The sequence below is a fragment of the Ascaphus truei genome, chromosome 2 (assembly GCF_040206685.1).
Source record: "Ascaphus truei isolate aAscTru1 chromosome 2, aAscTru1.hap1, whole genome shotgun sequence".
Classification (NCBI taxonomy): domain Eukaryota; kingdom Metazoa; phylum Chordata; class Amphibia; order Anura; family Ascaphidae; genus Ascaphus; species Ascaphus truei.
In genome coordinates, this window is record NC_134484.1 from 7,527,132 (window position 1) to 7,588,894 (window position 61,763).

At 48.8% G+C, this 61,763-nt stretch overlaps 1 protein-coding gene and 1 long non-coding RNA gene across 4 annotated transcripts; both read right to left on the bottom strand.

Moving 5' to 3' along the window:
• Nucleotides 1-33,325: 33,325 nt before the first annotated feature.
• On the bottom strand, nucleotides 33,326-47,372 carry LOC142475293 (uncharacterized). The gene is made up of 3 exons (XR_012790864.1): nucleotides 46,802-47,372; nucleotides 36,354-36,543; nucleotides 33,326-34,937 (listed from the first exon to the last, which is right to left on the bottom strand). It is a non-coding gene; the product is annotated as an uncharacterized LOC142475293 (long non-coding RNA).
• A 29-nt stretch (nucleotides 47,373-47,401) lies between these two features.
• On the bottom strand, nucleotides 47,402-53,200 carry LOC142475265 (uncharacterized). Of its 3 annotated transcripts, none has more exons than XM_075581213.1 (3): nucleotides 52,982-53,200; nucleotides 52,757-52,838; nucleotides 47,402-50,859 (listed from the first exon to the last, which is right to left on the bottom strand). In XM_075581213.1, exon 3 carries the CDS (start codon nucleotides 50,787-50,789, stop codon nucleotides 49,587-49,589), a length of 1,203 nt encoding a protein of 400 aa, XP_075437328.1. In that variant the 5' UTR covers nucleotides 50,790-50,859; nucleotides 52,757-52,838; nucleotides 52,982-53,200; the 3' UTR covers nucleotides 47,402-49,586. The 3 variants fall into 3 exon arrangements, with proteins under 3 accessions (XP_075437328.1, XP_075437327.1, XP_075437332.1); XM_075581212.1 differs by having other exon boundaries at nucleotides 52,744-52,838; XM_075581217.1 differs by having other exon boundaries at nucleotides 52,744-52,838; nucleotides 52,977-53,200.
• Nucleotides 53,201-61,763: the final 8,563 nt, after the last annotated feature.

Genomic DNA, 61,763 nt, shown 5'->3' on the forward strand with positions numbered 1-61,763 from the left:
TACACAGGCCCTCACCACTCCGACAAGCCGACGTCACGTGATGGTGACGTCAGACGTACCCTACGTACGTTTCACCGTGACGGGCTTCATCGGGGTATATGTGTATATATATATGTGTGTGTGTGTGTGTGTGTGTATCGGTGTATATGTGTATATGTGTGTGTGTGTGTGTGTGTATATCGGTGTATATATGTGTGTGTATATATATATATATATATATGTGTGTGTGTATATGTGTGTGTGTGTATGTATCGGTGTGTGTGTGTATATATATCGGTGTATATGTTTGTGTATTGTGACAAACGGCTTACTCCGGGGCTCCGTCGTTTGTCCGGGACTGTTTAGAACACGGTCTTTTAGGGTAGGTTAAATGATGAGGCGTCACGTACTGTTCCTTTAAACAGGCTATGCCTGGTTTATTCAGTCCCAGGCACTGAGACTGCCACAGTGCATACAACAGAAAACAGATCAAAACAAAAGCTGCTCACCTGAGCGATAACTTAACTTAGATATCCCTGACTCAGGGTTGGAAGTGGCTTTTCCACTTCCAACATCAAAACACGGTACTTTTGCAGTCTTACACAAATGAACAGAAAGATTGAACCTGTTTGGGGAAGAGGCTTCTCCCCTCTGTAGTTCAGCAGCCTTCCAGCCTCCTGGCTCTTGTGGGGAGACCAGAGCAAACAGGAAATCAGTCTTTCATACCTGATTCCTAATTAGCATGACAGGTGACAGAAATCAGGCAGCAGACAAACTCTGGTCTGGATCTCTCATCCCTCAGTTCCAGCGCTTGCCAAACTGTGGGATGGAGTGTATGTATTATAAGGCTGCACTCCCAGGCCAAACAGGATAGAAACTGTCTAGTATCCTGGGAGCCCTATATACGGAATTTATTACCATCCCCTGGTTTCTGTCACATATCCTCCCCCCCAGCTCAGACCTCGAGGGATGAGCGACCATGGATATTAGGGAGTGCATCCTTGACAACCCGTCAGCATTGCCATGTTTGTGCCCTGACCTCTGTTCCACAGAAAATTTAAAGGGTTGTAGGCTTAGGAACCACCTGGTCACTCTAGTATTCTTTTCCCTGTTTTGACACATCCAGGTAAGGGGTGCATGATCTGTGACCAACCGGAATTTTCTCCCAACAGGTAGTATTTGAGCGTCTCTACAGCCCACTTTATTGCGAGACACTCTTTCTCTACTATGGAGTAATTTTTCTCCTGGGGATTGAGTTTCCTACTTAAATAAAGGATGGGGTGCTCCTCACCTTGAGACTCCTGGGAGAGTACCGCCCCCAGCCCTACCTCAGATGCGTCGGTTTGGACTACGAACTCTTTGGAGAAGTCAGGTGTGACCAACACTGGTTGGGCACAGAGAGCTTCTTTCAGGCTTCTAAAGGCCTGTTCGGTTTCGGGGGACCACTTTACCATTAGCGGTTCTCTTGCTTTTGTGAGGTCAGTTAGTGGGGTTGCCTTAGTTGCAAAATTGGGAATAAACCTTCTATAGTACCCAATTAACCCCAAAAAGGTCCTTACTTGTTTTTTTGTAACTGGCCTTGGCCAATTTTGTATGGCCTCCACTTTGAGTGTTTGGGGTTTGAGTAAACCTCTGCCAATAGAATATCCCAGATACTTGGCCTCCTCCAGACCAATAGTGCATTTAGCGGGGTTAGCAGTTAGTCCAGCAGACCGGACTGCGTCAAGCACAGCTTGGACCTTTGGAAGGTGGGATTGCCAATCTTCACTATGGATTACCACATCATCCAGGTAGGCGGCAGCATACCGAGCATGTGGTTTTAAAATTTTATCCATCATTCTTTGGAATGTGGCGGGAGCTCCATGTAAGCCAAAAGGCAACACCTTATACTGAAAGAGGCCGTCTGGGGTTGAGAAGGCTGTCTTTTCTTTTGCCCTTTCTGTGAGGGGAACCTGCCAGTACCCTTTTGTTAGGTCTAGGGTTGTGAGATATCGGGCTTTGCCCAGTCTCTCTACAAGTTCATCTACCCTGGGCATACTGCTGCGGCACAGTTTATTCGAGCATTTGCCCGTTCTGTGCCGCAGTAGCCTGGCGCACGCCCGAGAGTGACGGGCGCGCGCCGAAGCAGCGGAAGAGCGCCCTCCGATCGGGGCGCTCTCCCTACCGCTGCCGGGTCCGCCGGGTCCCCCGGAACCCCCTGCCGCTGTCCCGCGATCGCGGGACACCAGGGCTCCCTCGGGGAGCCCCTGGACGCGCGTGCAGGGGGCGCATGCTCCCGAAGACGCGTGACCGCGCGTCTATGACGCGCGGCACGCCGAGGGGCGGCCACTAGCAAGCCGGGAAATCTCCCGGCTTGCGGATCTGGCCGCAGTGTAATAAACTGTGTCGCCAGTGTAGGATAAGTATCAAATTTTGACACCGCGTTTAGTTTCCGGTAGTCATTACAAAACCTTGTTGTACCATCTGGCTTTGGGACTAAGACTATAGGGCTGTTCCACCCACTTTGGGATTCCTCAATTACACCTAGTTTTAGCATTTTTTTAACCTCTAAACTTATAGCCTTTCTTTTGGCCTCTGGGATTCGGTACGGTTTAAGGTTAACTCGGACCCCCGGTTCAGAGACTAGGTCATGTTCAATTACGCTAGTTCTACCTGGCCGTATAGAGAAGATTTCTTTGTTTCTTTTCACTAAATTCTGAACCTCTCGTTTCTGATGAACAGACAGGGTTTCAGCTATGCTAACCTCTGGGTCAGTTTCTTGATTCTCTGACGGACCTGGGGGTACTAGGGTTAACAAGACTTCTCTATCTTTCCAGGGCTTGAGTAGATTTATATGGTAAATTTGCTCAGGTTTCCTCCTACCTGGCTGTCTTACCTTATAATTTACTTCTCCCACTCTTTCCAAGACCTCATATGGCCCATGCCATTTAGCAAGGAATTTACTCTCCACGGTGGGAACCAGAACTAGTACCCTATCACCTGGAGAAAAAATTCTGACCCTAGCACCCTTATTATATGTATTCCTCTGTGCTTCTTGAGCTTTCTCCATGTGTTCCCTCACTATGGGTAGGACTGCAGCAATGCGGTCCTGCATCTGGGCAACATGCTCTATTACACTTCTGTAAGGGGTAACCTCGTGTTCCCAAGTCTCTTTGGCTATATCCAGTAAGCCCCTTGGGTGTCGGCCATACAATAGTTCAAACGGGGAGAAGCCTGTGGATGATTGGGGAACTTCCCTAATGGCAAATAACAGGTACGGTAACAAACAATCCCAGTTTTTCCCATCTTTATCAACCGCCCGCCGTAACATGCTCTTTAAGGTTTTATTGAACCTTTCCACTAAACCATCTGTTTGTGGATGATAGACTGAGGTTCTGAGATGCTTGATTTTTAGGAGTTTACATAGCTCTTTCGTTACTTGGGACATAAATGGTGTTCCCTGGTCAGATAGAATCTCTTTAGGAATCCCGACCCGGGAAAACAGAACTACTAACTCTTTTGCTATGTTTTTAGCTGAGGTGCTACGTAGGGGAACTGCCTCCGGATATCGGGTAGCATAATCTAATATTACCAATATATGCTGATGTCCCCTAGCAGACTTTATTAGGGGTCCTACTAGATCCATAGCAATCCGGTCAAATGGTACCTCTATTATGGGAAGGGGTACCAATGGGCTGCGGTACGCCTTGAACGGGGCGGTGATCTGACATTCTGGGCATGAGGAACAATAATTCGTAATTTCTGCCAGAACCCCAGGCCAATAGAAGCTTCGGAGAACCTTTTCTTTTGTCTTTTCCACCCCTAGGTGTCCCCCCAATGGATGACTATGTGCGAGGTGTAATACTACGTTACGGAATGTCCGTGGTACCAACAATTGTTTAGTTGTAACTGATTTCCTTTTATCAACCCGATATACTAGGTCGTTCTCTACCTCGAAGTAGGGGTAAGCAAGTGACCTATCTGGTTGGCCAGGAGTACTATTCTGGTCCCGTATATTTCCCCTTGCTACCGCTAATGTGGGGTCCTCCCACTGGGCCTTCTTAAAACTCCCAGGACTGACCTCTAGGTCAGCGAGGGTCTTATCCGGTTCTGGGGTGGTAAGTGTCTGCTCAACATCTTGATTTGGGGTATTCCCTACCAAAATAGTGATGGGGAAGGGAATTTTACAGCACTCCTCCTTTTCCCCCTTCTTATTTGGGCCCTCGTCAACCTCCATTTCTGAAAAAGGGAAAGGATTTGTTTCTTCTAATACTTCGTTATGGTCCGCTATTGAACTCTGGGCGCTATTCTGAGCGGGGGACCACATTTTTAGAAAATGGGGAAAGTCGGTCCCTATTAACACATCATGTGCCAGTTTGGGTACAATACCCACCTTGAAATCTAAAGAACCAAACTCTGTTTCAAAAAAAACATCAACAGTGGAATATTCATGATTATCCCCATGTATACAACAAATTGCCACTCTTTGTGAACTGTTTCCCTGTTTCTTCTTAATGGGCAAGAGGTATTCGGACACTAGTGTGACCATGCTCCCAGAGTCAAGAAGTGCCCGAACCCTCTTACCATTAACCTTTACAAATGCCCACAGATGGTTATTCAAGGGGTCCTCTGGGCTAGGGCCCATACATTGGGACAACAGCGAATAAGGTTCCACGCTGTTGCATTGCATGGGCTCATCATTTAATGGGCAGATTTTTGCTGTGTGGCCCCTCTCATGACAATTTACACATTTAGGTACATAGTCTGTGTCCCACTTAGAGCCTTTTCCCGGCTCCCCATGTTGGCTATTGCCCTTAGTGTGCGAACCACTGTTGCTGGTGCTGCGTGAAGGTGGTCGCCGCTCTTCAGCGCCCCTTAACCCCGGTACCCTTTTACCGTCTCTGGAAGAGTCCTGGAACCTCGGGTAGTGGGGTTGCTCCACGACTGTGGGTTGCGGGTGCTCTTCTGCTGCATTGTACCTTTCTACGAGGGCCACAAGCTCATCCGTATTGTGGGGGTCACTCCGACTGACCCAACGGCGTAAGGCAGAGGGAAGTTTCCTCAAGAACTGGTCCATGACCAACCGTTCCACGATGTGGCTGGCTGAGTTGATCTCGGGTTGTAGCCACTTCCGGGCGAGGTGGATGAGGTCATACATCTGGCTTCGGGTGGCTTTATCCATCGTGAAGGACCATGCGTGAAACCTTTGGGCGCGAACAGCCGTGGTTACGCCGAGGCGGGCGAGGATCTCGAACTTCAATTTTGCATAGACGTTAGCTTCGGCTGGCTCTAGATCAAAGTAAGCCTTCTGGGGTTCGCCGCTTAGGAAGGGTGCGATTAGACCAGCCCACTCAGCTTCTGGCCATCCCTCTCTCTGTGCCGTGCGTTCAAACGTGAGAAGATAGGCTTCCACATCATCCGAGGGTCCCATCTTCTGAAGGTAGTGGCTTGCCCTGGTCATTTTCGGAACTGGGGCTGCCGCTGCCAGTGGAAGGTTACTGATAGTCCCCCTCAGGATCTCGAGTTCCTGCTGTAAGCCCTGAGCGAACCGCTGTTGCTCCTCTCTCAGCAAGCGGTTTGTCTCTTGCTGGTTTGCATTCGCGTTTTGCAGGGCTTCATTCGTCTGTTGCTGGTTTGCATTCGCCTGTTGCTGGTTGGCATTAATCTCTTGCTGGGCTATTAGCAGCTGTTGCTGGGCTGCATTCGTCTGCTGCTGGTTTGCATTAGTTTCTTGCTGGGCTATTAACAGCTGTTGCTGGGTTTCATTCGCGTCTTTCTGGGCAGCGACATTGCGTACCAGCGCACCCACCACGTCTTCCATCTTGTTTGCAGAGGATGAAAAAAACTATTTTTTTTTTTTTTTTCAAAGTTCTTCAACCCGCAGACCCCCTAGTGCTCTGCCCGCATTCTCCACCATATGTGACAAACGGCTTACTCCGGGGCTCCGTCGTTTGTCCGGGACTGTTTAGAACACGGTCTTTTAGGGTAGGTTAAATGATGAGGCGTCACGTACTGTTCCTTTAAACAGGCTATGCCTGGTTTATTCAGTCCCAGGCACTGAGACTGCCACAGTGCATACAACAGAAAACAGATCAAAACAAAAGCTGCTCACCTGAGCGATAACTTAACTTAGATATCCCTGACTCAGGGTTGGAAGTGGCTTTTCCACTTCCAACATCAAAACACGGTACTTTTGCAGTCTTACACAAATGAACAGAAAGATTGAACCTGTTTGGGGAAGAGGCTTCTCCCCTCTGTAGTTCAGCAGCCTTCCAGCCTCCTGGCTCTTGTGGGGAGACCAGAGCAAACAGGAAATCAGTCTTTCATACCTGATTCCTAATTAGCATGACAGGTGACAGAAATCAGGCAGCAGACAAACTCTGGTCTGGATCTCTCATCCCTCAGTTCCAGCGCTTGCCAAACTGTGGGATGGAGTGTATGTATTATAAGGCTGCACTCCCAGGCCAAACAGGATAGAAACTGTCTAGTATCCTGGGAGCCCTATATACGGAATTTATTACCATCCCCTGGTTTCTGTCACAGTATATATATATGTGTGTGTGTGTGTGTGTGTGTGTGTGTGTGTGTATCGGTGTATATGTGTGTGTGTATATATGTGTGTTTGTGTATTGGTGTATATGTGTATCGGTGTGTATGTTTGTGTGTGTATCGGTGTATATGTGTGTGTGTGTATATATATGTGTGTGTGTATCGGTGTATATGTGTGTGTGTGTGTGTATCGGTGTGTATGTGTGTGTGTGTCTCGGTGTGTGTTTATCGGTGTATATATGTGTGTGTGTATCGCTGTGTGTGTGTCTATCAGTGTGTGCAAGTGTGTGTGTGTGCCTGTATGTCATTTTGTCAATATCTATATCCTTATATATTTTTCATGTTACAAGTCAAATATATATTAAGAAGAGAATCAGGCAATTTTATAAACCAGTAAAAAACGTATTAACTATTAAAAACACAACATATAAGTAAACTTTTAAATAACTTTTTCTTTAAACTGTAAAACAATAAAAAATCCTAACGTATTTCAAATTACTACATGCCAATACATTTCTACTGGGAGGCGTCAAATTCCTCCACAGGATCATGAACAAGTTCCTGAAACTTTAGTCTGAAACGAAGTTTGGACATTTTGTCCAGTGGCGTGATGTACTGTAAAAAACTTTAAAAAAATCCATGTCCTCATTGCTGTCCGCCATCCTTTCATGTAGATGTCCAAATTTCTGTTCCTCGATAGTAATCATTTTACGACGTAAATCGTTAGTGCTCCTTGATTTTTTGGCGACTGGTTCAGCAGCCGCCACACACACAGGAACTACCTCGTCTTCAACGAAGGACATCTCAACGAAGCTGTCATCCTGTGTACTAGTTTCCTCCAGGTTTGACTCGGTTCTTGCTGGGAGATTTGTTCTTTCAGAAACATCATATTGGCGAAGTAAGGCCACGTTGATATATATTCCGTGGTGGTGCTTGGACCGGGGTCCCCTGAATGTGGTGGCTTCACTTTCTTTAACTCTCTTCTGAAAGCATCTCTTAAATTCTTCCATTTATTTTTGGCAACATCCGCTATAAATAGAAATAAAAAAAAATTATTTTATTATCTACTATATATTTCTGAAAGCACTGTATGTCTGCATGGCCTGTGTCCCTCAGGCCAATGAGATTGCTCCCTTGGGCCGCCCGCCCCCACACACCTCTCATTGGCCTGAGGCGGAGTGATGGGCCAAAGGTCCAAAACACACACACACACACCTCTCTCTGTGTCCCCCCCATCACATGCGCCGCCCTGCACCGGCTCCGGGCGGAGGGGAAGCGCGGCCCTCCTACCCCAGCCGCCAACGCTCCCTTACCTCCCCGGCATTACCTCCCCCTCAGGTAAGTCACTGCGCGTCCCGCCTCAGCTTATGGCGCCAGTAACTCTCCACACAAGCCCCAGGCCCACACAGGGCGCTTCCTGCCGCCGCCTGCACGCTAGGGGGGGAGCGCGAGGCACGGGGGACCAAGCGGGCACTGGGGGGGGGGGAGCGCGAGGCACGGGGGACCAAGCGGGCGCTGGGGGGGGGAGCGCGAGGCACGGGGGACCAAGCGGGCGCTGGGGGGGGGGAGTGCGAGTCACGGGGGACTAAGCGGGCGCCGGGGGGGGAGCTCGATTCACGGGGGACCAAGCGGCCGCCGGGGGGGGGGGGGGTAGCGCGAGTCACGGGGGACCAAGCGGGCGCCGGGGGGGAGCGCGAGTCACGGGGGACCAAGCGGCGCCGGGGGGGGCAGCGCGAGTCACGGGGAGGGACAGTGTGTGTGGGGGGGAGGGACAGTGTGTGTGGGGGAGGGGGGGACAGTGTGTGTGTGGGGGGGAGGGACAGTGTGTGTGGGGGGGACAGTGTGTGTGTGGGGGAGGGGGGGACAGTGTGTGTGTGGGGGGGGCAGTGTGTGTGTGGGGGAGGGGGGGACAGTGTGTGTGTGGGGGAGGGGGGGGGACAGTGTGTGTGGGGGAGGGGGGGACAGTGTGTGTGTGTGTGTGTGTGTGTGTGTGTGTGTGTGTGTGTGTGTGTGTGTGTGTGTGTGTGTGTGTGTGTGTGTGTGTGTGTGTGTGTGTGTGTGTGTGAGGGGGGGGGACAGTGTGTGGGAGAGGGGGGACAGTGTGTGTGGGGGAGGGGGGACAGTGTGTGTGGGGAGGGGGGACAGTGTGTGTGGGGGAGGGGGGACAGTGTGTGTGTGGGGAGGGGGGACAGTGTGTGTGTGGGGAGGGGGGACAGTGTGTGTGTGGGGAGGGGGGACAGTGTGTGCGTGGGGGGGGGGGGACAGTGTGACTCCCTGGCAACACCGGGTCTCTCAGCTAGTAATACATATAACATATAACATTAACGCTGTAGGGGGCTTAAAAAAATCTGTTACCACAGGGGGGTGCGGACTCTGTAGGGGGTATGTAAAAACTGTTACCACAGGGGGGTGCGGACACTGTTGGGGGCTTGAAAAATCTATTACCACAGGGGGGTGCGGACGCTGTAGGGGGTATGTAAAAACTGTTACCACAGGGTGGTGCGGACGCTGTAGGGGGTATGTAAAAACTGTTACCACAGGGGGGTGCGGACGCTGTAGGGGGTATGTAAAAACTGTTACCACAGGGGGTTGCGGACGCTGTAGGGGGTATGGAAAATACTTACGTGAAATATTCAAATTTAGCCCTATCTCCTTCCAGAGCTTGTCATGCACCATCCTGTCATGATACAATTTTGCACGCTGATTGTACAAAGAATCCCTCACTGAGACCTCTGATATCAGTAGTTCAATCAGTGCAGGATCCATTGTACCTCTACTGTCTGCAAAATCAATATACTCACCATTCTCTGCAGCTACTTGTGGAAACTTGGTGCTTGCTTCCGATTCGCTGGTTCCCGGTCACGTGATGAGCCCTCCGCGCCGAAACTTAAATCTTGATGTCGGCTTCAATTCAGCATGGCTGCGGACGCATGCGGCGGCAGCCACTAAAGCCACCCACTGTGCCGATGCAGGGGGTAAGACAGGAAGCTCAGCGCGGATGAGCGCTGTCTTCCACACCATGCCCGGGGCCTTAGGGTGGCCTGCGCACAGCATGGTCCACTGGGTTTAGAGCAGCAGTACCATAACACTCTGGGTGACATACTGGACACTCACAGTCAACCCATAATTTAAACATGGGTGCTAATGGTCGGAGAGGATCATGCCCATACACTTTCTTAAGGCATCTCCTTGAGATGTAAGGCACCCTTTATAGGTTCCTCTGGTACTGTAAAAATTAAAGTAACACTTTTTCCCTTCACCCTTCATTATACCAATTCTCATCCGATACTTCAGGATCCCAATTTTCCTCGTCTGATCTTTCCCCATCATCAGAACTATATCCCCTCTCCACATCAGTGGAACCCATTTCAAGCTCAATTCCCCCCTCTACTGAGTGGTGAAAATAAAGTAATGACTTTTGGTGATTTCTGACAACTCTGTCAGACACTGGAGGCACATAGGGTTTTACCTGAGCAACAGGCACAATATGAATAACATTACCCAAATCCCCAGAGTCCTGAACCAAACCCCCCCCAATTCTGAGGATCAGTAAGTGGCTTGGGGCCTTCCCATTTACCCAGTGATTCAGGATGACTTTATCTGGAATACGAACCAGATGGGACAGGGACAATGGCAGGGGTAATGTGGCCAGAGAATGGGGCATAGGAAGCAACAGTGTCCGGGGCAAAGTCCTTGGCTTCAGCTAGGCCACGGCCTACCGCAGGGAACGTGGGTTGTGGAGGCACAGCCTCGATAGGCCAGCGTTTCCCTTGGTCTACCACCCTGTAAATATAGTGGTCCATTTCTCGCCTGGAGAGGGCGCTACTCACGGAGCAGTCGCAGCACAGTCCCGGTCCGCTCCGGAGGTCGCCTTGTAAATGACGTGATCATTGGGAGACATCGCGGGATCCCGGTACAGGGCCAAATCCCGTACCGGAAGTACGTCATACGCAGGATGCTGCACCGGTAGTTCGGAAGTAGGTGCTGGGCTGGACCTCATCTCATTCCTCCACAGCAGCCTGTCGAGAGCAAGGGGGTGGTTACTCACCGCCCGCTGATTCGCGATGGTCATCAGTTCGTCTGGAACAGTCGCAGGTACGGCCTCTGCTGCACTGGGCACCGCCATGGCCGTGGAACTTCTCCGCGGTTCTGGGCGCTCAAGCACTCGCCGTGGGGTTGTCTTTGGATTCAGCCGCTCTGCGTTGCAGGTAGGTGGCGCTTCCTTCACAGGATCGCTGGAGTGGTCCGCCGGTTGGCACATCACCACTGATGATACAGTGGCACCCTCATCGTCTAACGAGGCAGGCAGGGACATCTCCGCATGGGAATGACATTGTGGCCCCTCGCAGTCACTGGCGGCAATCGGCACGAAACGGTACCGCTTCTGCGCCACCAGCAATAGCGATCCCCATCCTCCATGGGCAGTCACTGTCTCTTCCTTGGGTTCCACCATCGTGAGTTCTGCCTCTGGAACCGGGGTACATGGACACCCTGGAACATTGTTAGGGCGCAAGGGCCCTCCGCATGGGTTGGATTGACATGGCCCACATCGAATGGCATAACCGATGGGCCATCAGGCTTTGTTGACACCAGAGGACTGGCTCTGGCATCGTCAGGTTCGATCACCTCACCCGGTAGCATGTGGGTTGCGGTCTCTGGAACCGGCTCAGGCCTTGTCTCGGTCATCGGGGCTTGGTACTCCCCAATCGTAGGTAGTAGAGGTCTAGACACAAGATGACTGGTCCCATTCACGAATAAAATAGCCCCCCAAACAAGGGCTTCTCCCAGGCATACACAGTCAGGGCCAAAACACCGCAAGCTGGTGATCCCATCAGTGAGTACATCCAGGCACACTTCTGGGAGCGAATAATAGGCAAAGTCCAATTTGCCTGCCCTTACTTTATGTATACACTGGCACAAAAGAAATGGGTAGCTCACTCCTCTGGCCCGCCATGTTCCATCAGTCGAGGTTGCGGCAGCTCGCATCCAGCTCCTCCTTCAGTTTGTGTAAAGCTCTGGGATTGTCTCTCATAGTGCCGACTCCCTCTGGTAGAGATTAGAGGAGGTTCACTGGGTGTTACCTCATGACGTGGACTCTTCGCTGAGCCAGTCACAGGGCATGGGGCCGCTGCTCCTGCTTTCGCGCCTCTTCCTGCACATAGGCGGGGCTCTAGTTTTCGCACCAGACACTGCAAAATCTCTGCAAATACTCTGCTCACAGTCTTTTTGCAAGAAGCATGTGCGCCATCCAGACTCGGCGGAAACCCTCATTTTAGCTTCTTCACACCACGCGGTGCACTATCGCATATAGCAGCCGCCATCTTAGGTGAACCCACGATTTTCACTGTAGCGCATCCCTTCCTGTTTGGCAGGGAACTCGCTCTCTTGTGAACACTGCAATACATGTAGCCTCTGACAAGTGGTAAACTCAGCAAACCCAAGGCTAGGAACAACTCTTTCTGTAGTATACTGCACACGATGACAGTCCAGTACAAGTGCTCTGCGGTTCATAGTCTACGACCACCCGCCTCCCATATGGTGCATTGGTACAGAGATGACCATCCGGATTCAGACACGTACGGATACTTCATGCACTCACCAAAGGTTGGTAAGGAAATAAACCCTAATAGGGTGCTGCAAACCGGTGTCGGTTGAAGACCGTTATCACAGTCTTCAATGAATCAGTGGTTAGTTATACTTCATGAGCAGTGTGAGAGGTTCCCCCATTGAAATTCACCAATTCATAAAGACAGATATATGATGTATAATACTCAGGCACATTTGGGGTTAACCGTTTATGGGGAAAGGGAGACCTCTAACCTGACCGGAGTGCTTGTCCCATCCGGCGGTTCCTTCTCTGGCGGGTCACGTGTTCCCAGCGGGTCCTTGAGCAGGGAGTGCAGAGACTCACAGAGCTGTCTCAGTCGTGCCTGTTGAGCTGTCCGGTCGGGGGAGAAAGAAACCTCACCACTGCTCTCCTTTTGGCGTGCATCCGTCCCAGCAATAGAAGACAAGGTAAGTGAAGAGGAGGGGGGTTTGGAGCACTGCAGTAAAAAGTACCAGGCTGGCGGCAGCGTACAACAGAAAAACTTTAATGCGGCATATTAGCCCTGATTAAAAAGACAGAACAATTCTCTGACGCGTTTCGTCTAAGCGACTTTTTCAAAGAGTGCTATACTACAGCCAGAGATGTGCCTTAAATACCCATGTATTCCCGCGCTAGGATTTGAAACTCCCCGCCCACTGTAATGTAATCTGAGCCACTTAGTGATTATGCAAATTTAGAGGGAACGGCTCACAGGACCTAATGCAGAAAGGTTTAACCCTTCTATTGCTAGATGCACTAAGGGAAACAATATCTCAATATATGTCAGGGGATGGGTATTTAAAAATAGGGACCATCTTCTGGCTGTCAAAGCAAACTGGTATGTGGAGGACAATACATAACAGAACAAAACAACAGACTTTACAAAAAATAAACATAAATTAAGTAAGTGATACATAGTGTCATAACACCATACAAACATAGGTGACTACCTTAACATATTAAACTATATAAACCTCTAAACATCTATTCTAAAAAACTAAATATATTCATATCACCTATTGTGCAAATAATTAAAAAACATGTGAAAAGCATGTTACAGATCAAATGTCCATTAAAACAGGAAAGCTTTTTTTAGGGACAATGAAGCAGAATCATGTAACGTGATTCTGGCAGCAGATACAGTATAGGTACTACAATTCTAAGGTACTAATAAAATTATTATTATATTTTATATAAGGATGATGCTGACCACAATTATTTAAGGTATTACATTATGTAAATATTTCAAATGTTGAAAGTAATTTGATACCATGCAGTTTTCCCACATAATAATGCCAAAATACGGCCCATATACTTGCAGCCCTTTTTACAAGGATAATAATAAAAGTAACCAGAATAAACATAGCAGGATCAATACTGTCATCTAATCAGCAAACATTTAACTAATGTATACATAATTTGCAGTTTACAGAAAATGGGACAGCTCCCAATCCACATTCAGGCCTTGTGGATGGAGGCTGTCCATGCAAAAAATCCAAGACATTTCTTTCTGATTCAGTGTTTTAAGTCTATTGCCACCTCTTGTCAAGTTAGGAACATGTTCCAGTCCCAAAAAGGAAAAACCTTTTAGGCCCCCATACTGACAAGAGGAGAAATTTCGAGGAACCGGGTGCAACAAGTCCTTTTTCTTTATTAGCCGTACATGTTCCTGTATTCTAATTTTTAAAGTTCTAACTGTACGGCCAATATACGTCTTGTTGCACCCGCATCTAATCATGTAAACAACATGACTGCTGTTGCAGTTAATGAAGGATTGTATTGTTTTTCGAACCTTCGGTTTGAGGCAATCAATTGCCTTTGTAGGTCTTGCATATTGGCACATATTACACCGTCCACATTGATGGAAGCCCTTAGGAATATTCCTGATTTTATCTGTACTTTGCGTTGAAAAAAGGCTAGGTGACAGGTATGATGATAGGGGTTTGGCTCTGCGAAAGACGAATTTGGGCTTTTCACTTGTGATATTATGTAAGTCACCGTCCAATTTAAGTGTGTTCCAGTGCTTAACTATGATGGAACGAATATCATTTGATTGACTACTCTGTCTTGTAATAAACAGAGGCACGGATTGGGTATGGTTACCCCTTTTCTCCTTGACCCTTGTTGAAAGAAGCTCTTCCCTTGACATTGCCCTGACCAGGGTATAAGTTTCAACTAGATCCTTTTCTAGGTATCCCCTGTTTTTAAATCTAGTAATCAACAATTTTGCCTGTTTATCAAAATTATCCTCAGTTGAACACAATCTTCTGAGGCGCATGAATTGCCCCATTTTTTGAGGGGCAAAGAATGGTTACTATTCGCCCTAAGATAAGTGTTTCTTGAGTTGGGCTTTCTGTACACATCAGTCTGAATCTCTCCCCTTATGTCAATGTAAATAAAAATATCCAAAAAGTGTATGTGATTACTACTGTGCTCATACGTGAAGTGTAGGTTGTAATTATTAGAGTTTAACGACTGGATAAACAGATCCAGAGTGTGTGTGTCACCCTCCCAAATAAAAAACAGGTCATCAATATACCGACGATAAAAAAGAATGTGCTGCCTAAACAAATTCAAATCACTATAAATAAAAAGTGATTCCCAAAACCCCATGAAAAGATTTGCATAAGATGGTGCAAAAGACGTACCCATTGCAGTGCCAGTGAGTTGCAAATAAAATTGTGAGTCGTAACTAAAATAGTTGTGCGTAAGCAGAAAAGTGATAGATTCAATCAAAAATACACAAAGTGCAGGGGAGAGATCAGATCTATTCAGAGAGTGTTGTGCAGCCTCTATGCCCTGTCTATGATCTATAATGGAGTACAATGATTGCACATCCATTGTGACTCAGATACATTTAGTATTCCATTTTGTTGTTTTTAAATCTTCAATTAAATGTCTGGAGTCTTTTATGTAAGAGGGCAGACTGAGCACTAGAGGCTGCAAAAAGAAATCGACATAACGTGATAAAGCATCTCCCAAAGATCCAATTCCTGACACAATAGGCCTACCTGGAGGCTGCGTCAGGGTTTTATGGATCTTTGGGAGATGATAAAAAATAGGTATAATTGGATCTGGTGTGTACAGAAAGGCCAACTCTTTTGGGTCTAAGATATAAAGGACTTCACCCAATTCCAAATGTGATTTCAGTTGGTCAAGGTATTTTTTGGTGGGATCGGTGCTAAGTTTTTTATATGAGGCAACGTCTCCTAACTGCCTGAGCGCTTCTTTATTATAATCTTCCGAGGACTGAACAACAATAGCTCCTCCCTTGTCTGCTTTTTTAATGACAAGGGATTTGTCTTGTTGTAAATTGGCAAGTTCTTGTCGTTCAGCCCTCGAAAGATTATCCCCTTTTGGGTAACCAATCATAATCCCCTCCGCCAACACCCTAAGGTCCCTCTCGACTAGTTTCTCCAAGGTAGAGATGAAGGGACCCTTAGAGTTATTGGCACAGAAGATTGATTTTCTTTTAAAGCCCGTATGTTCGTGTTGGAAAAAATCCATGGAAAGATCATATGGGGGTAAGTTACCAACTTGGTCATCAAGGAGACCCTCCAAATCCGCCACTGCACAGTGCTCCCTATAAGAAAAAGTTTCTCTGTTCAAATCCTAGCGCGGGAATACATGGGCATTTAAGGCACATCTCTGGCTGTAGTATAGCACTCTTTGAAAAAGTCGCTTAGACGAAACGCATCAGAGAATTGTTCTGTCTTTTTAATCAGGGCTAATATGCCGCATTAAAGTTTTTCTGTTGCACGCTGCCGCCAGCCTGGTACTTTTTACTGCAGTGCTCCAAACCCCCCCTCCTCTTCACTTACCATGCACTCACCAAAGCCTACGGGACCCCAGTGGACACGTTCGTACTGATGGCCAAATTTCATGCGCTGGCCCAGAAAGAAGGAGAGATGGTGTCTGACTTTCTTAGGTGTCTGCATCTGGATCTTTGGACTCTGGTAAGGAGGAAAGTAGTGTAGAAGGCTGATGTCGATGGGCTGCGAACCACACAACTTCTGAGGGGACTTCTCTAGTTACATCCGGTATCTGTGAGAGTCAGCGGATGCCTCATGAGACCGTGCAGGCTCATGAGACCGTGCAGGCTCATGAGACCGTGCTGTTGGGTCGGGATTTGAACACGGCCAAGAAGACGGGGGCTCCCCTCAAGGAAGCAAAGAAAGGAGAGGCTAGAGCAGGGCCTGCTGGGGACGTGCGTCAAGAAAAGGAGGAGCCTGAGGAGCATGAGTGTGACCGTGGAGGCTCCATCTCGAGAAGATCTTTCCCGGCTTTCAGGAACAGTTCCCTGAGGAGTAATATCCAGTGCTACAGCAGTGGCAAGATGGGGCATATCTCGTCCCAATGTCCTGCAAAACGGAGAATGGCATCCCGACCTGCGAAATCCATGCTGTGTACTCCCCAGACCGCGGAAACCGACCTTGTGTCCAACGAGGGTGCTGCTCTGGAGGCCAATGAAGCGCCGGCCCCACCCGTGATGAGTAGCCGCATCGGGCCGCCGGCTATCGTCAAGGTCGTTATTGAGGGTATCTATGCAACTGCTCTACTGGATACTGGTTCCCAAGTAACCATTGTATATCGACCTTTCTATGATCAGCACCTTCACCGGTTACCCCTATTGCCCACAGACTCCATCAGATTGAGAGGGCTAAGCCATGAAGACTACCCTATCGATGGAGTGGTGAGAGTACACCTGGACATTCCACAGTTGAATACCGGCAAGCATCACCCTATGGAAGTGGAAGCGTAGTGTGCCCGGAACCCCAAGACCATCCCAGTGCCCCTATAATCATAGGGACTAATACTGACATAGTACAAGCCGTGATCCGTATGTACTTACAGGAAGCGGGTGAACTACCGTTGCTGGCTCTAGCCGCGTGCCCAGCGTTACAAGAGGCATGTGGTAGGATCACTGCCGAAGAAGAGCACAGGCTGTTGTATAACATAGAGCATGGATTGACTGAGATTCCTCCAGGAGAAGGAAGGATGATGACAGCAGCTTGCCGCTACCCTGAGAGACGCGCGGAGGACCGGCTATTCTCATTGGAGAGTAATGCAGACGACGACCAGCAGTTTGGCTACAGGGTGTTGGCCTCAGTTAGAGAGTGGCCGTTTAGAATTCCGCGCAGAACACAGGTCTACATGAGGAACCTTTCTCCCTATCCCATGCCCATTGATCACGGGCAGCTGCTGGCCCGAATATATCCTGTGACTCCCGAAGGAAAGACAGAAGCTAGGCCGCCGGCCACTACCGTCTACACTGCGGCCCCTAAGTTGGCGTTTGATTTCGGGGATTCACCCTTGAAGGAGGATTGGAAGAGAAGGCTACAGACCAAGCTGGAAAACCGGCGTGAAGTGTTTTCCACCGGCGATATGGATGTGGGGTGCAGCCGCAGCGCCCAGCATACCATCCGACTTAACGATACGACGCCTTTCCGCGAACGGTCTAGGCACATCGCGCCGAGGGATGTGGAAGATGTGAGGAAGCTGCTAACCGAAATGGAGGAGGCCGGCATTGTCCGAGGATCACGTAGTCCCTATGCATCGCCTATCGTGGTTGTGCGCAAGAAGAACGGGACGGTACGCCTATGTGTGGATTATAGGACCTTGAACAACCGCAGTCAGTACACCCTTCCACGAATTGAAGACCTCCTGAATGCCCTATCCGGGAATAAGTGGTTCAGTGTGCTGGACTTGAGGTCCGGATACTATCAGGTGCCCATGGACTCTGAAGACCAAGAAAAGACAGCGTTCATCTGCCCCTTGGGATTCTATCAGTTGATGCGTATGCCTCAAGGGATATGCGGCGCTCCAGCCACCTTCCAGCGTCTGATGGAAAAGACCATTGGGGATATGAATCCTCGGGAATGCCTGGTGTACCTTGACGACATCATAGTGTTCGGGAAGACACTGGAGGAGCATGAGGAACGGCTGTTGAAAGTGCTGGATCGACTCAGTAACGAAGGGCTTAAGCTGTCCATGGATAAGTGTCGGTTCTGCCGCAAGTCAGTGATTTATGTGGGCCATATTGTGTCGGCTGAAGGAATATCTACCGATCCTGGGAAAATAGAAGCAGTGGTGAATTGGCCGAGACCCAATAACGTCCAGGAATTATGGCCATTTCTGGGGTTTTGCAGGTACTACCGAAGATTTCTGGAAGGCTATTCGGGTAGAGCCAAAATTCTCAACAACCTTCTCAAAATCTACCCCGAAGACATGGGACGGAAAGCCGCTTCAGCTCAGGCACCATTTGGGGACAAGTGGACCCCTGCATGGGAACAGGCGTTTCTAGGGCTGAAGACAAGTTTAACACAAGCTCCGGTGTTGGCGTATGCTGATCCTGATCGAGAGTATGTCCTGCATGAGGATGCTAGCTTCAACGGCGTGGTAGCAGTGTTACACCAGAAATATGACACTGGGCTCCAGCCGGTGGCATATGCAAGTTGAAGTCTGACACCAAGTGAACAAAACTATCTGGTCCACAAACTGGAGTTTCTGGCCCTCAAGTGGACTATAGTGGATAAGTTGCACGACTACTTGTATGGCGTTCAATTTGAAGTTAGGACTGACAACAATCCTATGACCTATATCAACACCTCTGCTAAACTGGATGCTACAGGACACCGATGGTTAGCGGCACTGTCAAACTATCGCTTCAACCTTAAATATAAACCGGGGCCTACAAACATAGGTGCAGACACGCTGTCGCGAAGACCAGGGCTCAACCCTACTCCAGACGAGGAAGTATGGAAGGAAATTCCGGGACCTGGCATACCGGCGTTGTGCTCCATAGCAGCAGTGGTAAATGATCGAGTAGCTTTCTCAGAATTACGGATAGACGATTTATTAGGGTGTCAATCACGAGCGATTCCAAGGCCATATCGACATCCAGAAGGAATGAATGTCACTTCAGATGAGATCATTGCTTGGAAAGATTTGGTGCAATATCAAATTCAGGACCCAGTAGTTGGAATAGTTCGTCAAACGTTGCAACAAAATAATCCTTCCATACTTAAACGAGCTCCTAAAGAACTGGTAGCCCTACTAATGAAGGAGATGGGAAAATTTGAACTGGACAACTGTCTATTGTATAGGGTCATACCGTATCACAATCACCCTGACCAGCGGCAGTTATTTCTGCCCAAGATTCTGCAAAGCATGGTACTCCAGGGACTACATGACGAGCATGGTCATCTTGGCATTGACCAAACATTCGTGCTACTTCGTGATCGATTCTATTGACCCAAAATGAGAGAATCTGTGGAGATACATTGTAGGCAGTGCACCCGTTGTATACAAAGGAAAACACTACCCACCCGGGCAGCACCCATGGCCTATCTGAAGAGTTCAGGACCATGATCTGGTGTGTATGGATTTTGTTTGCATCGAACCCGACACCCGGGGTATCGGAAATGTACTGGTGATCACAGATCACTATACCAGATATGCTCAAGCATTCCCTACCAAAGACCAATGGGCTGTGACTGTGGCTAAAGTATTATGGGAGAAATACTTCCTTCATTATGGACTGCCAAATCGATTGCACTCTGACCAAGGCCGGGACTTTGAAAGTAACCTCATACGAGAATTGTAGTTTGTTTGTGAATGGTGCTCTAAAAGTGCTAGGACTGTGTATAATGGAAGGGAGCATAAACTGGGTATATAATAATATAAACAGTACTAAACCTTAGGTGGGCATAGGATACCCTGAAGGTTGGGGTTGGTTGTCCAAAGACACCCCCCCTTCCTCATTGGGTTAGCCCCAGGTAATGTATTGTCCTTCCCAGGGTCTCCCTTCCAAAGCGTGCAGCTGTATGGTAAAACGTTCCAAAGGCCAGGGTGTGCAGCGCACAGCAAAGATGAAAGAGCAGGTCTTGCAATAAAAATCCTTTATTATTCAAACATCTGGTTGTGGGACAGCAGCAAACTTCAACGCGTTTCGTTCAAAGAACTTTTTCAAGAAGTGCTGTATACAGTAAAATAGTCAGTTTAAATGCAGCTGTCTGCCCCGTTTTCGCGGCAAAAATGACGTCATAATGCGTCATCCGACCAATAGGAATCCATCAGGCCGCGCATGCGCCGCGCGCCAGAGTGTCCCTGGATCCCCTACGTGCCTCAGCCGAGCTCAATCAGGATCGGCACGCCTCTCAGGGCGGCCTCTGCTGAGAGCACGCCTCTGACAGCCGCATAGGATCCTCCCTCACTCCCCGCTTTCGGCGCATGCGCAGATGAAGCCTCTGAATCCCCTAGCTTTAAAACCTGGATGACGGTCCACAGCTAGCCAGGGGAGATATATATAAATAATTCAAGCTATGTGGAGGGTATCTATACCATTCAGGCCACTAAAATACTGGGCGGGCAGCTTGCAACACCAACACACACAAAAACAATAGTGTAACTATACATAAATCGAAAATAATATACAAAGAGTTTATATATAATGAAATAATGTTTACCAACTAATGAACTAAAAAAAATCAACTAAGGGAAAAATTTACACATATATATTTACATGCGCGGCCTGATGGATTCCTATTGGTCGGATGACGCATTATGACGTCATTTTTGGCGTGAAAACGGGGCGAACAGCTGCATTTAAACTGACTATTTTACTGTATACAGCACTTCTTGAAAAAGTTCTTTGAACGAAACGCGTTGAAGTTTGCTGCTGTCCCACAACCAGATGTTTGAATAATAAAGGATTTTTATTGCAAGACCTGCTCTTTCATCTTTGCTGTGCGCTGCACACCCTGGCCTTTCATACGAGAATTGCTCAAGTTACTGGGTATCACCAAGTCCCGAACTACACCGTACCACCCAGAAGGGGACGCTATGCCCGAACATTTCAATCGCACGCTGCTCGACATGCTGGGCACCCTGAAAGGCTCCCAGAAGACTGAATGGAGCAACCACGTTGAGACTTTAGTGCATGCTTATAATTGTACTCGCCAGGAGTCCACTGGGTATACACCTTACTTCCTCATGTTCGGACGAGAAGCTCGGCTACCAGTGGATGTGCGTCTGCGGATATCTACCGATGGGGTATACAACAGGACGCATTTTCAGTATGTGCGAAGATTACAAGATAGCTTGCAACAGGCATACAGTATAAACTGGCAGAGAAAGCAGCTGCTCAACTAAATACGAGTAATAAGAGACGCTATGATTATAAAGTGTGCCATAAGGAAATTCGCCCAGGGGATGCGGTCCTTCTTCGCAATTTGGGTGTCACCGGAAAGCACAAATTGGCCGACCATTGGAGAGATGGCGTATATGAAGTGGAGTCGCAGATGCCTGGCCTCCCGGTATACCGCATCAAAGACTCAGAAGGCCGGGTAAAGGTATGGCATAGAAATCACCTCCTTCCCATACCTCAAGTAGGGGATAACAAATTGGAAGTGCCCACTGTTTCGCTAGATGGAGAGTCAGATGTACAGAGGTTGGTACAGAGACTGTAGTTAATACCACCTCTGATGATCTTATGGAGGGAACCTCTCAAAGGGTCCTTCCGACCGCGAGGGCATCTCCCGAAGGAGCTACGGGTAAAGGGCCCCTTGGTCCAACACCAGACACGCTGACTCCAATGAGCCAGCCATTAGACCCACAGAGCCCATGCTTTGTGCCTCAAAGAGACTGTGTAGAAACATTGAGCGATCAGAAGATGATCACCAAAAAGACTCCCATTGTATTGCACTCAGCCTATTATCTTCCTTATGACTGAACAGTAGGTGTCCCAGAGTTGCATATATAGTGCAAACACCAAGGAGGTAAGTACAAAGAGAAAATTAAAAAAAAAAAAAAAAAATTATTTTTTTAATTTTCTCTTTGTACTTACCTCCTTGGTGTTTGCACTATATATGCAACTCTGGGACACCTACTGTTCAGTCATAAGGAAGATAATAGGCTGAGTGCAATACAATGGGAGTCTTTTTGGTGATCATCTTCTGATCACTTTTTTGAAAATATATCTGTTTTTTCCCACTGCACCGCCATTTTAACTATACGCTTATGAATATTAAGGTTGAGCAGGGATGACCCCCCTTCCTACTTAAAATAGAAACATTGAGCCCCTCAAGGGAAGAGACTGAATTGCCAAGCGAGATTTGTTACTCTCCAGAGGGAGTAACGGAAGAGCACCTGCGCAGAAGCCAAAGAGCTGGTCAACCTCCCATGAAAATGACTTATGATCAATTCGGGGCACCCCATTATGAGGCTCAGCAGTGGGCTCGCAATAGAGTGAGATCTGTGATTGGAATGTTCAATTAAATGTATAACCTCATGTAGAGTATACAGTGATAAGTTGTATTTCTCATGTATGCATTTTTATTGTGTAAATATGTGTATTGGTTATGTTCCAAGAGGGAATGTTGGTTTCCACGAGGGGGAGAATGTAGAGGTGTCGGTTCGCTTGCTGTACCTCCGCTGAGGGTATTATGTGGGTTGTGCCGTGAGGGAGCTTTCAGAGGTTTCGCGGTGGCCCGATAGCACAGGGCGCCGCCATGTTGTGAGGCATTGCGCAATAGTCAGACGCGACTGCCAGGAGCGGAGAGAGTTTGCGCATGCGCAGTGTAAAGTGCGCGAACGGCTGGCCAATCACCTGGAGGCTCTGTAGTTAAACTACAAGTCCCATGAGCCTCAGTAGAGCCACCTGACACCAGGGAACGAATAATGTGCAGGGATTGCTGGCAGGCAGGAAAGGGAAGCGTGGGGGAGAGACCACGCTAACCAGACGGCACCGGAGGAGAAAGGGGAGAGGTTGTGTGTGTGCAGGGGGTCAGTGACCCACCTGCGTAGGCCAGATTTCCCCTCAGGCCCCAGTGTATACCCTGAGTCACCATAAGCTTGTGGTGCTGCAGGGACGCCTATAGAGAGAGACACCTATTCCCTTACTGTAGTAGCAGATAGGGACACAGTGTCGCGGAGCTGCGGTGGCGACAGTGGTTTGGGCTCAAGCTGCTGGACATCACCAACTCGTGAGAGACCGCGCTGGATCGGCGGATCCTTTTCGAAGTCTGTTGCTGGTGTAACGGGTATTCCCCCACCCAAGAGCATATGGTATGTGTGTGCGGAGAACCTAATGTTACCAGGTGTGGTGCTTTACCTGTTAGGCTCACAGGGGGCCTAAGCCTCCACCACGGGGAGCCTGGGGCACGTATGATAATAGGAGTAACCTCGTACTCGGTGCAGCGCCTCCACCTGCGATGGCTCCCACCAGGGGGGGTGTGGTCCTCGCAGGACAATTTATATATATCACACACACACACAGCATGTAAAACAACCAATAACTTTACTGTAGCAAACGTACTTAATCATATTTATATCAACAGGTGTCCCTCTCTAGAGGAGACACTACTACTGCGTCTCGCAGGACGCTACCCCCTTTCACCGGGTGATCCAACCCCGTGTCCAATAACCCCACACAATATGTCCTCCACCCGCAAGTGAGATAAATATATGTGTGACTGCGCAGTCACTATGTCTTATATGAATAGATGGTATAGTTGGTGCACTTGTAGATTACCTGCCGAGCACTCCAGTGCCCGGGCCTGCCAAGGAGCTTCACAAAGGATCCTGATGACGAGTGAATACAGGAACTACCGTCCGGGGCGATCCCACCCGGATGGCTGCTGCAGCCGCAGCGGAGGTCTGAGCCCAAACCTCTGGATGGACGCGCAGCGTCCGCTGTGTCCCTAACTGACTCTGGATAATAAGGGGCAGGTTTCCTAACCTGGGGCCTGTCCCTGAACAACACAACACTACTGGTGGCTCAGGGCTATCTGGGGCCTAGGGGGCTGCTGGCCTAGTGCAAGGAGTCACTGACTCCTGCACCCTACCTTCTTTCCCTAGCTGCTCCTGACGCCGACTGACTACCCTGCTCCAAGCCCGCGAAATGTATCCAATCTCCCCTGCAGGTAGATCCTACAGCCCTATTGGCTACCTGGCGTCACCTGACTCTGCCCCTGTGCACCCTGGGGGCTGACTCTTCTTGGGAGCTATTCTCCCTTGTGGGGGCCTCGCGCGCACTTCCTTTGTGCATGCGCCAACCTCTGTAGTGGCCGCCGGCTACCACGACCCATTGCGCATGCGCAACTACATTGAAGATGGTGGCGCCCCTTGCAGGAGCCGCCGGGGGCCTCCGGAGCACCAGAGTGCTCCCTGCTCGGCCCCCACCCTCCAGGAACGCCGGCGGGGCTGCCGCTTGACTCCAGCAGCCCCCACCATCAGCGGAGGTAACGGGACTCGCGGAGCAACTGGGGGAACCTTGCTACATCCTCCCCCTGGTAAAATGCCCAATGGCCTCGCTTGGGACACAACTCAACCATGTACAGAAATTATATTATAAAAATGCAGTTCAAAAATATAACTTCGCATTGACTTTATACGATGTTGCACAATTCTGTGAGCATCACAATCACAGATTGGATTTTGCTCCGAGACCACTGCTGAGCCTCATAATGGGGTGCCCCAATTTGGTCATAGGTTACCCGGTTTGGAGGGTACCTTATTCTTTGGCTCCTTCAGAGCTGTTCTTCTGCAACTCCCTTGGGGGAGTAATAAACACAGTCCTGAGGCTCAGCCTCTTCCCTTGAGGGGAGAAATGTCTCTGAACAGTCTTTGTTTGGCACAAAGCACGGGCTCTGTGGATCCAAAGGCTGGCCTGTTGGTGCCACCTGAGTAGGCATTGGCCTACGGGGCCCTTTACCCGTAGCTCCTCCGGGAGATGCCCCTTCTGTGGAATAGTCCCTTTGAGAGGGTCCTTCCGTAGGGTCTTCAGGAGTTTCAGAGTGGGTCTCGTCATTTACAGTCTCTTGACCCACCTCTGCTAAGTCGGGCTCACCGTTGAGCGGCATGGCCAGTATCTCTGCTTCCTCATCTCCCACTTGTGGAATGGGGAGAAGATGATTACGGTGCCATACTTTTACCCGGCCGTCCGTGTCTTTGATGCGATAGACCGGGAGGCAAAGCATCTGAGATTCTATTTCATATACACCGTCTCTCCATCGGTCGGCCAATTTGTGTTTTCCTGGGACTCCCAGATTTCGAAGCAACACAGCGTCTCCAGGACGAAGCTCCCGATGTTTGACCTTATGGTCATATCGCCTTTTATTGTCAGCATTCAGCTTAGCTGTAGATTTCTCAGCCTGTTGGTACGCCTGTTGCAAGCTGTCTTTGAGTCGTTGCACGTATTTGAAATGGGTAGCGTTGTGTATCCCATCCGTCGATACGCGAAGGCGTACATCTACTGGCAGTCTCGCCTCTCGTCCGAACATGAGAAAGTAGGGCGAGAATCCAGTCGACTCGTGTCGGGTACAGTTGTACGCGTGAACCAAGGCCTCTACATGTCGACTCCATTCAGTCTTCTGAGCACTCTAGAGTTCCGAGCACGTCCAGTAAGGTTCGATTAAATCGTTCGGGCAACGCATCTCCCTAGGGATGGTACGGTGTTGTTCGTGATTTAGCGATGTTCAGCATTTTGAGTAGTTCTCGGATCAGAGTGCTCTCAAAATCCCGACCTTGGTCAGAGTGAAGGCGGTTTGGAAGACCGTAATGCACGAAGAACTTCTCCCATAATATTTTTGCCACCGTGATAGCTTTCTGGTCTTTACTGGATAGGGCCTGGGCATACCGGGTGTAATGGTCCGTGATAACCAGCACGTTGCATATTCCTCGGCTATCAGGTTCAATGCACAGAAAGTCCATACACACAAGATCCATGGGGCCAAAACTCTTCAGATGGCCCATGGGTGCTGCTCTGGTAGGCAGGGTCTTGCATTGTATACACCGAGTACAACGGCGACAATGGCGTTCTACGGCCTCTCGCATCTTGGGCCAGATAAAGTGGTCTCGGACCAACCCAAAGGTCTTCTCCACACCGAGATGTCCATGTTCATCATGTAGGGACTTTAATATCATGTATTGCAAGTTCTTAGGGAGGACTAGTTGTCGTCTATCCGGGTGGTTGGGGTATTGCACCACACAATAGAGTAAGCAGTTGTCAATTTTGAATTTGTCCACTTCCCGCATGAGTGAGGCAACCAAGTCGTTGGGAGCACACTTCAGAAGGGCTGGATTCTTCTTTTCAACGGCTTGCCTAATGATACTAATGACAGGATCTCGTATTTGGTAGTCTACCAGATCTTTCCACCGTAGCACTTTGTCATGAGTTATGTTCATCCCCTTGGGATCGCAGTAGGCGGCTGGGACAGCCTGCGACTGGCATCCCAAGGAATCCGCAACCCGTAATTCTGAGAAGGCCACTTGATCGTTGATGATGGCGGCGGTGTTACACATAGCTCGCACCCCTGGTCCTGGCAGTTCTTCCCATACCTCATCATCTTGAGTAGCACTTAGCCCTGGCCGTCGGGAGAGGGCGTCAGCCCCGACATTCAAGGGTCCCGGCTTATACTTCAGGGAGAAGTGGTAATTGTTCAGAGCTGCCAGCCATTGGTGTCCTGCTGCATCCAATTTGGCCGAGGTATTGATGTACGTGAGGGGATTGTTATCCGTTCTTACCTCAAACGTAACACCGTAAAGGTAATCGTGGAGCTTTTCGGTGATCGCCCACTTGAGCGCCAGGAACTCCAACTTGTGGACAGGGTATTTCTGTTCACTGGGTGTCAGACTGCGGCTAATGTAAGCTACAGGCCGAAGGCCCTCGTGGTGCTTCTGGTGCAGGGCGGCACCTAGTCCATTGAGACTGGTATCCACATGCAGAACGTATGGTTGTTCAGGATCAGCATACGCCAGCACCGGCGCTTCGGTCAGGCATTTCTTCAATTTCAGGAAGGCCTGTTCACACTCAGACGTTCATTTATCGCCAAACGGTTGGCGGGCCGATGCGGTCTTCCTTCCTGTATCTTCGGGGTATATCTTCAACAGATTGTTCAGGGGTTTAGCTCTACTAGAGTACCCTTCCACGAAGCGACGGTAATACCTACAGAACCCCAGGAAGGATCGTAGTTCCGTGACATTCTCGGGACGCGGCCAGTTCACAACTGCTTCTACTTTGGCTGGGTCGGTGGCGATTCCTTGAGCAGACACGATGTGTCCCACGTAGGTCACCGAGGTGTGACAAAACCGGCACTTGTCTAGGGACAATTTCAACCCTTCCTTCCCAAGACGGTCTATCACTTTAAGCAGCCGCTCTTCGTGCTCTTCCAGGGTCCTTCCGAAGACAATGATGTCGTCCAGGTAGACGAGACACTCCCGAGGGTTCATGTCCCCGATAGTCTTCTCCATCAGTCTTTGGAAGGTAGCAGGGGCCCCACATATACCTTGGGGCATACGTGTAAATTGGTAGAACCCCAGGGGGCAGACGAAGGCTGTTTTCTCCTGATCCTCTGCATTCATGGGTACCTGATAGTACCCGGATCGTAGATCGAGCATGCTGAACCATTGGCTTCCGTTCAGAGCATTCAGGATCTCTTCAATGCGAGGAAGGTTGTACTGGTCCGGTATCATACGATTGTTCAGGGTCCGATAGTCAACACACAGTCGTACGGATCCGTTCTTTTTCCTCAACACCCCTATGGAGAGGTGTAAGGGCTCCGAGACTCCGTCAAAATCCCAGCGGTCTCCATTTCTTGCAAGACGTTCCTCACATCGTCCACATCCCTAGGGGCGATGTGACGAAAGCGTTCCCGGAACGGAGTGGCATCACTCAGTCTAATGGCATGTTGAGCGCTGCGACTGCACCCCACATCCATCTCACTCGTGGAGAACACCGTCCGTTGTTTACTCAACTGGGTTGTCAGCCGCTCTTTCCACTCAGTGAGCAATGTCGACTCGCCGAAGTTGAAGTCCAGATCAACTAACCGCTCATTCGCTGCTGGCGCATTCACCTGGGGCGCTGTTTCCACAGGGCTGACCGGATAAATGCAACCCAGACTCTGTCCGGCATCAAGTTCCATCGGGAATGGGGAGATGTTCTGCACATGTACGTAGGTTCGTAGAGGGATTTTAGTCATCCACTCGCTCACCTCGGGTAGTACCCTATACCCTCTCTGAACTTCTTCCTCTGGGGTACTCTCCAAAGAGAAAAGCTGATCGTTCTCCTCTCGCTCGGGATAACAGCACCAGACGGACATTCGTTGCACTCCCAATGGTAATATGGTCGTCAGTCCGCGTTGATGATTGTAGAGATCCCCGTGACGCTCCAAGGCATATACCCCGTTGCACTCCTCTCGTAAGACGGGGTCTAGGAGCAAATTGGCCAGCGGCAACTCGTTACTCTCTTTCAGGTATGCTCTGATTACAGCGTGTACTATATCAGTATTAGTCCCCAAGATGATCGGATACTTGCACTGGTCTTGGGGTTCCGGGCATACCATTGCCGCTACGTGCATGGGGTGTTTCTTGCCGGTGTTCAGTTGGAGTATTTCCAGTTGAACCCTTACAATCCCATCGATGGGGTAGTCTTCATTACTTAATCCCCTAACCTTCATATGTTCGGCCGCCCTCAGGGGGCAGTGTCTAAGGTGCTGGTCATAGAATTTGCGGTATATAATGGTCACTTGTGATCCCGTGTCCAGTAGGGCCGATGCATAGATCCCTTCCAGTACAACAGGCACGATGGCCGTGGGGCCTACTTGACTGTAAGCTTCCCTTGGTGAGGCGTCATTACCGGGGCCAGAGTCAGAAGGGGCATCTTCGGTTCCAGGAGGGGGTTCTGAGTCAGACTCGGCCATTTGTACTCGGCAGACCATTGACCGGGCTGAGTTTCCTCTATCGGGAGGTTTGTCCTCGGGAGGATCCTCCCTTTCCGGGCAATCGCTGGAGAAGTGGCCCTTCTTCCCGCAGTTATAGCAAACTACTTCGCGGCGTTCAGGACGGCCCTTGTACGTGGAAGATGATCTCTCGGAGGTACAGCCCTTCCCAGCAGGCGATTTGTGAGCCGCCTCCTCCTCCTGGTTGGGAGATTTCTTACCCTTTGGGGCGGAGGGGACAGAGGTGTCACCCTTTGTCTTTTTGGAGTCATGGAAATGTAGCTGCACCTCCTGTCCTCTGATGTGACGCAACAATTCCATGTAGCTGGGTGGTACAGCAGCGATCGGTGCGGCCCGCATCATTATAGCTATGTTGTGATCAGGCAACGACCCCTTTAGTAGCTGTTTGAATCGGTACCGGTCCACTTCGGCAACTGAAATTATGTTTTTGGACAGGAAGGTCCCCAGCGACAGCTGTAGTTTGCGGACGAAGGCAGACAAATCCTCTCCTTCTTTTTGGCGAAGAGCTTTGAACTGGGCCATCCTCGTCGTCTTCTCGGGTATAGGACTGAGTGAGCATTTCCACCAGTTCCTGTGCCGTAATTTCTCCTTCCACTTCACGATGCGTCCGTACCAGTTGGGAGGCTGGGGCTCTGAGGCACTCAACCAACCTCTGCCTTTTGCTGGCTTCGGAGCACGACCACTCCGCTATTGCTTGGAGAGTATGGTCCCTCCATGTCTCGATCCCTTCTTCTCCTGAAGGCGTCGGTAGAATCCCAGAAAAGGCCTTTAGTTTCTGGTAGTTCTGTACTTGGGATGAGATGATTACAGCTTCTGTTGGGAGACTGTCATACTCAAGGAAAGGCCTCCACTAAGGAGCTGACTACTGTTTCCAATTTCTATGCTAGGCAGGGTTGGGAGACTGCCTGACCATCTATCAAGAGTTGGCGAGGTGGGTGGGCTCCCCGCCCAGCTGCTGACTCCCCCGAAACCGCTCGGGGTGAAGGAAACCTTTGGGGGGCATACCCCATGAGGCGTACTGGCGGACGGTTCTTCGGAAGCCTGCGGGTCAGGATATATCATGGGACAGTCCTCGGGGAAGGGTTCTGCTAGGTTTAATACATGGGAAACAGTCTCTGAGCATATGTCACAATCAGTGGCCATGAGGTAGGTGGTTCCCCGGCCGTCAACATCAAGTTTAAAGTCTATCATCTGGGCAGTGGCCAGTCCCAGACAATCCCTTACTTGTGTGCGTACTGTGTAGAAGCCCGTATCATTGGATACTCCCGCCAGGGCAACCACGCGCCTTGGGGACATGCGGCGCGCTAAGGTCCAATCGATTACCTCTTGCTTTGATGGCACGGACATGATGGAGTTCAAATTGGACAATTTGATAAGGAATAGGGCACCCCAGGTAGAATCTCAGCAGCGCCTCCAAATGTAATGGGTATTCCCCCACCCAAGAGCATATGGTATGTGTGTGCGGGGAACCTAATGTTACCAGGTGTGGTGCTTTACCTGTTAGGTTCACAGGGGGCCTAAGCCTCCACCATGGGGAGCCTGGAGCACATATGATAATAGGGTTAACCTCGTACTCAGTGCAGCGCCTCCACCTGCGATGGCTCCCACCAGGGGGGGGAGTGGTCCTTGCAGGACACTTTATATATATATCACACACACAGCATGTAAAACAACCAATAACTTTACTGTAGCAAACGTATTTAATCATACATATATCAACAGATGTCCCTCTCTAGAGGAGACACTACTACTGTGTCTCGCAGGACGCTACCCCCTTTCACCGGGTGATCCCACCCCGTGTCCAGTAACCCCACACAATATGTCCTCCACCCGCAAGTGAGATAAATATATGTGTGACTGCGCAGCCACTATGTCTTATATGCAGTGCTTGACAAATTACCCAAAAATCTACTCGCCAAACAAAAAAAATCTACTCGCTACCTAGCCCCACCCCCAGCCCCTCCCCTAGCTCCGCCCCCAGCCCCACTTAAATTTTTTTAAAGTTAATTCCTAGTAAAACATTCTTTTTTGACATAAGTTTATTTATTGTATTACATTTATACTTTACTACAATTAGTCCTTGTTACGTGTGTGTGTGTGTGTGTGTATGTGTGTGACTATTTTCCTGCACCCATTAACCAGTGGCTAGACGCCCCCTCTTCACAATATCTAAAGCAGCAATCCCGCCTGGGATCTTACCTGATCCGCAGTCCCTCAATTTCCAGGTACCCTCATACCCGCAATGTTATATGTGACTGGGTGGAATTACTGACTGGGTGACTGGGTGACTGGGTGGAATTACTGACTGGGTGACCGGGTGGAATTACTGACTGGGTGACTGGGTGGGGTGGAATTACTGACTGGGTGACGGGGTGGGGGTGGAATTACTGACTGGGTGACGGGGTGGGGGTGGAATTACTGACTGGGTGACTGGGTGGGGGTGGAATTACTGACTGGGTGAGATTACTGACTGGGTGACTGGGTGGGATTACTGACTGGGTGAGATTACTGACTGGGTGACTGGGTGGGATTACTGACTGGGTGAGATTACTGACTGGGTAACTGGGTGGGATTACTGACTGGGTGAGATTACTGACTGGGTGACTGGGTGGGATTACTGACTGGGTGAGATTACTGACTGGGTGACTGGGTGGGATTACTGACTGGGTGTGATTACTGACTGGGTGAGATTACTGACTGGGTAACTGGGTGGGATTACTGACTGGGTGAGATTACTGACTGGGTGACTGGGTGGGATTACTGACTGGTGATATTACTGACTGGGTGGGATTACTGACTGGGTGAGATTACTGACTGGGTGAGATTACTGACTGGGTGAGATTACTGACTGGGTGGGATTACTGACTGGGTGGGATTACTGACTGGGTGACTGGGTGGGATTACTGACTGGGTGGGATTACTGACTGGATGACTGGGTGGGATTACTGACTGGGTGGGATTACTGACTGGGTGGGATTACTGACTGGGTGGGATTACTGACTGGGTGAGATTACTGACTGGGTGACTGGATGACTGGGTGGGGGGTGGGATGACTGACTGTGTGACTGGTGGGGGGTGGGATTACTGACTGTGTGACTGGTGGGATTACTGACTGGGTGACTGTGGGGGGGTGGGATTACTGACTGGGTGAATGTGTGGGGGTGGGATTACTGACTGGGTGACTGTGTGGGATTACTGACTGGGTGACTGGGTGGGATTACTGACTGGGTGACTGGGTGGGGTGACTGGGTGTGGGGTGACTGACTGGAGGGGTTACCTCTGGTGTCCTGCACACACGTTCTCTCTCCCCCATATACACACACACATATATACACACACACACACACACACACACACACACACACACACACACACACACACACACACAGTCTCTTTCCCCCATACACATACACACACACTCTCTCTCTCAATCTCTCTCTCACATACACATACACACACACTCTTTCTCAGTACCTCACAGTATCTCAGGAGCACTGGAGGGGATAGAGGGAGGGGAGAAACACCCGGCTACTATCTCCCGCCCCGCGCGGACAGCGGGAGAGCACCGGAGGGGAGGGCGGTATCTCCCGCCCCGCGCGGACAGCGGGAGAGCACCGGAGGGGGGGGCGGTATCTCCCGCCCCGCGCGGACAGCGGGAGAGCACCGGAGGGGGGGGCGGTATCTCCAGACCCGCGCGGACAGCGGGAGAGCACCGGAGGGGGGGGCGGTATCTCCAGACCCGCGCGGACAGCGGGAGAGCGCCAGGGGGGGGGGTGTATCTCCAGACCCGCGCGCCCAGCGGGAGAGCGCCAGGGGGGGGGGGTGTATCTCCAGACCCGCGCGCACAGCGGGAGAGCACCGGAGGGGGGGGGGCGGTATCTCCAGACCCGCGCGCACAGCGGGAGAGCGCCAGGGGGGGGGGGGTATCTCCAGACCCGCGCACACAGCGGGAGAGCGCCAGGGGGGGGGGGTGTATCTCCAGACCCGCGCGCACAGCGGGAGAGCGCCGGAGGGGGGGGGGGTGTATCTCCAGACCCGCGCGCACAGCGGGAGAGTGCCAGAGGGGGGAGAGTGCCAGAATGGGGGGAGAGTGCCAGAGAAGGGGGTGTATCTCCAGACCCGCGCGCACAGCGGGAGAGCACCGGAGGGGGGGGCGGTATCTCCCGACCCGCGCAGACAGCGGGAGAGTGCCGGAGGGGGGGGGGGGAGAGTGCCGGAGGGGGGGGGGGCGGTATCTCCCGACCCGCGCAGACAGCGAGAGCACCAGGGACCGGGGGCAGGATGTATCAGTGTATATATAAATATTTTAAAGTGCATTAAATTCCCCCCACCTCAAGTATCTGTTCAAAATCCTCCATGACCGGATCAGTGCAGGTCTTGTAAATGACAGGAGCTGGCACAATTGTACAGAAGGATATATAGAGGAGGAGGAGCAGCAGCAGACACACGCGCACACCCCCTCCCCCCATCATTACTTACCCGAGAAGGAAGGGTGGTTTGAAGTCCTGGCAACTCCATCCCGCTCACAGCCAATCAGCTATCAGCTAAAGGGATTTTTTTTTTTTTTCGAGCAGGGGATTTTATTTTGCAGAGTAGTGGAAAAGTTACTGGCCACGAGCCAATATCCGATCGCAGCTGGCGAGTTGGCGACCGGGTTTGTCGAGCACTGCTTATATGAATAGATGGTATAGTTGGTGCACTTGTAGATTACCTGCCGAGCACTCCAGTGCCCGGGCCTGCCAAGGAGCTTCACAAAGGATCCTGATGACGAGTGAATACAGGAACTACCGTCTGGGGCGATCCCACCCGGATGGCTGCTGCAGCCGCAGCGGAGGTCTGAGCCCAAACCTCTGGATGGACGCGCAGCGTCCGCTGTGTCCCTAACTGACTCTGGGTAATAAGGGGCAGGTTCCCTAACCTGGGGTCTGTCCCTGAACAACACAACACTACTGGTGGCTCAGGGCTATCTGGGGCCTAGGGGGCTGCTGGCCTAGTGCAAGGAGTCACTGACTCCTGCACCCTACCTTCTTTCCCTAGCTGCTCCTAACGCCGACTGACTAACGTGCTCCAAGCCCGCAAAATGTATCCGATCTCCCCTGCAGGGAGATCCTACAGCCCTATTGGCTACCTGGCGTCACCTGACTCTGCCCCTGTGCTCCCTGGGGGCTGACTCTTCTTGGGAGCTATTCTCCCTTGTGGGGGCCTCGCGCGCACTTCCTTTGTGCATGCGCCAACCTCTGTAGTGGCCGCCGGCTACTGCGACCCATTGCGCATGCGCAACTACATTGAAGATGGCGGCGCCCCTCGCGGGAGCCGCCGGGGTCCTCCAGAGCACCAGAGTGCTCCCTGCTCGGCCCCAACCCTCCAGGAACGCCGGCGGGGCTGCCGCTTGACTCCGGCAGCCCCCACCATCAGCGGAGGTAATGGGGGTCGCGGAGCAACTGGGGGAACCTTGCTACATCGGTTACAGGAGTAGCCGGAAGGTATTTAATAAGTGCACCAACACCGGTACCATCAGGTGGTGATCCCGCCTTGGGGGAGGACTCATTGGGGACACTGGGTTGAGTGACCAAGGGACTGCGTATATATATGACACGGTGTGGGGTGCACGCGGTGGTGGGAAGTGACATTACTCTATATGAGAGTGGACGAGCCACAGAGATATATATCATTGCATGTCTGCCATTTGTATACAGCAATCTATGTGTGTTATTCCTAATAGGTATAAACTGAGGTTATGCAATTACGTATTAGTAAACGGTCACAAAGCTGAAGTGTGTTATCATTGTTCTTACCTAGGGGAATCTCACTTATTTGGGATCCTGGATAAGTGGAGGCGCTGCCAAGACCCTAATATTACCCCAGGCTCCCAGTTAGCGGAGGCCCAGATCTCGCTGAGCCAGCAGGTACATACAGCTCTAGTAGTTGCTCTAGGTCAACAGGAAAGAGGGCTACATAATAAAAACAGTAATACAAATTTTCCGTCTTTATCTTCTTCCTCATTTTGTGTAAATCATGACTGCACTTTAGATACACTTAACTGTACAAACAGTTCACACAATTTACACATGATAGCCCCCCTCCCCCTGTCCATCCTTTTTTCTCTGAAAAGACAAGAAAATAAAAAATTAGTGCAGTTATGTGCATACTGTATTATGGCATTGTATAGCTACTCCATATTGGACTACAGTATGCAGATAGTACTGTCAAACTAGTCTTTACTGGAACTACTGTATACTGTAACTACTGTTAAATACTTTGTAACCAGATGGCTAGTGCTGCTCTCTCTGCATTAGTTATACTGCATTAATAGTAGCCAAAAGTGCGGTGTATACCAATTAAATCAGCAGAGGGTCCTTTGAAAAAGCGCCTCAGCGAAATGTGCGTCAGGTGGGAGGCGGTACCGGACTGACGTCATGACGTTATGACGATCACATGCAGGGAAGAGGGTGAGAGGCCCTGCTGAGTGCCGGCCTGACCGCGAGCTACTATCATGCCGATTTAATTGGTATACACCGCACTTTTGGCTACTATTAATGCAGTATAACTCTCCATTGAGCCAGCTTTAGTATTTATTGTTTCCTAAACCATGAAGATGGTGTTAGGAACATAGCAGCCACCTTTCGATATAAGACTGTTGCAGCGTTACTATAGCTCTTCCATCTTGTATGTTACATTGTACCTACACAGCAGCTGGCTGCTACTTTAAGTGTGTGTGTGTGTTACACTTGCGGCAACTCCCTCTATGTTCATATGTTTTTTTCCTCACCACAGACGTTTTAGTGCCATTAGCTACCTTCTGGATATTGTTGTTGCATTTTGATTCTTTCATTAATTAGGAGGCTATAACTTGATACGGACTAGAGCCGTGCCTCAGAGCCATTTAGCACACTTTGTGGGCTCTAATGCACTTCATTCATCAGTTTCTGCTATATCTCTGTATTTGTATTAACTAGGAGATTTGTCCATCTGTTGCTATTCTACCTCTAGCATCTTAGGTGCTCTTATATGAGCCGTTGCATTTTGGCGATATTGATTGTGCTATGTGACACAACATTTATTGATTCATCATCTGTGTATTTGTGCAGGAACTTTCATATGCTATATATTTGTAATTATCCATATGGTCAGTCCTCTGTTACCTGTGCAGAATGTATAGGCTTTTTAACTTTTTTATTGCTGGACTAAGGGTTTTTTTCCTCACTATTTGTGAGTTACTTCATTGCTAACTAGCAATTGGGTATAAAGATTCTCCCCTATGTCTCAGTTTTTGTATAGAGCACTTTAGTTTGTTTTATATGTCTTATCACCAGTGTTAGTTGTTTATTGTTTGATCATTTCACCATTTATTTTATATATTAATAATAAAGTATTGCTTACTAACTTGATACATCATTACATATCACTACAATGAGTGCTTTCAAAAGGGTGTTCTTGTCTCTTAGTTCTTAGTTCTATTAATATGCAGCAATATAAACAATTAGATATACTGTATTATATAGTTATATAAATATACTTACGCGTTAGTTACCGTTGGTGTCCTCGTGCGTTGTTTGGTTTTTCCGTGTGCATAATAGCACAAGGTGGTTTATGGCACAACGAGGCCAGAAGCAGCTAACCAGCGTTGGATATCTGCAATTCGGTGTCCGTTCCTGTACATCTCCTTAATTCTCATGCTGAGATCCTTTGAAATCTTTTTAACAGGCATTTCTGCGAGTAGAAAGAAATACAAGCACAAGAATATATATTCGATGTTTAGTCGATGTGTATTCAATGTGCAGTGAATCCACAAAATGGATGGTGTATTTATACGTTAATGACTCACATTACAGTACGCCCACTTTTAACACCTGTACCTCGTCGCCATGCATAAAAGGTTACACACTTTGCATAGCCCACCACTCGATGATCTGTATCTGAACTTGCCCTTGTCCAGATACTGCATTGTGCCATCTGCTTACATGGATCAACCCCTGATTCTACGGACGCAGGAAGCCACTGGCCTCTGCCGTGCCTATCACACAGAAAAAGCGAAAGACGGCAGCCGTTTCCAAGCCAAGGCCAAAGCGACAGGCTAAGGCTAATAAAGAAAACCTTCTGCTGACCCCAAAGGCTAAGGGTTTTAATACACGTAAGCCTTATTCTGTCAAGAAGAAATTCGGTGATGTACACTCAAGGCAAAACAAATGGCAGCCAACCCATCGAACCCGCAGGCCACTTCCTCGATTACGCTTCAACGTCTCTGCCTCTTCTCTCCTGGAAATTTACAGCCTATCTTCTCCACTGCTCTTCGACGACGCTGCCGCTGGTGTCCCTGAAATCCACGGGTCACTTTCTCCATTACGCTTAGACGACGCTGCCGCTTCTCTCCCTGAAATCCACAGGTCACCTCCTCCATCCTTCTTTGACGACACTGCCGCTTCTCTCCAGGGAACTCCCATCTCATCCTATGTAGCACCCATCCACCCAGATGTCCACAGCACGCCATGCATAAGAACCAGCTCGTTAGACCGCATGCTGAATGGGTTAAGTGTGTATATCCCCGGGAACTCTACTATGCTGGTAAAGATAGATCTGCTTTTAGAGACCATGCTAAATATGGATCAACGGATGGAGAAGATGAATCAATGGATGGAGAAGATGGATCGACGGATGGAGAAGATAGAGACTGACATAGCGGGGATACGTAATTTGCTCAGTGATCATGCCCCTGTATCCCCAATGCAGGAGGGTGGCATGGATGTGATGAATGGGACCTTCGACCGCCTTCCAACACCAAGCGCACCCCCTCCACCAGAAGAATTTGTGTACATGTATGCCGTTGAGGAGGATAACATGACAACCCCGTCAAGACCATGCCAGGAGACAACACGGCGACCAAGACAGGAGGAAAGCTTCCTCCCAGACAACCTACCCTCGCCCACCGCCACAAGCACACCCGCTCCCAGAAGCCAACCTACATACGCTTGCATCGATACGGTGCCCGACATCATCCTGTGGGAGCTGCCACTGACACTCAGGGAGAAGTATAGGGTGATGAGTGCTGGTTTACCTCAGAAGTATGGCATGTTAATTTTTAAGCACCACGTGTCCTACTTGGTGTACTGCGGGTGGGCCAAAAATGTCAACTACGAAGGAAATCGCGAAGAAAGGGCACTTCCTGAAAATTTAAGAAGGACTATTGTGAAAGAATTGCGGCGCTATTTTTCAATTTCAGATCCTTTAATGAAAATCGTTCGAGACTCCATTAATGGCATTTTGCACCATACAAGGCATCGGCACTGGAAGGACAATCTGGTGGGGATCGAATTTGCGTGACTGTTCAACTGTTGTTTATTTTTTGACTTGTTGCTTTTTTTAACTTGTATTAATAAAGAAATGATTTTACTTACTGTACACAAGACCTGTACAATTCCAGTCCTCGAGGGCCGCAAACATGTCCAGTTTTCAAGGTTATCCTTAAAACCGGGTCTGTTTGTGGCCCTCGAGGACTGGAGTTGTGCAGGCCTGACTGACTGTTCTGTACACCATCCTACTGTAAATGTTGTGACTTTCTGTACTTTAATAAAGGAGATGTTGCGTGTTTTAAATTTTATGAATAAAGAATTTTTTTTACTAACACCATACTGTTGTGCTGTACATGTTTTAACTTTCTGTACTTTAATAAAGGAGAAGTTGCGTGTTTTAACTCGTATTAATAAAAAAAATGTTTTTACTTACTATACACAAGACCTGCACAATTCCAGACCTCGAGGGCTGCAAACAGGCCTGGTTTTCAAGGTTATCCTGAAAACTGGGCCTGTTTGCGGCCCTCGAGGACTGGAGTTGTGCAGGCCGGACTGACTATTCTGTACACCATCCTACTGTAAATGTTTTGACTTTCTGTACATAAATGTTTTCACTAGCAGTAAACCATACACCTGTTAATGTTTTTAATTGCTGTACACTTTAAATGTTTTTAAATTGTATTTGTAAACACGTCCCAAAAGTCACGCCACTAATATGTCCTGCCCCTAAATCACGCCTCTAATCAAAGCTACGCCCAAGACACGCCTATGATACACCTATGTTACGCCTATGTTACGTCTCTAACCAATATCTTTTTTTTTTCTGTATAAAAGTCATTACCCTATGAGTAATAAATTGAGAAAAAGGATTTGAAACCTGGCTTGCGTTACGTTTCATTTCGTTCGTCTACCAGGCCTGAAAGTTCATCAAAGATTGAAGATAACAGTGGCAGGGCGTGAAAGCTTCTCGGGAAGTCTGCTGCAAAATTGTGCAGATGGTGTATCCAGTCACAAGGCTTCAGTTTTCTTGGCAGAGGAAAGTCTCCTCTCAGTACTGAAGCATAGGCGAGGAATTTAGGTTTTCCTTCAATGACCTTTCGCCTTTTGAAGTCTCCATCATCATAGATACGGGAAAAATCCGGTGATACACACCAATACCCTCCAATAACACCGGGATCAATACGAAAAAAACATGGATCGATACATAACTTTTTCCTTATTGCACACTTCCACACATGAGCATCTGGTGAAAATGTGTAAAAGTCATAGTTTTCGATAAAATATGATAAATTTGACCAACTGTTGCCATCTTATCATCTGTTGCATTAATCGCGGCCCATATTAAATAAGCGTACGTTCTGTCGGGTTTTTGGAACATGGACTGCGGTGGTGCACTCATGCCGGAACTCTCAGGACAATAAAACACCAGACACTCTGCATGTATTTTTTAATATGAAAAGCCTAAATTGATACATTATTGTTACTTCTTCAGTCCCAAGGCCAATTTACAATGGACCACTGTGGTATTCTTTTAAACACCTGCAAGTCGACACATTACTGAAGCGCATGCACTTTACAATTCATGAATATCTGCCATCTGGCGGATACACGAAGATTTGCAACCAATTAAATCCAAACCATTATCAATAAACACATCAACCGCGGGTGTAAATGCAACATGAATGCGGTATGAATGCGGTATGAATGCAGCAAGAACGTGGTGAAGTGTGGTTAAGTGCGTGGCATTCGGAAAAAATCCCGGAAAAAATTCGGAGATGTTGGAGAATAAGCGGGGCCGTGGCTGTAAAATAAATTGTAATTTATTCCAGCATTTGCCATACACACATAGTAACACAGTTTACACAATTAACACACTTACTGGGAACGGGGCTAAAGAATAAAATCTTCCTTTGATCAAATTGTCACAAATGACCTCTGTAGGAGCCCTTTTCAATGACCGGTAGGTACTCACAAAAGTCCTGGAATTGATTACAGTATGCAATGCTAGCCGCGACCGCTATGTTCTCAAAAAGCGATTCTTAGAAACATTTCTGACTTAAAATCTGAGGCTGGCTTGCGTCTATTGATCACAGAGCATCTTTGAATTTGCTGCTGTTGGTTTGGCGCTTAGAATCTCTCCTCCTGATTGGCTGCAAGGTTACTTATGGGTTTCAGTGTCCCATTCACAAACCTCTACAGCCTATCAGAGTGTGGGAATTCTCCTGCCAGCCAATCAACGATTAGCCGGTATTGTAAAGCCGGTAGGCACCTTTTCTCATTCTGCTAAGGGTCATGCACCAACCTGGCACCTCTGTGTGACAGTGAAGGGGTCCCCAGGCCATTAATAAAGGTATGTGGCCCAGATAGGTGCCCCTGAACCAGGTTGGAAATTGTAGAGTATCAGCTCTGCAACCCAACGAGGGTAATAATACTGTAAATGTATTCAAAATGCCGGTGTCTCTTCCCCAGAAATAAGGAGACGAGAGTAATACCATGTATAAACTGTATAAGCCATGAAACAGGGTCCCCGGAGTCATAGTGGGTAAAGGTAGAGTATCAGCTCTGCAGCCCACTGATGCCGGCAACCCTGTAATTATGTTAGAACAGTCTGTGTGTATCCTGTCAGGTATAAGGGGCACATGTGTATAAATCATGTGACAGGGTGCCCGAGTCAGATAAAGTGACTGTAGAGTGTCAGTTCTGCAGCCCAGGGCTGCCTAGTAATGTGTATTAATGTGTCTAAAATGCATTTATTACACTAATACATTTGGACACAGGCATTATACCCCAGAGTGCAGTACATATCGGGATTCTCAGCGTACCCTTACCATACCCTGCATAGGACACTGAGTAACCATTCTAAGGTTGGTTATTAGCTATACAGTAGATGTGTTTCTGCATTGATATGTGATGGCTTCATAGCCCCACTTATACGTTATAGTGGGGTCCTATACCCCAACTCACACCCACTTTATTTTAATTTGCACTTTAGATTATAGGCTAGCCTCAGTTGAGGCATAGGTTCACTTACCTGTACTATTTTAATTTTGAGTTATCTCCCAATAAAGATTATTTTAAATAATTCATCATTACATTATTATATTCATTCCGGTGTTATCAGTGGAGTAGCCTTTTCAGAGTGCTCTCGTTATAGGGGTTTCTTTTTCTATTGTTGTACATTTACATTTCAGTCAGGCAAGACAGCGGATACATTAAGCATTCACTATTGTTATGTTAGTTATGGTCAACCATCCCCAGGGATGAGTCATGCATAGTGTAAGTCCAGACTTCTGATACTCCCTGTGGAGATGACTCCAGAGTGTCTACAGAAGTCCGGGGCTTCAAAAGGTACCAACCTGGTGAAAGTGTTAAAAGTCAGGAAATGTACACTGGCGACACACTTTATTCGAGCTCGGCTAGTCCCACGAATTCGGGTATACCCGGGTGTATTGAGGTTTGTGACCGAGTGCATTGGGTTATTTTCCAGGCAGGGATTGAAGCATTTTATTCCCGCTGGCTGCAATACTGCACAGTATATATATATACTGCATTACAATTCATGAATTTATGCCATCTGGTAGACACGCGAAGCATTGCAGCCTATTAAATCCTAATCATTATCATTTAACAGATCAGCCGCCCGTCAGCCAGGCATGAACCCAGGCTGGGAAGGCAAACGTAACGGGGCTTGTCAGAGGTGAGGAGCGGCGCATTCCAGGTATCTGCCAGGTACATACTGGGTATTTGCTCGAATAAAGTGTGTCGGTGCAGTATATAAACAGTTTGCCTAGCAGATGTCCGGGTATCCTGGAGAAAGGTAGACTTTCTGCTGCCGTGCAAGGGGGCTTGGTCAGGTATGCTAAGCGGGTTAAGTGTGAGATTAGCGCATGACCCTTAGCATACCGTGAAGCCCTTTGCCCGGTTGCAGGAACTGCTGGCAAACTTGCCATTGGGTGGGAATTCGCTTCCCATGCCAAGATTGGCTGTGTATCACCCAGATAGGCTTGGGAGGGTTTTATAAACCCGTGCAGGCTATCGGTGTGTGTTTTTCTATGATCCATCCAAAAGTATAGCGTGCGATACAGAGACGATACCATCGCAACCAAGGATTGTACCCCGCTATGGAAGTTTGTTAGAACTAAGGACTTGTAAACGAATTCTGCAAGGGCAGAACGAAGATTTTTCTTTTGGTGGAGAAACGGGCTGCAAGCGGCGCCCCTAGCCAAAGACGGTTTTGCGTCTCTTGTTTGCGTATCAACCCCGCTCCTGGGAATTGATACCTAGAGACTGCATTTCGTGGACTTTCGTTCTGGAAACCATTTATTTTGTTTGACCTAATCCCCGTAAGTGTTATTTCGTAAATCAAGCTGTGTGTTTCTTGTGGGAATAAATTACAATTTATTTTATCTCATGTTTTGTCAATCAAAGGATCCAGGTATATATTTGTAGGATAAGCATTGGTCTCCCGTGACACTCTGCCTCTTAGCATATTGAGCCCACTCGCAGTCCAGGCTCCACAGTCTGGGTTTGGGCAAATGGTGGCCGGATTGCCCTGTGTTAGCTCAGGACGGAGGTACTCAAGTATAACTGCAGTACTCAGCCTGTTCTAACACCTTGGCATCCCGAGGCTTTCATGTCCAGACTCCGCACAGACCCATAGGCACCAAGCTTGGTAGCCACCTGGTCCCTCGGGACCCAGGACTTGGAAATCCCTCAGTTCATTGACAGGTTATCAGTACATATACATATTAAACATAACTCTTCAATAAAATATACTGTGTCCTGTATCTTCTGTGATAGTAATGTGTAAGTCCCCGTTCTGGTCAGGGATGGAATAAGGGGATAAACTGTCTATTCTTTCTAGGTTCATCCCCGCCACACTCTAGAAATGACTTTAAACATTTTACACACCAAAACCACTCACAGCTTTATCATATAGCTGGAGCATCCCCTGAACCCCTATACTAGGTTCAGGGTACCTGGCCATCTCTCATTATACTAGAGACACCCTGTATGTTCCAGGTATACATTAACCCCTTCATGCCCCGTTTACCTTGTCTGGATCATGCTGCAGCAGGAATCCTGGCGTTGCGTCGCAAGAACGTTTTCAGGATAGGAGTTTGCCCGGAGCAATGTGCTTTGATATATCCGAGAATCTCACTTGATTCCCGGATACATCTTTTGGGGTGTCCTGTAAGTTTGGAACCCCGATACACAGCCACATTCTGTAAAAACTTTCTCCGGCAAACCCACCCTGAAACTTACAGCCTAGAAATCTGGTCCCAGCAGCCTCAGAAAGGCAAAACACACAAAAATCTTTAATGTCGCATAATTTGCAGTCACAGCAATGCCTTTCTGACATCTAGGTCCAAGAGCTGACACTCTAAAACATGGATCAGAGGTAACCCAGTGGGCTTAACCTTTAATAGTGAGCCTGGGTACCCCTTCACTGTCACAGTGACTAGGAGGGGGATATCAAGGAGTGATAAATGGGGTGGAATTAGAGTGACAAGGGGAGGATCAGGGAGTGACAAGGGGGGTGGAATTAGAAAGTAACAAGGAGGGGGGGCAGAGTTTGACAAAAGGGAGAGGGGGACAAGAAGTGACAAGCGGTGGGATCAGGTACAGACAAGGGGGGACCGTGATAAGTGGGGGGGGGGGGGGAGACAGTGATAAGTGGGGGTGGGGAGACAGTGATAAGTGGGGGGGAAGACAGTGATAAGTGGGGGGGAAGACAGTGATAAGTGGGGGGGGAAGACAGTGATAAGTGGGGGGGGGGGAAGACAGTGATAAGTGGGGGGGGAAGACAGTGATAAGTGGGGGGGGAAGACAGTGATAAGTGGGGAGGGGGAGACAGTGATAAGTGGGGGGGGAGACAGTGATAAGTGGGGGGGGAAAGAAAGCGATAGGTGGGGGGGAGACAGCGATAAGTGGGGGGAAGACAGCGATAAGTGGGGGGGGAAGACAGCGATAAGTGGGGGGGGAAGACAGCGATAAGTGGGGGGGGAAGACAGCGATAAGTGGGGGGGAGACAGCGATAAGTGGGGGGGAGACAGCGATAAGTGGGGGGGAGACAGCGATAAGTGGGGGGGAGACAGCGATAAGTGGGGGGGAGACAGTGATAAGTGGGGGGGGAAAGAAAGTGATAGGTGGGGGGGAGACAGTGATAAGTGGGGGGGGGAGACAGTGATAAGTGGGGGGGGGAAGACAGTGATAAGTGGGGGGGGAAGACAGTGATAAGTGGGGGGGGAAAGAAAGTGATAGGTGGGGGGGAGACAGTGATAAGTGGGGGGGGGGAGACAGTGATAAGTGGGGGGGAGACAGCGATAAGTGGGGGGGAGACAGCGATAAGTGGGGGGGAGACAGCGATAAGTGGGGGGGAGACAGCGATAAGTGGGGGGGAGACAGTGATAAGTGGGGGGGAGACAGCGATAAGTGGGGGGGAGACAGCGATAAGTGGGGGGGAGACAGTGATAAGTGGGGGGGAGACAGTGATAAGTGGGGGGGGAAGACAGTGATAAGTGGGGGGGAGACAGCGATAAGTGGGGGGGAGACAGCGATAAGTGGGGGGGGAGACAGCGATAAGTGGGGGGGAGACAGTGATAAGTGGGGGGGGAAAGAAAGTGATAGGTGGGGGGGAGACAGTGATAAGTGGGGGGGGAGACAGTGATAAGTGGGGGGGGAAGACAGTGATAAGTGGGGGGGGAAGACAGTGATAAGTGGGGGGGGAAGACAGTGATAAGTGGGGGGGGGAAGACAGTGATAAGTGGGGGGGGAAGACAGTGATAAGTGGGGGGGGGAAGACAGCGATAAGTGGGGGGGAGACAGCGATAAGTGGGGGGGAGACAGCGATAAGTGGGGGGGAGACAGCGATAAGTGGGGGGGAGACAGCGATAAGTGGGGGGGAGACAGCGATAAGTGGGGGGGGAGACAGCGATAAGTGGGGGGGAGACAGCGATAAGTGGGGGGGAGACAGCGATAAGTGGGGGGGAGACAGCGATAAGTGGGGGGGAGACAGCGATAAGTGGGGGGGAGACAGCGATAAGTGGGGGGGAGACAGCGATAAGTGGGGGGGAGACAGCGATAAGTGGGGGGGAGACAGCGATAAGTGGGGGGGAGACAGCGATAAGTGGGGGGGAGACAGCGATAAGTGGGGGGGAGACAGCGATAAGTGGGGGGGAGACAGCGATAAGTGGGGGGGAGACAGTGATAAGTGGGTGGGGGGAAGAAAGTGATAGGTGGGGGGGAGACAGTGATAAGTGGGGGGGGGAAAAGAAAGTGATAAGTGGGGGGGGGGGGGGAGAGACAGTGATAAGTGGGGGGGGAAAGAAAGTGATAAGTGGGGGGGGAGACAGTGATAAGTGGGGGGGGGGAAAGAAAGTGATAAGTGGGGGGGAGACAGTGATAAGTGGGGGGAGAGTGATAAGTGGGGGGGGGGGGGGGGAGACAGGTGCGACTTCGTTAGCAGAGTTTTAAAGGGTCAGTCTCTACCAGGGCCAAACTGTTTCCTAGGTCCACACTGTACTAATGGCAGTGACATGTTTAAGGGGGTCAGTACCTCCTAGGGGCAAAGTGTACTAATGGCAGTGACATGGTTAATGGGCCAGACCCTCCAAGGGGCAAACTGTACTAACGGCAGTGACAGGGTTACGCGACATTTGCACCTCTCAGTCGGCCTGAGAACAAAAGTTGAACAGTCCACCTGTTTTGCCGAAGGTTATCCAACAAATGCTAATAGCAAAGGCTTGGCTGCTTTTGTGTTTTTAGGAAATGAATTACAAGTTGAATTTCTTAGGGGCCTCTGAATGGGGAAATATTTGTCAATTACGTGATTTTTCCCCGTTATCCGACCCTGTCCTAATTAGAGAACCCGTAAAGGGTAGGTGGGGAGGGGACTCTGGCTGTATCAGGACTTGCCGATCACACGGCGACAACACACACACGAGAAAGAGGAAGCCAACCCCCTCCCAAGTCTAATATTAAATGTTTTTAAATAAAAAATATTTTAAGTGTTAGATAGGCATCAGTTACCCAAGAGAGACCCCGTAAACAGGTCACTGGAATTGGCGCACTTTGGTCCTAGGCGGGACTGCATCTTTAAGGGGTTATATCTGCATTACTGATGCCTTTTTTTAAACAAAAACGCAACAATGAAAGTACTTAATCGTGAGGTTATTTTGTAAACACGGCGAGTTGGGACTTGGGGGGAGAGGGGGCGTTTAACTTCCTCCGATGTCACTGTGTGTTTAGCAAGCGCTGGACAGACAGAGATCCCCCACCCCCCCTCTTATGTTTACTACTTGTCCACAAGGACGGGGTAAATAACAAAACATTCTCAGAGTCAGGCGCCCAAGTAATGCCACGCCTAAAATTTCCAACTAAGCAAAGGCATCCACATATTAATGAGGGCGATTAGAACCTGGAGATAATTGTTGAGGATACACGTAGAGGAGAGGTAAGGAGCAGGACGATCCGTTAGGAGGAGGTTACAGCAGTTGAGATGGGAAAGACTAACGGCGTGTATACTGCAAGTGTTGTAAGCTGAACCCAGACAATAAATTGTCCAATAAGGTGCCTCAGAGTCAATGTAGTACTCACTGCAATGAGTATGTGTAAAGTAGCCTGTGTACCATAAAAAGCAACTGGCCCAGCAAAGGGCACCAAGTGTTGCAAGCACTCACGATTAGGGGGATAATGGTGTCGTGATCCGGTCATCAATATCTGCAGCGTTGCACCGCCAACCCTCTCGTGACTGAAGCATCACCTGGGGTGGTCACGCGACCGGCGGTGTTCTCCTCTGCTGTGGGTGACTGTGGACCGGTGAGCTCCGCGTCTCAGCTGGGCTGCTGGCCTCTGCAATAAAGCGCTGTCTCTGGCGTGTCTGCAGCGTGTGACGAGATGGTCACGTGACCGGCGGGGCTCCCCCTCGTGTGCAGCGAGTACTCGGCGTGCAATCCAGCATACAATGGCATGTAAAAACTTCCAGCAAGGGCAGGAAGAATAGCGAATCCATCAGCCACACTCGTCTGTTTCAATAAACATTTTGTAGTCACCACCTACGCTTTCATCCTGCTTTATTTTTCGGGCAGTGCTCCGCTATTCTTCCTGCCCTTGCTGGAAGTTTTTACATGCAAGTGTTGTAACACAACCGCTTCCAAACCATCGATGGCATTCTTCCAGAACTAGAGGCATCTCACTAGATTACATTTGTAGCTCTTCTGCTGAAAATACACAACCCATCACATTTTTGCTTTACCCTCTGTAAGCAACACACCACAAGATCTATAAAAAATAAAGCATTAATGCTTTTTATTAAAAGAGTAATTCACGCAAGTAAAATCGGTTGTTTCTGTTTCGTCGGAATGAGTAGCGATTGTAGCTTTGAGCCTCTACAAGAGGCTGTAACTAGTGTCCCGTACCCACAGTGCCGACCCTACAGCCGTGAAAGGAATACGAAAAACAAAGACTTGCCATGATTGGTAGACCTGAGAGAGGCCTCGTTCTCCCCTGTTCCTCCTGCATCATCCACCGGCGACTTCAAAAGTAAAGTATTACCGAACAGCAGTTCATGTTTGCAATCCTGAAAATTATCATTCCGACACACAAAACAATAACCACCTCAAAACCAAAAGGAAGGGAAACCCTTTCACAGAATTTCACCGATTGCTACAGCTGCAGGTCCCCTCTCTAATCACCTCCTCCCACCAGCAAATACACAGTGTTAGTCATTACTGTGGTACAAAGAAACGCATGGGATGGTATCACACAGCATCAGATCACAAGGATCTGATGTTGGGCGATATATTCTCCAGGAGGAAAAGGTTGCAGTGTTCCCCTTTTCCCTCTGGAGAGTGGTAGGGGAGAAACATTTGGGGCCATGAGGGGTGTTCCTGTGACCTAAAGCGGCTGAGTTATTACACGGAGGACGTACATGTGTAGTCAGACTTCCTGGGATTAACGCAGCAGGAAGCGCCTTCTCCGGACCCGCTGCATTTCGCTTTTTGCTGCAGCTCCGGGGACACCATGTCTGGCTAAGTTTGTACCGGCTGTTGGGATCGGGTCATGATGTTACTGGAACCCTCTTATCTGCCACAATTGGTGGTGAAGGGACTGAAAAGGAGGAACGCAAAGAGTGAGGGGCTGCCTCCCAAATATTATGAATATGGAACACTGGTTTGGAAGGAGAGGCGACTATATGCAGGGGTTGGCTGGCTTGGGGAGGGGGTGGGGAAATATTGACCCCTGGGCTGCTCAGATTTCCTAATGGTGGAAGGGGAGGAGCAGAGCTGCGTTCACGGCTGCTATTGCAGTCACATAACTGCGGAGGCGCAGTGAGCTCCCCTTGGCTGGCCTTTGTTCTCCTCTGCTTCTCTACAGCCCCATGTCAGCAAGTGGTTGTGTGTCTATGTTGATCAGTGTGAGTGTGTATATATACATACACACTAGTATGTGCGTGTGTGTTTATGTATGGTGGATGTATTTATGTGCATGTATCTAGTGTATATGTATAGTGAATGCATGTGTGTGCATAATTCATGTATCTGATGTGAGTATGTTTTACGGTATTGGTATGTGTATGTATGTGGAGTACAGTATGTTACTGATGTGTATGTTTTAGTATGGAGTTTCTTGGTGAGTATTGTGTTAGAAAATATTCTAAATAAATGGTGCATGTATCTGACGTGTATATATAGTGCATGAATCTGGCATATGGGTTCATGGTGCACGTGTGTGTGAGCATGATGCACGTATCTGGCATATGGGTTCATGGTGCACGTGTGGTTTGTGTGTGAGCATCGTGCACGTGTGGTTTGTGTGTGAGCATGGTGTACGTATCTGGTGTATGCGTCTGTATGTTGCATGTATGTGGTGTTTCTGTGCGCAATATCTGCCATGTATGTTCTCATGCACATTATCTGATACGGTTGTGAAGTGTTGTAGTGTGTGTAACACCTGGGCTGGTGGGCTAACTTTGCCCCCGAGCCCCAAAATTAGCCAGCCAACGATTGTAGTTGTGTATAGATAGTAATCATTATACAGAACATATTTTCCACATGTTTGAATGTAAAAATTTATATGTATGATATAAAGCGTATCAATCCCCTTTATATATAATTTGTTTAAAAACCCCACAGTCTATTAAATGTCAACAAATTGTAAAATTAAAGTTCTATATTAAAATTTCCCCATCCCTGGTCTTTGCAAAGTGGTCCAAACATCTGTAAAAAGATATACTTGGTCCATAGTGGAGTTTAATTTAATGGTGTTCTGACTCACCCCCAAGACTTGAACTCAGTAACAAGCCATAAGCTGAATGACTAGGTCAAGTATATCAAAATGTACTCAATTGGTTCGCCTCTCATTGATCTCTCGAGATATATAAAACATTCAGATAATCCTCGTCTTTTTGAGAACATCACAGAACCTTGTGGCTGCTTCCAGTAACATACAATGACATCCACTTATTTACAGTAGCCAAGTGTCCGTGTGTTGTATGCAATAACACGACTGTAACAAAACCTCGCTGAGTTCAAGGTAACTCTGCGTCTGCCAGTTGGAAAGCAATCTGTGGGAGTTAAACACTTGTAGTTTAGGAGTTCCTGCTTTCAAAAGGTCATATAAACAAGACCAGCGGGTCTGTAGTGCCACCCGGGTCCTGCGGTTTAGGATGATGCCCCTAATAGTCTTCTTAACCCTGAGCTCCTTCAATGAAGGCAAATCTAGATGGCTGAAGACCAGTCCGCGGCTTTGAGAGACGTCCAATAACTCCAAAGACTTGGATTCTACTGGGTAAGAGACTCCCAAGTCCTTTACCGGGACCAAAACCTGGAGGATCAACGTCTTCAGCTTTGGAAGCGACCTGGTAAGTTCTTGCATCGTCTCTGGTCGGACCCCCTTAAACACCCAGAAGTAGTTCAACTCCAGGGTGCTCAGGTGTTGGAAGTGTGTGAGGAGGGCCACTGAATGCTCGGACCAATCAAAGGGAAGCTTCATGCGGTTCAGTTTGGGGGAGGTGCGGGTCAGCCGCTCAAAGAGAGTCTGAAAGCTGTTGAACTGGTCCGTCTTAGCCAGGCATATCTGGGCCATGCTGCCGGGAGGGTAGAAATCCAGAGGCTCCAAGTGTGTTAAGGTCCAATTCAGTTCGAGCTCCTGCAGTTCTCCGCAGTGGACACTCTCCAGGAACTGAAGAAGGAAGTCTGCCCACTTGGTCCTCTGATCACCTAGGTCGAAGCTGGCGCGGAGGACCAGCAGGCTGGCTCCGCGAGAAGTCAGGTGATAAGCGTACTGGTGCACCCACTCTTTCCACCTCTCGAATTCCCTGAAGGACACCAGCACCCCGTCCATGTAAGATAGGAAGGCCCCCAGCCTCATGAAGTCTGCCACTCTCCAGAGCCGAGGGGTGCGCATCAGCTTGCTCCAGTTGGAGCAGACCAGGGCGGCTGTGCATTTCTCCACCTCCGAAAGGAAAGAGAAGATGTGAAGCTGGCAGTCAACAGGTAGCAAGCTGAAGGGGAAGGGACACTGGTTCTTGGACTTCTGACCTCTCGGTCCATATGGCAATTTCTCAGAGGCAGCTGGGAGCTCGGGAGAAGATGGACCTCCAGTTTCTGATGAAATCTCTATTCCAGGAGAAGGATCCTGCCGCAGGAGCTTTCTTTCTCGAGACATTTTACCACCTCCTGTATATATTACATACTGCAGCACAGAGAGGACGCCAACTTCTGCCGTCTCGTTACAACTGTGCAAACAAAAAGGAAGTTCCAGAAATCAACATCATTTCATTTTAAACGTCATTAATTGTGGACTACAACATGGTTGGGCAACTCCAGTCCTCAAAGGCCACCACCAGGTCAGGTGTTCAGGATTTTCCTGCTTCAGCACACGTGGTGCAGTCGGACCTGATCTGAAGCAGGGATATCCTGAACCCCTGTTGGTGGCCCTTGAGGGCTGGAGTAGACCTGGGGTGGTCAACAAGAGCCCTCTTTCTTTACCAGCTGCAGGAATGGATAAACTTCTTTAATAATAAATATATTTGTTCTTGTATAGCACCAATAGTGCATGTAACTCAACAATTTCCCCTTCCAATGACCGTACAATCTCATTTTGACACCAGGTCCCCCAAAGAGCCGACACTGCAGGGGAAGCATTGTAATTAAAGTGCAAATATTTTAAGCGCACCTGGAGTTAAACAGGAGTTCTACGTAAACAATTGTCATTTTAATTTTTCAAAGAAGCATCTCATTAAATTATCTACACATCTGCAACTGAATCCAGATTATAGACGGACAAATCTACCGATGACATTCAATGCGAATATGGCATTTCTTCGTGGGAAGAGAGGGGGAGGCAGGGAGAAGGGGGGGAAGGGAGGCTTTTGAACTAAATTGGATTTGCAAATGGATATTTGTAGGTGGATTGGACAGTTAAAAATGTGTGCCAATACTCCTGAAACCGCCAACGTTTTCCCTTTACACAAATGTCATAACACTCGATTCGCCCCTCACAACCTTAGATGATTGGAGTAGCTCAGAACTCCTGTACCGGTTCCGGGTGACTGGGGCCTTCACCGAGTGTCCCCATTAATCTAGGGACCGCTTGTCTGTTTCAGGGACACCTCACATCCCTGTGCCCCGTTTTACCTTTCTGGTCTGTGCTGAAGCAGGGAAACCTGTGGTGAGTCGCACAAGCGTTTAAGGGGAGATATTACAGGGATGATGTGTCTACATGCATCCAACCTGATTCCTAGGTACATTTTTAGGGGAACCAGCCACTCTGGGCCTTGTCTACTTAGACAATCCGTCAACACTTTCCCTGCAAACCCCCCCTTGAAACTCATATCACCACCACCTCTGGTTGCTGGCACTCCTGGAAAGGTTATTTAAAAAAAAAACAAAAAAAAAACATAACATACTTTATTACCGCACAATTACAGGTTATGCAGATACAACACTGGATCCAAAGACTGAGCCACCTGTAGTGAAGCAGGGATATCCTGACCTGTTCGCGGGCCTTGAGAACTGGAGTCGGCCACCACTAAGCTAAACGTTGCCAGCCTGCAAGCCGGATTTAAAACCTCACTATACTGCTGGGTAATGTAGCCAATCAGGATGGAGGAAGCTGCCCAGCCCCCTAGCAACAGCCCTGCTCGCCCCAACCTAGTCAGGTCACTAAGTCCAGAGAGCCAATACCGGCATACACGTACACGCCCAGAGGGGTAATACCGGCGTACACGCCCAGAGGGGTAATACCGGCGTACACGCCCAGACGGGTAATACCGGCATACACGTACACGCCCAGAGAGGTAATACCAGTGATATAATACACATACACGCCCAGAGAAGGTAATACACATACATGCCCCGAGAGATAATACCAGATACACACATACACATACATACACGTCCAGTATTACCTCATTTTTTTACTGGACATTGTATCCACATACAGGACAGTCCGGCTCAGTACTGCACACCTGGCCCCCTTATGATTGGCTGCTAGAAATATAATAATATATTGAGCGAAGCTCTCCTCGCCCCTGAGGGAATACACAGCCCCTAGTTCGGGGTACACAGCAGGTATAATGTGTGTTGTTATTTTTTTTTGGGGGGGGGGGGTAGTTTACCTCTGCTCTTTACCTGTCACTCTCTCTGCTCTGCCATCTTCTCCCTTGTCCTCCTGCTGTCGGCGTGTTCGTGTTCACAGGGTGTCAATAAAGTTCTGGGGGTGAAAAAAAATATATACCTATAAGCATATACACTCCTGTTTCCATGGAGACGCAGCCCTGGGTCACTTCCTCCCCCGCCCCCAGGTACCGAGGTTGCCGGTTAGGGGAGAGGAGGTGGGTGTGTTACATACATTACCTTCCACACTGATACTCCTCCTTGCACTTCCTGGACGCTTCCTGTCACGTCATCAACTGGCGACGCGTTCCGAGCAATCAAGAAAAGGACCCCTTACTGTTCTCAGGAGGGAATGGTCGGTGGCCACCAAGTAACGCGAGAAGCTAAGCGCGGTAAACCCCCAACCGGGAAAATTAAGGTTTCGTAGGAGGGGAGCACGTTCACCGGGCAGTGGCCATTTTGCTACACCCAGAATGTGAGCAGGGGGCTCAACGGAAGTCGGTCGGCGGCCATCTTTGTACACCCAGTGCTGGGTGGTATCAATTTTCATTGATTAAAAAAAATGATAATAACTTGCGGTGTTAAAAGCAAATCTTAAAATAAGATTCCTGTCACCTCTCCCTCCCTATATTCATTGCAGCTCCCCCCCCTCCCCTTATCTGCTGGTTTGCTTGTGATTCAAGGGTAAATGGCTATTTTGAAGAGGGTTTTTTTTTTTTGTTTTTTTAATTGAGGTCTAGAATCAACTTCTGATTTTAAGAGGGCGGTGTGATTAAAATAACAGTGTCTATGATATGGATAAGTTCACAGTCAGGACCGGGTTACTTACTGTCCACAATATTTGACATTTAGAGCACACCAGGCCTCTTTTTTGTTGTTGTTAGGATCAATGTATTTTTTTTCCGCATAATTGGTCTCCCCGATATAGTAGACAGCCATTTTCAATCCGGAATTTCCACCTGTGAGTCTCACCGATTTGCTCTCACTAGGGGTTATTAATTAAACTGGGATAATGCCAATCTGGTCACTCTGGCATTGAAATTTCCATTGAGTTCAACGGGAGATTCTGTGCGATAGTCTGAACCCGATCAGCACTATTGCTAGGGTTGCCAGGTGGCTTGTCCAAAAATACTGGACACAATACTGGACCCCCACGCCCCCCGAACACATATAAAAAATACCCTCACGCACGCTGAACACATATAAAAAATACCACCTCGCCCCCCGAATACATATAAAAAAATACCCCCACCTCCCCAATACATTTAAAAAATACCCCCACCTCCTTAATACGTATAAAATATACCCCGACCTCCCCAATACATATAAAAAATACCCCCACCTCCCAAATACATTTAAAAAAGACTGCCACCTCCCCAATACATTTAAAAATACCCCCATCATCATCTCATCCTGGCCCCCATTATTTTAATCTCCCCAGGCTGGCCCCCATGCCCCATCTCATCCCCCCCCCCCCATCATTTTCATCTTCCCCAGGCTGGCCCCCAAGCCCCATTTTATCCCCCACCCGCCCCCATCATTTTAATCTCCCCAGGCTGGCCCCCATGCCCCAAAATATTGTCCTTTCCTTATTTCCAGCAGACGTCTCTGACTCTGGCTCCGCTCCCGCTGTCCTCTCCTTCACTCGACAGCACGAGTGCAGGATGACTGCGCCCAGCCACCGTCCTCAGCAGACCAGCTCTTCCAGCCGCGCCCGCGCTTGCCGCATACGCGCTTGGCTTGCCGACGCATCCGCCCGCAACATGGTAATACCGGACACACGTGTCCAGTATTACCTCCGCTTTTCTACCGGACAGGCATCAGAATTACCGACCTGTCCGGTTGAAAACCGGACACCTGGGAACCCTAACTATTGCAGTTGCATGAATCACACTGCTGATTCGTGGCATCATAAACCTCATATAGTTCAAAGGATATTTACTGCAAGATCGCACTTTTCTAATTAAATGCCATTTTATGATCTGGAACAGGTGTGCGCAAAATAGGGGGCGTGAGATTTTCTAAACGGGGCGCGGCACTTACCCGCGCTCTTCCCCACAACATTTAAATGCTGGGGGAGTGCGCGAGGCCTCTGTAACTCCCGCTTACCCCGTCTCCGGCAGCTTCTGGCGACGCGACGCCATGACAACGCAGCGTCAAATGGCCACGCAATGCCATGGCAACTTGACATCACATGACGCCCGAGAAAAGGTAAGGTAGGGGGGAGAGCAGGCAAAAAAAGTGTGTGCACCCCTGATCTAGAATGACCAAATCTCACTCATTTTTCTTCTTGGAAAGCACACTTGTCAGTGTATACCCTAAATATGAAAGAAATAAGTCTAAACCAATGTGGCTAAATAAACAGGTGGGGGAGGAAATGGACAAGAAGAGGAAGGCGTTTAGATTCTTTAAGTAAGAAGGTACGGAGACATCGTATCAGAATTATAAGGAATGTAACAAAAATTGCAAAAGGGCAATCAAATTAGCAAAAATGGATAATGAAAAAAGGATTGTGTAACAAGTGCTCACCACAAACAGGTCGGGACCGCAGGGCTGAGGTGAGGATGTTAGAGTACACAGACCAACACCCGCGCAACCGTGTCCGGATTGCAGAGTCGTCGTGTAGCTGGGTCAGGGTAGGAGAGGTCAGAATAGTCGTGATACTCGCCATGGTCTGGGATTGGAGAAGTCGGATGGTTGTTGTGCGTAGCTGAGGTCCAGGAGTAGAGAGGTCAGAATGATCGTTGTGCAAAGCCGATGTCCAGGGGCCAGAGAAGGTAGAGGCCTGGGTACAAGCAAGGATCAGGTACAACGAAAAAGCAGGAGGCAGGAATCCCGAGACAAGGTAAACAGGTTGCTTGAGACAAGCACAGGTTACAACACTAAAGTTATGCTCAGCCAACTTGGAGGAGGGCTGGCTGAGCATATAAAGGAGGAGCAGCCAATGGCAGGGCTGCACCAGACTGAGAGTACTGAGTGGTTACACCCTCTCAGTGTATTGATAGGTAGGGGCGGAGGGTGCCGCAGGTTTAGGATAATTGGAGATAGAATTAACCCCTCAAGTGCCCCTGGTATTGCGACGCCGGCGTGAAGTGGAGACAAGAACGTCCTCCGTTGCGTCACGGGACATGGGGGTGGAGTCTAGGTCCGGTCCCGGCAGTAGTACTGCGGCGCTTGCACGCGTGAGGGGCGTCACCCAATGCATCACAGGATGTATCACGGGGGCAGTACCGCCCTCCCCGCCTTCAGGGGCAACCTCCAGGTGTATTAGGGATGGTTTGGAGGGAAATCTTAGGTGGAAGGCCTGAACGAGACTAAGAGCATGTAGTTGGTCCCTGGGGATCCACAAACGCTCCTCGGGACTGAAGCCCCACCAATGGACCAGGTACTGTAACTTTCCTCTGGAAATTCTGGAATCCAGAACTGTCTGGACTTCGAATTCCTGCTGGCCTTCAACCAAGAGAGGCTCAGGAGGAGACGTTGAAGCAGGGAACTGGGAATCCTGGATGAAGGGCTTGAGTAGAGAGGTGTGGAAGACCGAAGGAATCCTCATAGACGAAGGAATCCTCATAGATGCTGGCAATCGCAGCTGGTAGACCACTGGATTGACCGCGATGACGGGAAATGGGCCAATAGGCTCTTCCAGTTCTGGGGGCGTTCCTGCAGAGCAAGTTCGTCTTTAAGGTTCTCGGAGAGACCTTGCCAGAATGCTGCCACCAAAGCCTCATCGTTCCAGCCGGTTTCTGCGGCTAGGGTCCGAAATTCGACTGCGTACCGGGCCACGGGACGACTGCCTTGGGAAATATGGAAGAGAGATGAGGCAGCGGTTACCTTGCGTCCGGGCGTGTCGAATACTCTGCGGAACTCCTTGGGGAAGCAGCCTATGTAGTACGTGAGGTCCAGACTTCTTTCCCAGATGGGTGAAGCCCAAGCCAAGGCATCATCCACTAGCATGGATACGATATAGGCCACCTTAGATCGCTGGGATAGAAAACGTGACAGCATCAATTCAAACTGAACAGAACATTGGTTAAGAAACCCACGACAACCAAGAGGTTCGCCACCATAGTGGTTGGGCGTAGGGAGTCGGGGTTTGGAGGCTCTGTTCATGGGAACAGTTGTGGGAGCAGACACCGCTGAGGGGACAGGGTCCATAGGGGCACTTTTAGCCTGGTCAGTCAAAGTTTGTACTGTAAGTAGAAGTTGCTCCATTCGCCGACTATTCTGGTCAAGCTGTTTCTCTATTTGGTTAAACATGTCAAAGTGCAGGTGCAAGACTCGAACCACCTCAGCGGGGTCCATGTTTGTGGGGCTGAGCATACTGTAACGAGTGCTCACCACAAACAGGACGGGAAAGCAGGACTGAGGTGTTGATGTTAGAATACACCGACCAACAACCGTGCAACCGCGTCCGAATTGCAGAGTCGTAGTCGTATAGCTAGATCAGGGTAGGAGAGGTCAAAATAGTCGTGATACTCGCCATGGTCTGGGGTTGGAGACGTTGGGTGGTTGTTGTGCATAGCCGGGGTCCAGGAGTAGAGAGGTCAGAATGTTCGTTGTGCATAGCCGATATCCTGGGGTCAGAGAAGGTAGAGTTCCAGGGCACAAGCAAGGGTCAGGTAACAACGAAAAAGCAGCAGGCAGGAATCCCAAGACAAGGTAAACAGGTTGCTTGAGGCAAGCACAAGTTACAAAACTAAGGTTATGCTCAGCCAACTTGGAGGGGGGCTGGCTGAGTATATACAGGAGGAGCAGCCAATGGCAGGGGTGCACCAGGCTGAGAGTACTTAGTGGTTACACCCACTCAGTGTATTGATAGGCAGGGGCAGAGTGTGCCGCAGGTGTAGGATAATTAGAGATAGAGTTAACCCTTCGAGTGCCCCTGGTACACAGATTGCAGTAGAAAGAAAGATCAACCCTAAAAAGTTCTTTAAGTACCTTAATAATGAAAAAATGAGAAAAGAAAATATAGGACCCTTTCAGTGTGAGATGGGTAGGCAGATTATTGGAGATAAGGAAAAAGCAGAGGTATTAAACACATTATTTTCCTCTGTGTTTGCCAGGGAAGAATCAAGTTCAATAGTAGTGCCGCAGGAGGAAGCCACAACCTCCGAATTAATGAACAATTGGTTAACTGAGGAAGAAGTTAATAGGCGGCTTGATAAAGTTAAAGTAAATAAGGCACCTGGCCCCGATGGCATACATCCAAGAGTTCTCAAGGAGTTAAGCTCAGTAATACCCAAACCATTAAATTTAATATTCAAGGACTCCATTTCCACAGGCTCAGTACCACAAGATTGGCGTAAAGCAGATGTGGTGCCTATATTTAAAAAGGGAGCTAGATCACAACCGGGGAATTACAGACCTGTAAGCCTGACTTCAATAGTAGGGAAACTACTTGAAGGTTTAATACGGGATAATATTCAGGAATACCTAATGGAAAACAAAAGTATTAGTAATAGTCAGCATGGATTTATGAAGGATAGATCTTGCCAAACTAACCTTATTTGTTTCTTTGAGGAGGTAAGTAGGAATTTAGACAAGGGTGATGCAGTTGATGTGGTCTACTTAGATTTTGCAAAGGCTTTTTTAAAACACAAAACACACAACGCTCACCAAATTTACATGGTAGAAAGTTTACTTGGTGCATAGGGGAAAATAGTGGCGAAAAACACTCGAGTAGTGGCCACAAGGGGTCACCGTAGCCCCTAAAGAATATGATCAGTAAACGGAGATATATAGAAAATATTGGTAATATACTTCAGTGGGAAGATATTACCTACTATATAGATACTTATGCCTCCGTCTCTTCGCTGGGGATTTTAATCTCGCTGTATATTATTTAAACGCCTTTCGCCGGATTTTATTATTTATTACAGTTTATTATTTTTAGGATATTTGATGCTTCCGTGTGGCCTCGTTTTGAGTTCCTTTTCTATATATCCTATAAATTAGAAGGGGTTCTGGCTTCTCAGTCATTCACATATATTAGTTGAAAAAAAAGGTACAATGTCCTTAGTAGCAAAGTAAAGTAAGGGAAGGTTGGTATAATGCAGTGGGCAAGTTCCTGCAGGAAATGCATATGAGAGCAGCACCTTAGTGAGAGTCACAATGAAGCTCCTATATGGGTGGTAAAAGCAATGAAAGATCCTCTTCAGTGTGTGAAAAGACCAGGGTCTGTGCATGAAACAGCCCTGTCTAAACCACTACACTTGTACACACACCCTAGAGCATAGTACACAAGCCAGGGTACAGTAGTGACATTATAATGAGAGAAGAAATAACTCACATATTGGTGTTGCAGCTAAGCCCAGAGCGTGCCTCACGTAGCATAGTTGGGATAGAAGTGGAGATCTGTGGAGGGATGCAACGGAGCACAGCCAGGTAACAGCCAGGATAGAAAAAAGTGGGGGCAGCAATCGTGGATCCGATTAAAATTGGTTTATTGAAACAGTGAACACAAGCTCTGTATCATGTGTTCACTGTTTCAATAAACCAATTTTAATCGGATCCACGATTGCTGCCCCCACTTTTTTCTATCCTGGCTATTACCTGGCTGTGCTCCGTTGCATCCCTCCACGGATCTCCACTTCTATTCACCTATGTTACACATTTGTGATTCCTATATGCATATACTATGAGTGCAATATTTTAGGGGCTACAGTGACCCCTTGTTGTCACTACTCTAGTGTTTTTCAATAGATCACAACCAGGGAAGGTGAGGGCCCTGTCCTGTTGTCCATTCTCGCCAGGGTTAATGTGGGGAACACTAAGTTTAATGTGGTTAACCAGGGTTTTTCCCATGTGTGTGTGTACCCATTGTTATAATTATGTTTAGAAACAGTGACATGTTGTGCTTAAACACTTGAAAGCAGTGGTACTGCTCTGATTCTGGATGTGAAGGTGGTTAACCATGAACCTGTCCCAACAGAGAGCTATGATCACTGGGGCTACACCTGTCTTTGTATGCTTGGGGTGGAGGTGCCCTTGCATGTCGCCCTATACTTCCGGCATGTTTTGTAGACCTTAATTCTACTCCATGTTGGGACCCTGTAGAACAAAGAGCGTCTGCTGGGAGTCAGCGGTGGAGAAAAGCGGAGCTTTGTTCTACTGTGACTGGATGTTGACAACCCAGCTGACTGTGTGGAGCCTTTAAAGCTGCAGGCCAAGCAATATCCTACGTACTATGAGAAAAAACTTGTAGCATTTTAAAGACAACAACTCCGAACGACATTTTTAATGTATTATAATGCAACAAGCATTTTGTGTTTCTATAGCAACCATTTACAAAGTCACATCCCCTACTTCTTCTGAAACAGGCTCTGACACACCCCTTTTTAAGCCCTGCCCTCTGTAGCTGTGCACCAATTGTACAGTATGTAGTGACTAAGCTAATTACTTATTGTGTGGATTGTATTGATGCACATGTTAAAGGGGAGGAGGGAACACACTGACCCTCACACTGATATACACATTAACACACTGATCCTCACACTGATATACACACATATCCTCACGCTGGTATACACATTAACACACTGAGCCTCACACTTATACACACATTAACACACTGATCCTCACAGTGATATACACACATTAACTGTACAGGGGTGAGCAATCTTTTTATGCCGAGCCCCCCTTTTCATCCATTACATTTTTCGGGCCTCCCCCCTGCCTGATGTAATCAAAATCACATGACGTCAGCGCACGTGAGCTGGTTCAGCCAATTAGGGCGAGACAGCTTTGTGACGCATCCGCCACGCCCCCACCATGCGTCTTCAATCTCCTGCAGCCGAGTTCACAAATCGCTTGGGCTGCAGGCGTGCGCGCAGGCAGTATACTAGTATTGGATCACTGTTTATTTTATTGTTTGCTGGCATCTGGTAATATGTTTTTTCTGGTTTGTAACAGGGACTTATCCCTGTTAAGAAACTTGCCTCCAATCCAGCAGTGTGCTGGTTAACTGCACACCTGCAATTAACCAACGCCACCAGCCTAATCAGAGCTCTGTGAAATAGTGTCATGTGAGACACAGGAAGAGGATTCCTGAGCTCACAATTGGAGCTGACCCAGTAAGGACAGACCAGAGAGTTCCCTAGTCCATAACTGGGCTGACCTTGGGAACAAACAGATGTCTTGAGCTGCATAGAGACTGCAGGCTGACAGCAAGACAAGGGGGAGAAGATTTCTAAACCTGGATCCTGATATTGCTATAGCACACAAGGGTGCGGACCCAGGAGAGCAGAGAGGCCTTCCCCTACAGCTACAGAAACGGCAAAGACTTTCTTATGGGACTGTTATATATCTTGATATATGTATATATATTTGGGCTGGTAAATAGCTTAGCTTACCACCCAGTTAGAGAGGCCTGGACTACATGTGTAGATAGTCTCCAAAGTGGAGTAGGTTTTCTTTTGCTTATTTTGAATGTTTTGCTGTGTTAAAGGGACAGGCGCAATAAAGCCTAATTTAAGTTTCACTTTAAACCGTTTCCATTGCGTATCTCTGCACACGTCTCTTACATATGATTCAGAAGTTGGGATGAGAGGGGGCCCTTGAAGTTTAAAGGGGCCCCGGAGACTGCCTGTGAATTTTTTTGTGCTTTTGCCTGCATAGTTCCTGCAACAATCTGAGCAACAAAACAAAGAATCACGTGCAGCAGTGACCAGAATTAAAGGGCTACACATCCAGACAGGAAAACTACACTGCACTGAAGAAAGCCACATTTGGACTGGGAGGACTGCGACAGATGGTGTCCCACATAAGGGACTGATGCTGTGACCAGAGTCTACCCCACCACTGGTGAAAAAAACACCCTGGGAATTTTAAATGGCCACCCAGAGTTGAAGTCAAATTCAGACTCAGCAAGAATGGGGAAGTAAATGTGTTCCTGGTGTAAAGAGCCCAGCCACACGGAGCAGTGTCCCTTCAGGCCTTATTTGGATGATGAGGATGGCCCCTACGTGGCCCCAGAAAAAGGGCAGCAGCCAGAGGACTATTTTTTTAAACGAGCCAAGGAACG

Excerpts from the sequence above, each read along its gene's own strand:
- LOC142475265 (XM_075581213.1), bottom strand. The coding sequence starts at position 50,789 with ATGTCTCGAGAAAGAAAGCTCCTGCGGCAGGATCCTTCTCCTGGAATA.